Source organism: Amphiprion ocellaris, chromosome 10 (genome assembly GCF_022539595.1).
Source record: "Amphiprion ocellaris isolate individual 3 ecotype Okinawa chromosome 10, ASM2253959v1, whole genome shotgun sequence".
NCBI lineage: Eukaryota > Metazoa > Chordata > Actinopteri > Pomacentridae > Amphiprion > Amphiprion ocellaris.
Window position 1 is genome coordinate 17,121,775 of NC_072775.1, and position 69,134 is coordinate 17,190,908.

At 39.1% G+C, this 69,134-nt stretch overlaps 7 protein-coding genes and 1 long non-coding RNA gene across 12 annotated transcripts in view; 3 read left to right on the forward strand and 5 right to left on the reverse strand.

The window, feature by feature from the left end:
- Window positions 1–374: 374 nt before the first annotated feature.
- On the reverse strand, window positions 375–31,039 carry kif1ab (kinesin family member 1Ab). 5 transcript variants are annotated; one of them, XM_023285768.3, is made up of 49 exons: window positions 30,669–31,038; window positions 29,358–29,525; window positions 26,238–26,311; window positions 25,886–26,065; window positions 25,626–25,694; window positions 25,116–25,294; window positions 24,904–25,015; window positions 24,516–24,593; window positions 24,270–24,335; window positions 24,170–24,187; window positions 23,998–24,076; window positions 23,827–23,905; window positions 23,367–23,509; window positions 23,146–23,184; window positions 21,882–22,012; window positions 21,583–21,662; window positions 18,994–19,069; window positions 18,794–18,873; window positions 18,589–18,695; window positions 18,338–18,421; window positions 17,842–18,022; window positions 17,615–17,687; window positions 17,382–17,472; window positions 17,126–17,274; window positions 16,036–16,214; window positions 15,559–15,696; window positions 15,333–15,451; window positions 14,599–14,684; window positions 14,360–14,495; window positions 13,856–14,039; window positions 13,043–13,133; window positions 12,836–12,954; window positions 12,662–12,717; window positions 11,702–11,810; window positions 11,489–11,555; window positions 11,196–11,280; window positions 11,003–11,108; window positions 10,705–10,728; window positions 10,448–10,562; window positions 10,025–10,158; window positions 9,809–9,870; window positions 9,551–9,696; window positions 8,421–8,609; window positions 8,213–8,284; window positions 7,357–7,466; window positions 6,620–6,739; window positions 5,755–5,947; window positions 5,552–5,670; window positions 375–4,290 (listed from the first exon to the last, which is right to left on the reverse strand). In XM_023285768.3, the coding sequence occupies exons 2-49, from the start codon at window positions 29,461–29,463 to the stop codon at window positions 4,233–4,235; spliced, it is 5,091 nt and encodes a 1,696-aa protein (XP_023141536.2). In that variant the 5' UTR covers window positions 29,464–29,525; window positions 30,669–31,038; the 3' UTR covers window positions 375–4,232. The 5 variants fall into 5 exon arrangements, with proteins under 5 accessions (XP_023141536.2, XP_023141532.2, XP_023141534.2 ...); XM_023285764.3 differs by lacking the exon at window positions 23,146–23,184 and having other exon boundaries at window positions 21,882–22,081; XM_023285766.3 differs by lacking the exon at window positions 23,146–23,184 and having other exon boundaries at window positions 30,669–31,037.
- Window positions 31,040–33,624: 2,585 nt separating this feature from the next.
- LOC129349736 (uncharacterized) lies at window positions 33,625–40,059 on the reverse strand. The gene is made up of 4 exons (XR_008602849.1): window positions 39,937–40,059; window positions 35,153–38,608; window positions 34,436–34,548; window positions 33,625–33,775 (listed from the first exon to the last, which is right to left on the reverse strand). It is a non-coding gene; the product is annotated as an uncharacterized LOC129349736 (long non-coding RNA).
- On the forward strand, window positions 35,227–39,236 carry agxtb (alanine--glyoxylate and serine--pyruvate aminotransferase b). The gene is made up of 11 exons (XM_023285774.3): window positions 35,227–35,499; window positions 36,154–36,346; window positions 36,514–36,578; window positions 36,677–36,777; window positions 36,862–36,932; window positions 37,023–37,107; window positions 37,222–37,320; window positions 37,582–37,651; window positions 38,203–38,298; window positions 38,455–38,583; window positions 38,884–39,236. Exons 1-11 carry the CDS (start codon window positions 35,227–35,229, stop codon window positions 38,989–38,991), a joined length of 1,290 nt encoding a protein of 429 aa, XP_023141542.1. The 3' UTR covers window positions 38,992–39,236.
- On the forward strand, window positions 39,378–44,512 carry thap4 (THAP domain containing 4). Its single transcript, XM_023285775.3, has 5 exons — window positions 39,378–39,521; window positions 42,036–42,189; window positions 42,562–42,671; window positions 43,394–43,497; window positions 43,705–44,512. The coding sequence occupies exons 1-5, from the start codon at window positions 39,497–39,499 to the stop codon at window positions 43,819–43,821; spliced, it is 510 nt and encodes a 169-aa protein (XP_023141543.1). The 5' UTR covers window positions 39,378–39,496; the 3' UTR covers window positions 43,822–44,512.
- An 805-nt stretch (window positions 44,513–45,317) lies between these two features.
- On the reverse strand, window positions 45,318–54,011 carry bokb (BCL2 family apoptosis regulator BOK b). The gene is made up of 5 exons (XM_023285770.3): window positions 53,666–54,011; window positions 52,931–53,266; window positions 51,686–51,814; window positions 47,708–47,871; window positions 45,318–46,424 (listed from the first exon to the last, which is right to left on the reverse strand). Exons 2-5 carry the CDS (start codon window positions 53,151–53,153, stop codon window positions 46,299–46,301), a joined length of 642 nt encoding a protein of 213 aa, XP_023141538.1. The 5' UTR covers window positions 53,154–53,266; window positions 53,666–54,011; the 3' UTR covers window positions 45,318–46,298.
- A 4,296-nt stretch (window positions 54,012–58,307) lies between these two features.
- On the forward strand, window positions 58,308–61,959 carry elovl1a (ELOVL fatty acid elongase 1a). Its single transcript, XM_023285757.3, has 8 exons — window positions 58,308–58,490; window positions 59,123–59,215; window positions 59,470–59,660; window positions 59,767–59,847; window positions 59,986–60,042; window positions 60,132–60,237; window positions 60,656–60,795; window positions 60,894–61,959. Exons 2-8 carry the CDS (start codon window positions 59,155–59,157, stop codon window positions 61,200–61,202), a joined length of 945 nt encoding a protein of 314 aa, XP_023141525.1. The 5' UTR covers window positions 58,308–58,490; window positions 59,123–59,154; the 3' UTR covers window positions 61,203–61,959.
- An 854-nt stretch (window positions 61,960–62,813) lies between these two features.
- cdc20 (cell division cycle 20 homolog) lies at window positions 62,814–66,340 on the reverse strand. Its single transcript, XM_023285771.2, has 11 exons — window positions 66,185–66,340; window positions 65,594–65,804; window positions 65,364–65,506; window positions 65,187–65,283; window positions 64,973–65,098; window positions 64,520–64,716; window positions 64,325–64,419; window positions 63,988–64,225; window positions 63,666–63,791; window positions 63,428–63,545; window positions 62,814–63,304 (listed from the first exon to the last, which is right to left on the reverse strand). Exons 2-11 carry the CDS (start codon window positions 65,781–65,783, stop codon window positions 63,126–63,128), a joined length of 1,509 nt encoding a protein of 502 aa, XP_023141539.1. The 5' UTR covers window positions 65,784–65,804; window positions 66,185–66,340; the 3' UTR covers window positions 62,814–63,125.
- Window positions 66,341–67,420: 1,080 nt separating this feature from the next.
- Window positions 67,421–69,134, reverse strand: part of LOC111578816 (uncharacterized) — a 3,859-nt gene continuing 2,145 nt past the window's right edge. The window contains exons 4-6 of the mRNA XM_023285783.3: window positions 68,941–69,039; window positions 68,609–68,626; window positions 67,421–68,206 (exon numbers count right to left, since the gene is read on the reverse strand). Coding sequence (XP_023141551.2) covers window positions 68,112–68,206; window positions 68,609–68,626; window positions 68,941–69,039 — 212 coding nt within the window. The 3' untranslated portion in view covers window positions 67,421–68,111. The remainder of the gene's footprint in view (window positions 68,207–68,608; window positions 68,627–68,940; window positions 69,040–69,134) is intronic.

Below are 69,134 nucleotides of genomic sequence, written 5' to 3' on the forward strand. Positions count from 1 at the left end.
TGCAATGTAGATTGGAGAGTAATTGAAAATTAAAAATATATAGTACTGACAACAGCCATCTTAGATTACTTATAACAAAGAAATGTAAGACAGTTATTTTATTAACAATCTACCTAACAGGGTTTTTGGGGGACAGTGATAATAAAAATGATGTTATCAATATAAATATGATTTCCTGTAGATGATGTATCCCAGGGAGACTCCAAGTCCAGAGTTGACAGCAGGGGACCAGAAACTGATCTGCGAAGAACTCCACATACAAATTTTGATTTAAATCGTGTAGAATAGCACTGCAAACGCCACTGAATGTAATAAAGGTGAAAAGTGAAATCTGATACTGGCAACAATCAAACACATCACATTCAGATGTTGCATAAGTTTGAACACTCATTTATTTATTTGCCTTATTTTTATTTCTTGACAACTTTTGTTATGTGTCCACAGACATGAGAAAGAACTCCAGAACACTCAAAAGATAAACGTGAGCACTGAGATTAAGACTTTATCACAGGCTGAGACCTGTTTCTGCTTCTGTCAAGCAGCTCTGAGCAAGAGTACAAACCTGGGATCATCACCGCCTCACCCATACTGAGCTGAGATGTGCAAAACTCATCCCTCGTCAGCACTCTTTACTGTACAGTGACACTTGACAAAGCAGCAGGTCAGTTATTCTTATTCATCATGGTATACAGAGGAAAAGAGAGTTAATATCATCTGCGTGATGAGACCCAACACACAAATCTCCATTTATATACAAGACAGAGCCAAGAGGAAGGTTTCCAGTTAATCATTACAAGGATCATGAATGACAATACTTTACAAGCAGCACTTGAGGGGTGGAAAGCTGTTGTCATTAGCAAGCGGTAAGGCAGGAGAGAGGGACGGGGCACAGCAGAAGATAAGTGGACCTGCATGCTTCGATCCAGAGCTATGACAGTTAAAAAGCAGCCAAATATAAAATAATTCACTCATGTACCTTTCAACAATTACTGGCCAGCATGCTAAAACTGTCTCACAAAGTGTTTTTTAACATGATACCCTGGAGCTGTTAGGGCTGGAAGCATTGCAAGTCGTCTGCCAGTTGTAAACTGAAAAGTCAATGCAATGCAATTGGTGGTGTGTTAACTGCTGAGGAGAGAAAAAAAAAAGACTCTTCCTCTTTCAGAACAGGGCCATAATATTTCTTAAAAAACACACATTTATATATTGTAAAACTTCATAATACAAAATCATATTAAATAAAGATGCTTTGTGCGTAAGTGCAATATAGTGTTAAAACATAATCTATGCCTCAGAACTAATAAATAAAACTTTCCATTTGTCTTCCGTACCAGCAGACAACATATAGGCTGTATCAATAAAATATTTTCTGAAGAGATTTGATTGTACCAAGATGACCCACTGAGAAATAAACAGCTTTAATTAATTCTTTGCTTAAAGACGGAATATAATTTTTAAAAAGCTAAAGTATCCACGGTGGCTATAAATATGTTGTAAAATGTAAACTACGACTGATCAGAGTCAGATTTCTTTCACTTCTCTCAGTATTAGGCTGCACTGCTCAACAGGTTGGCTGGCCTGTGGCACACAGATTCCTGAATCCTTTCTGCTCACTGACTGTGAGTCCAGCTTCCCGCAAAAAAAATTATCATAACCAGTCATAAAGAAAACAAGAGGAAAACAGGAAAGGCAAACTGGCTGGCTGACCATGCCTTCTGTATATGATGAGCAAAAACATAGTTTTGCTCAGCAAAATGCATAATAATGTATATCTGAACTAATACAAAACCCATTTTGTCATTCTTGCATGAAAAAATAAACCGTTTTTCATTTATTTCACCTTCTACAGATAAGATTGACATTGAAGCAACATTTAGGGCCACCTTGGTACAATGAAGGATGATAAAAAGCAACTAAAAAACATCCCTGGACATGAAAGTCTTAACAACACCCAGCTAATCATACTGTACTGGTTTCTGACACAAGCATCAGACTGTGAAATATCTAGCAGCTACAGTACCAAAGCTAAGGGGGAGGATTGCTTCAAAAGGCAACATTTACAGTCCATGAAATGAGCTAAATGCCGTACTGTACTTTTACAGGCTTTACCAACAGACTATAGAGGATCATCGATAATATTTACTCTCCAAAACATTGACATAGATCATCAAAATAAAAAAAAAGATTCATAGCATCTACTATTACTCTACATAAAAGCTTAATGTGTAACTAACTTTAGCGTTAATGCTAAAGACAGAGATGAATAAGGGAGAAAAAAGAGGTGAAAAAAGGGAGGCACTATCTGGTGCATGGACAACGCTCTTGTCCAATCAAAGCAACTGCCCTCAACAGGTTACAGGTCCATGGTCAATTACAACTTTGTCCTTTCTATTTAGCTACAAGAGGAGTCTTATATAGTAAACGTATTTACTGTAGCAACTCTGCTGGCCCATAACAGACAGAATAAGTGCTTGTTTGATAAAAAAGTATGAACCACACACAGTGCAGTTGTCCTCCCAGTTTGTCATGAAAACACCATTTTATGTAGGTGTGATTCGTTTATACGAAAAGTGTAACATTTTGGGAAATTCAAGTCTTTGCTTACCCGCCGGAGCTGTTTTTTTTTTTTTTTTGTGATGTGCTCAATATATATAGTGATCAGTGTTTCCTGTTACACATAAGGATTGATCAAAGTGTGACAACAGAAACAAACTATGATACTGATAACACTTTCATGTAAACCTATTAAATATGAAACTGAAGATGGGAGGTGATTAATTTAGCTCAGAATTAAGATTGGAAACAACTAGGTGACAAAAATCCACCTCCCAGCACCTCTAAAGCTCACTAATTCATAGTTACACAGTATCTTGTTTGTGTCTTTATGCTGGGAGTCACTGTGCCTGAACAGGAAATACACATAACATCCCAGGTTGTTTAAGGATTAAACACACACGATACATGTGAGCTGTAGAGGTTGTGGCTGATTTTGTTAAATTTGACCCTTTGTTTCCAATCTGAGCTAAGCTAAGATTCAACTTCATATTTTCCATGAGTGCTATCAATGCTCTCCTCTAACTTTCAGCATAAACGAGGATAAACACTTCCCAAAATGTCAAACTATTCAGTAAACATCCATGATTTTGTCTGTCTGCTAACACAACTGCACAGTGGACAGTGATTGAAACAATTAAAAGAAGAAATAACAAGCTTTGGTAAAAACAATTGAGTAAATGATACAAGACATCAACTCAATGAAGACAATAAAGTGCCATGCAACGAAACTGTCAGAGCTCCTGTCGCAAAGAAATAACAGAGCAGACAACCTACGATAGCAACAATAAACAACATTATCCTTCATGGTTATACCTACAAGGGACTGTGTAAAAAAAAAAAAGAAAGAAAGAAAGCAGAACAAGGCAAGGATATGAGTTATCTCTCCTGATCGTGGATTACTTTGCCTTAGTCTAGCCAACAAACTCAGTTTTCACAGAGCCAGTTAAAAAAAATGACACAGGTACAACAGCTTATCCTTTAGTCCTAACAAATGCCTCCTCATGCTACTTCAATGGTAAAATGATGAGCAACAGCGATCTATCTCTTTGCTATTTGAAACCTCTGCGGTGAAACAAATAGTCTACGCTGCAGAGCACCGAGCCAATCCAAACTGAGGTAATGTACAGTATGCATGGAGTATATGGAGCTACCATCCCTGCACTTAACACACTTCTACACAGAGAAACATCCGGTTTGATGTTTTCATTCTCTCCTTCAGCCGAAGCCGTTAATGGCTGGTGGCTAATGTTTGTTTACAACTGGGACTTACTGTCAGCAATGATAGATGAAGGAGGGATCTGGCCACATACTATCTTTTTACAAGGAACTGGTAGATGAACGATTTCTACATGTACATGAAAACTAATCGTCCCAATACCCAGCAGAGGTAAGTTATTTAACAGGTTTAGGTGGTTAGTTTTTCTGCTCAAGGTCAGAGGGGAGTACACCATGCAGGGTTTGAGGTGGTGACGGCAAAAACAGACAGAAGATGGTTTTGTCAGATTGTGGAATGAGCGACTAAGTGATTTTCGGGATGGGTTCGGCCATCACAGGAATATTTAAATGGTTCTATGTATAAGTTTGTTATATGTTCAGCAGGAGCAGGACGTTGAGCTGAGCTTTTAGATTGTATTGTTTTGTTTGTTTGCTGTTTTCCACCAGGCTGGTTTCACCTCTCACATCCTCTGAGCAGTTGGAACCGACTGGATTGACTTTCTCCTGGAGAGCTTTGACCTGACGGGAGGAGATGAAAACATTTGTGAAATGAGGCAGTGACATGAAAGAAAATGTTGCATTAAATGGATTTAGAAAGCAGTTATGATTCAAAACATTATTTTCTGGGATACATAACTCTCTAAGCCATAAAAACAACAGGTTTGCAAGGATTTACCAAAATTAAACCATTAATCAGAGCCAGACAGAGAATCATCGGGTTTTGAACTTTCTGACATTCTTTAATTCCATCTGTGGCCCGATTTATCACAAAATTTGACCAAGTCAAAGGTTTTAATCAGAATATTTTACAAAAAAAAAATTCTAAATATTTTATTTAAAAAATGCCCAACTAGATTTTGTAAAAAGCCAAAAAAATTCTTAAAATTCAAGGACTTTCAGTTGAACTGCAAGTTGTATGACAGTAGTTTAAAAATAAAAGTAGTAAAATATCTATAGTGCGCAGAGCCATCATTTTTCCCAGCATTGTTAATACCTGTGGGCACTTGGAAAAATGCTTTATGTAGAAGTTTCAGGGTTTTGTCTTTTTTAAATTATTTTTCTAAAATAAATAATCAGAGAAAGTCAACTTCATTTTTTATGATTAACTGTGTCATACTGCACAGAGATCATTCTCTCTACCTCCAGCCATGTAGTTTCTGTTTCCCTGGAAGTGCAGAACTTCATGTTGCAGTGAAAATTAAGCCCACAAGAAGCAAAAAGGAGCAAAGAAAAAAAAAAACAGAAACTGCTTTGGGTTCGGTTAGTTGTGCAGAAGATAAAAGCTTCTGCTGATTTCTAAAGAACAGAGAGATCCATTTAAATCTATTTTTCTGCCACACACTATACTCTCCATATTTGACTGTTTACATTGTTGGATATTCAGCTGACCTGATGTGCACCGACTACAAGACTATCTAGGTTTGTAGTTTCCAACCTGGGGGTCAAGAACCCTCAAGGGGCACCAAGAAAAAACATCAGGGGTCACTAGATACTGAAGTTGCACAAAATAATGTTTCTTTTGCTCGTATTTTGCTACTGTTCTTGCTAAGCACTGGGTACGTTCAGATTCAGCTCTGGGTTATGCTGATTGTTTTGATGTTGAACAATTTAACACTATTTTGCCAGTAATGAGTAAGAAATGGCATTTACCTTTGCAGGAATATTCCTGAATCATTTACAGTTACATTTCACATTCATTCAGGGAATCTTAAAAAAGAAAAACAAATTTTTGTAGAAGTTTTGCGGTGTATTTTACCTCAACGGCTTCTCCACCACTCACCTGATGGTGCCGGCCAACAGCGGGTTAAAAGCATACAGCCAGTCATGCATCTCTTTGTCATTGGTGGCCTGCAGCAGGATCCCACGATGCTCAGTGCACACAGCAAACGTGTTGGGAGTCTGAAGACATGGAATACCTCAGGGTTACTTAAGCTCTTTCATTTTTAGTTGTTTAACGCTTATTGAAGTGAAGTTTGGTCATACCCGCAGTAAAGTCTGTTTGTCTTCACTGTATTCCACCTTTGCAGACGACAGGTTGATGACGGCTCTCTCCACGCTGTCCCTCTCGCTGCGGTACAAGTAGACGTAGGGTCTGCGCACCACCACGTAACGCTTCACCCAGCCACTGGTGTGGGGCTCCAGGAAGTGCAGGTAGCCCTTCTTTGACACGATGGGACTGCATATAATGACAGAAATACTTACGATAAGACAAATTTACTACATTACTTAAATATTTTAGAAAACTATGTGGAGGATAATGCAGCATATTATTAAGCTGCAGATCTCAAGTGACCCCTGTATCACTCTGACAGACACTATACTTCCTAAAAAAATTATTTACACATACCGTATCATAGACATGCAATACAAAAATAGATATCATGACCAGCTGTCTATAACCCTTAATCTATACCAATTGCATTATGGTGTGGATGTCATAGTTTATGTTAATTATAAGACACATATACTTAACTACAACAAAAGTATGCTTTGCAGTTTAGGTATAAAATGTTACCACAGGCCTGGATGTGAAAATGATAGCGATGTACCGGTAGATAGATAGAATGTCTGATAGTTTCGCTTGAATGCATCAGATGCTATGAAAGCATGTAATGAAAATGTAAAGTTAATTCCCATCATGCTCTCTCCCTGGATCACTAGCTACTACATCCCTTAATAAAGTAGGTAGTCTTCATCGCTATGTTAATTTATGTGTGGAAATGTATTTGTGTGTGTGTTTTTCATTGTTGTTTTGTGTACAGCAAAATGATCATGCCAACTGTATACCTTAATAAACAGGGTAAAATGTTTTCACAGTGACTCAGATTCAGCTATCATGTGGTCTGACCTGACACGAATCTCCTGTATATCAGGAACAAAGGTGCATCCTCTGAGAGCTTTCTTTCTGTCCACTGGGCTGTATGGGTCCAGGTCTGGTGTGGATGCTCCTGAACTGGGCTCAGTGTGTCTAAACATAGAAAGTACAAAATCGCAATGTGACAAGAAGTAGAAGAAGAACTATGTTTTTTAATTCTCCTTTCGGAATATCTAAGCAACGGGTAAGAAAACAATTTAATCAGGCAGAGAATTAGTACAGAAGCACTTTAAGAATGAGGTCAATGTTATTATTACATTATTTTATGTATTATATTATTAACTATATAAATATTAGGAATGAAATCTTACATCCCATTAGATACATTATATGCTGTCAAGTCATAATGTTCACAGTTTTGCCTGTTTTTCTTGTTTAACAACCAAATGAAAATAAGGTCCGTTGTATGATGGTATAACCAACTGACAGCATTACAAATGATTTCAACAAATTCATGAAAAGCTTGATTATGTGCATGTTCAAACACATATTAGGGCATCATTGTTCCTGAAAAAAAAAAAAAAACAATCGCTTAAGAAAAGAGCATATTTTAAAATTACAGAAGCACTAGTGTTTGGATTAAATATAAAAATTGTAGAATTAGAGATACATTACTATCATCTTTTGATTATAATTAAAGCTAAACACCATTGAAAATCACTTCTGTAAAATAAAAATAACAGACCCAAATGATGGATCCATTTACTTACCTAATGTCATAATGCCCCTCGACCAGTGAGGGGCAGGTAGAAGAGGGAGTGAGCGTGCTCAGTCCAGAAGAAGATGTGTCTCTCATTAGCGACGCCGACATCTCAGAAAGCTAAAACACACCCACACACACGTGCGCACGCACACACAGAAACAAGAATAACAAGGACACACAAGACAAGAGGGACGAATACAGATACAGACAAAACATACCGGCAAACAATTAAGCAAGGACGACACAGACATGCATTCAGAGAACAACTCAATCAGAAACTTTGTCATTTCCTAGCAAATGTACTGTAGAACCACCACTGAATTTCAATAAAAATCCTGAATTTGTCTAAGAGCCCCTCGCTGATTAACGTGTTAAAGAGGACATGCAGGAGCAGTACTATGTTAGTGGAAGCCTCACAGTCTCTAAGAAGGACGGATTAAGTTTGGGAAAGAAGGAGGGGATGCTGAAGAATTTTTAGATACATGGGGAAGACAGAATTAATCAACAGACCTGAGTCAATAATTTTTTTTTTTTTTAAAAAGTCTTGCTTGACTTTCATATCTGGCATATTTCATCCAGATGGTTTAAACAAACTGTGAATATTACTCAACTCAGGTCTGTTGGGCGGGTAGTTGTAAAAATAGAAGACATCAGGCTAAATTAAAGGTTAGATTCAATTAGGTGGGATACATAAAAGTATGTTAAAAAGACCAGAATCTCTACTAAACAAATGAAAGAAACATGAATGGATGCAATATCAGACTGCAAAGGCAGAGTGTGGGGCTCAAATATTTAGTGAAGCTACAAACATTAGGTTCAGAAGGATAATTGGGCCGGGTTAGAGGGCCTAGGCTGGGGCTCACCTTGCTCTCACTGGCACTGCTGCTCACCTGGCTGTACTCCCTGTTGAAGGTGTGCATCAGCAGACGCAGACACTGGGCAGAAAAGAGTGAAAACAGCAAGGGTTTTGTTTGTTAGATGATGCTGAAAGATTATTGTGCGTGATCAAAACAAAACTAGAAGTGAACAGGTTATGAGGACGCTCTGGAGGCCTCGGGCACCAGCAGTCACCTTAGCAGCCAGCTCCCTCTGCCTCTGGTTGGGGCTGTCGGGGGCCGGGCTGCTGCCGGGACTGTGGCTGAGGACGGGACTCTTTGCAAAGTCGCTGATGTCGCTGCTCTTGTAGAGAGCGTCCTGTCCCGCCTGCAGAGTCGCCTCCAGCTTCTCCCTCAGCAGCAGGTAGTGCCTGGTCTTCTCCACCTTAAACAACAGAAGCAATGTCACTTGACGGGACGTGGTCTCAGAAACAAAGCTGAAAAGATGTTTATTTGAAACAGGTGTCATTTCAAACAGGCAGTACGAGAGCTGGTCTACAAGCAATCTCAGTTGCCGACACATCAAGATAAATTCTTCCAACACCTAAATGAATCAATGCATCACTTTCTTGCTTGCTTTTGAGCTAAGTTTCTAGTTTTCATGTTGAAACATTGCTGCTCTGCAAGAAACTCCTGTGAAACATGTAAATGAAGTGTAGTTTTTGTATGAAGTAACCAGGACATAAGAAAAAAAAATCCAATAGTATGTTTAACTTAAAGTCCTTTTTTTTAAAGAGCAGTGAAATCTATTTGAAATCTAGGAAATGAAACTAACTAAAAATATATAGCTACATTTTTTGACTAGAAAAGCATGCAGAAATGGTGAGGTATTTTTTTTCTTAGAGAAATGTCTGCATTTTTGCCCTTCTGTCTCAAGAGGGAAGTTAGTTCCGCCTGTATGTAGCCTGAGAGACAAATCCCAGTGCAATAAACATTCATATAAAATGTGCACGACTCACTAAGGCTCATGCACGGTAAAAACTGAAAGCAACTCAAATGAGCTTATCAGCATTTTTATCAAATATCTTCTCACAAAAATCAATCTGAAAATGAAGACAAAAATGAGATTTTGGAAAATGAGCACGACATTTTTTCCCTATACAGAGTACAAATACACTTTGGCTTAAATACATTTTCACAAAACTGCGGTGCTTTGAAGTTACATCACAGAATTTTATTATTGTTCTCAGAAAAGAATGTACAGTATGTAAATGAAAAAAATCTAAGTTTTTTTTATGATTTCATGAAGCTTAGACTGACCCAAAATATAAGAAATTATAATCTAATTCTTCTTTATTTTTTCTTGGTTTGAATTCTGTTACTGACCTCCTGCAGTAAGCTGAGCTTCTCCAGCTCCCACTGGTGGTCAAGAATGAGGCTGTCGCTGCGAGGCCTCCATCCAGCCAGGTTCTCCTCCCCTCGGACGTACGCCACCGAGGTGTCCAGCACACGCCTGCGACGACGCTGCATGCCTGATAAAAAGGGATACAGTAATCCATGCTTTTAGGATGTCAGAACATACCCAAGTTCAAGAATTTTTTTTTTTTTAGGGTGATTTTCTTGCGGTTATAAATGCTGCATCACCTGGACTTCCGTTGTCGGCCACATGGCACAGAGTCATTTCATAGACTCCAGTTACACGGTTACTGAGAAGGAGAAACATTTCACAGGTGAATTTGAGAAACAAGTAGGTGCCAGTTAAACAAAAAAGGTAATTATATTTAAGACGACAGTGCTATACGTAGACTCAGCAGTAAAGTATCACACAACAATTCGGACTATAAGTCCATGAGCATGTACCTCTCGGAGGGCCGAAGGCAGCCGGTGCTGAAGAGGTTTCTGATGGAGCGAGACGCCGGCAGCTTCGCGTCACGAGAGTAAAATACCATGCAGAAATCTTTGGTGATAACGGTCGGTTGAGTGCAGTTCTCCATCTAGTCAAAATATAGAAAATACTCTTAGCAATGATCAGTTTTGCTGCATTCACCTCAAAATACTTGAAGTTATGAAAAGCCAAGTGGGAGATCCATCATCAGTGTGGGAATTTCTGACTCTGATTATATCTACTTGGTAAAAAAGAACTACAAATATGGCTGCAAGTGCACTACTGATGGGAGTCCCACCAAAATGAAACCTAATTAGAACTAAAATTTTGGAAAAACTACTAGACATATGTGACATAACTCTGACATTGAATGCATCATTACATGTATTTTCTATTACCTCTAAATAAGCAGAGAGGGTGATGTAGATCTTCTCCCCGTACGGAGTGACTCTGTTCAGAAGCAGAGAGTTGTGCATGGAGCTGTCCCATGCTGCCTCAAATCGGTAGAAGGTTCTACAGGGAGAAAAAAAAAGTATCTATTGTATTATTTGAACAAAAAAAAGTCAACGTTAGCTCATGAAACCCTGAAAGCAAATTCACTTTTTGCTACCAGAAACGATACTTAAAAGATTTTTAAAAATGATTGTCAGTGTACCTATGATCAACTCCCAAGGACACGCTGCCATTAACAAAGAAAAAAGAGAAACAAGATACGAATTAGAAACTTTTAACTGTGGCTGTTAAAAGTTTAAATTCAGCAAACATAACTGATCCATGCAAACTGAAAAATGCTTTGAAGCCACATTACACGTTGGAATGCAAAAGGCAAGTGGAAGCAAAAATACTACAAAGCATCTGGTCTGTCAATGTGATAAGAGTGTGTTAAAAAATTAAACCAGAGACATGCTCTCAAAAATTAAATTATTAAATACATAAAAATCCAAAATTCATACTTGTCATCATGTTTTGGCCAAAAGTATCCAGATGAGAGGATGTTGAGGGAAAGGATGTTGGGGTCTATGATGGTCTCGTCGGCCTCCGGTGTGTTTCGAATACGACCTGATGACAAAGAGTCACGGTGAGACTTGTTCTTTTAAAGACTAGCTTTGGAAATTTGATTTAGTCTCACAGAAAGATGCTACTCACCGATAACCAGCTCCTTCACCTCTTTCCACTCGATATCATTTCCGGTTTCATGTGCGATGGTAACTGTGATCCTCCTCTGAATGCCCTGTGGAGTCATGAGAAGATGGGAAATGAATTTGTTAGTGAAGAAAAAAAATTGTATTTGTTTTACATATTAAATTGAGGAGAACAATAGCATCTAATGTGTAAGTTCTTTAAGGTTTCAAAGCTTTAAAAACTGATAGAAACAACTGTACATTAATTATGTGCAATCTAAAATATGTAATTGGAATTTTGTTGAAATGTGGTCAGACCTGATGTAGAAGGAACGTCCCGTGGCAGGGCATCCCTCCTCTGTGGTCAACGACAGCTGGGATGTAGCTGGAGACAGAGAATAGTCAATACAGATTAATAACAGTGAGATCACTGGATGTATTTATTGTAGCACTTCTTTACGTGTGTCATCTACTCTCTTAGGGCCTCGCTGTTATGGTACATAAGTGGCAACACAAACAGACAGGACTCACTCTCCGTTAGCTTCCAGTTCGCAGATCTCAAAGAAGACCATGAGGTCGTATTTGGCGTGACACGGTCCTGCAGTGGAGCGAGTCAGAGTGCTGAGCTTGGTGGCCGGCACTGAGAGAATAAGGAGAGATCAGATGAACTCATCACAGATTGAAATTAAATTAAATAAATAAATGGAACTGAATATTCTTCCAAAACAGTGATGTGACACACACAACACTGAATGTGACTGACATTATTAATCACTATAATTTAATTTTAAACTATATTTGAGACTACAGGCTATATTTTACTCTCCAGCAAAGCAAAAGTGTGGGAAATGTTTCACTCTTATCATCTTTTTTTCCCCTGTTTCCTTCCTCCTTAAACTGAACGCCTGGCTGATGTTGACCCTCAGACCCTAGTTTTCACCTAACGAAAGTCCCATTATCATTTGCCCATATTTATTTTACTGAATAAAACTTTTTCTGCTTTGTGCTGACATGGAATATGTTGGAGTCTGTTATGCTGGGAGCTGATTCATAACACCCTTAAATCCAACAGTAAGTAGAAACACCAGATACTGCTGGTTTCACCTTCAGCTGGAGAATGTGTTTGACTTGTTACATGAAGCTTTTCGGACTGCTGATGATAAAACTTCCCATCGTTCACATTTTTAGACAAAAAATTCCTCCATTAATCAAGCGAGTAACTGATTGATGACTGAATAATTACATAACTGCTAGTTTGACATGAAAGAGGGGAGCTTGTCTTGTTCAACACTGTGAGTGTTCCTATTTTTCCCATTATAAATTAATACCCGTTACTATGGAGCACATAATATCATAAGTTACTTCTTTTGTGTAAGAGCTGAGAAGCTGAGAAAGGTTATGGTGTGATCAACTAACTTTTATACACAACCAGATATAATAAAGAATGAATTAACATTGTTTGATACGCTTCGAGGCTTAAATGTTGCTAACCTGGTTTGGATAAGGGCATTACCCGAGGGAACTGCCTCCTGGAGGGTCTCAGTGGACTGAAAGAAAACCAAACGTGGAACCATCCATAAGAGGAAAACTTTCTTTCCATACCAATATATCAGGTCATAATTGTTAATGATGTAATGAAAATTATAGTTCAAATGTCTTAGTGACCTGATCAAATCTTTGCAGAGCGGAGGGAAGGGCTGCTTCTGATAGTGTCCGAACACCTCAAACACGATGGGCTGAGTCTTGATGTACTCCATGAAGGACTTGGTCACCTCCACTGTGATCTGACAGAGGATAGAGAAGAAGTGAAACTCAAATACACCCTGCAGACAGCTGTTTGTTCAGCCTGTTATTATGGTGATCCCTGCTTACATTTTGGACATGGTAGAAGCCCAGCGGAGGTCCTCGGCCGGTGTTCTTCAGCGGCTCAGTGGAGAAAGCTTCATCGTGACGGTGAATGAAGCTGAAAAAAAAGAAATCCTTACATCCACTGACTTTCTTTTGTGCATCTTGTACATGATGTGACATAAAAAAAATCTATGGATTTTAATCTTTCCATCCATCTGTTAATTACACATCTGTGATGTACTGTTTCATTGGGAAAATAAACCAAATCTAAACTTTAAACTGATTAATATTTCCTCAAAAATCACTTTATTCTACATGTCTCATTTGACAATTCATCAAAATATACCCTTTTTATTAACCAGATTCTGTAAAAACAAATAAATAACAATAAAAAACAACAACAACTATTTTTTCCAGTATTAGTGGCACCTGTGCACATTTGAAAAATGTTGCACATGTTGACTTCTAGGCTTTTTGATTTTTCTCAATAAAATATTCAAATGTCTTGTTTATCGTGTTCTATTATTTATGACATTATAACTGTGTCATACTGCACAAAAGACCCATTTAGCCATGGTTATGCTGTTTCCACAGAGATGAAGGACCGAAAATGAGCCAACAGTGAGTAAAAATGTGAAAAGAAAAAAAATGCTTGTTTAAAGGATTAATAGTGGAAAGTCACATTTGTAGAATCTGTATTGCATTTATTGATGAAGATGAGATAATCAGAGGCAGCAGAGGTGAGATCTGTATGGCAAATAAAGTGCATTTACAACCAAGAGCCAATATAATTTTAGCACATTTACAGGACTTTGGTGAAAACCTTCTTCAACTCACTTGAACTGGCAGAAGATGTCGGCGTACTCTGCTGAAATGCTGGAAGCCTGCAAGACGGTGACTCTGAAGGTGAATGTGCTGCCAATCTTGAGGTGGGACAGAGCTTTTTCTGGAGACAGATCCAGAGGAAGATCCAGACCCAGACCTAAACTCTTCACTGGGCTTTGAGGAACCTCCTGTGTGGCTACATGAGACACAGGAAGAGACACAGAAACACAGATCTTTACATCTAGACTCATTTATTATATTGGATGGGTCAAGTTTTGAAAATTTGTCAAATCTAACCTTTTTATAACTAGGTGTGAATAAAGGGACATGCCTAAGTGTTTTGACAACATTATGTACTTTTCAGCAAATATACTGAAGAATAAACAGACACCATGAATATTTTAGCATTAAGTCTGGCATCTGACTCAACACTTTAGTTTTGGATCATAAATTCAAGCCTTGCAAAGGATGAGCTAATCTGTGGAAATATTAGTCAGTGAGAGGATCTGCCCTCACCTTCACAGGTGTTGTTGTTGACTTCATCTGCAGAGATTCCTATCTCAGTGTTCTGTCCTTCTCCCTCCACAATTCGCAGCTCCTCCTGGGAGGTGTTGGAGTGTGACAGACCACCCGGACACGACTCAGTCTGGAACTAAAACAATATAGCATAAGATTTTGTCTCATTTACACAGTAAACAGTCATGAAAATTTGGAAATTTTAAGCTCTTTCATTTGAAATCACTAGTCATAGGTACCTTCTCAAACTGTTTGTCTTCAAAGGAGATCTTGGCAGTGCCTGACTGCCTCACACCAGAGCCATAATCAGGGGCCTCCTCATCAGCTAAACAGGCACAAAACAGTAAACAAGATCTTACACCGAAATGTAAAATCATTTCCAAACACAGAACAACTGAAAAGAGCAGCTATAATGACCTATTTAGCAGCTGCTGACTTTTGGCGCTTTTCCACTAACACCTACTCAGCTCGACTCTCCTGGGTTTGTGAGGTTTTCCATTAGGATGTGCTACCTGGTACCAGGTATTATTTTAGTACCTACTCGGCTGAGGTTTGAAGTGAGCCGAGTCGAGCCGATGATGTAATGTCTGCAGAATGCAGGCCACTGATTGGACAGAGAGTGACGACACACGAGAGCGACTCCTTCACAAAAACCAAACCTGCCATTTTTTAAAAAAACTTGCAACAGCGACAGTGTGCATTGCTCTTGTTTTACGTTGAATCTGACAAAAAGCCATAGAACGAGCCACACGTATACCATCGCCTCAATGTCCTCCATTGTTTTGTTGCGTTTGTGTCACACACAAATGACGTTAAGGGACTTCTACTTACACAACAACTCCACCCATGATGAGGTGTAACTCAGTTGTATTGGAAACAGACTTAAACTGCCTCGAGTCGAGTCGAGTTGAGCCGAGTGGGTGCTAGTGGAAAAGCGCCTTTAGAGAGGACTAACAATCATATTTCTTTGTACCTGAGATGGCCTGCACAGCCACCCTGAGGAAGCCTTTCACCTCTCCTTTCTCACTGACGATGGCCACACGATGTACCAGCGGCACCGGATACAGCAGGTTACTCAGGTACACAAAAGCCCTGAGGAGACGAGAGCGAGAGGGATGATGGGTTTATGGATTTAACAAGTCTTTACTGTGCATCGAAAGACTTTAAAGTGTTCAGTGTGAACTGATGTGTTCGCTGACCTGCCAACTAGGCGGAACCAGGGGAATCGGTCGTAGAAAGGGTCTCCTCCTGTCAGGGCGTGGTCGCAGTCCTCCACAGCACTGCTGGGCAGCTCTGCAGCTCGGTCATACATCTCTCTCATCAGGTCCAGCCTCTGCCTGCAGGGGGCGCCATAAACAGGAGGAAACTATTGAAGGGCCAGAACGTGCTGCCATATGGATTAAAGCAGAATGCAGAAGTTTCACTGTACTTCCTACAAATAACCAGGAGAAACAGCAATAAGTCTGCATTCTAGTGGTTCTTTTTAATCTCATATGTAATTTGTTCTTATTTTGCATGTTGCATACTTCTGAGAGGAAAATTATGTTTAATCAGCTTTGATGATAAGAATCAGTCCTCTGAAATTTCCATGATTTTACTGCTGATTAACTGGAACTGTGACCATGTGATGAGCTTCCAGGCACACAGCCACTTTTTTGATCACAAACTCTTAGTACCTGAGTTTTTCCAGAGTCCAGTAATGTGTAGCTCCGTTCTTTTGATCTTGCACTTCTACAGCTACTATCGTTCGAGGGAAAGGTCGTCTCTCCCTCTCTTTGGCCACACTGGGGGGCAGCAGGTCGGGAGGCAGAGGAGAGTAGAGAGTGTCTGTCAACAGGACGAACTGGAACTGCACCTGTGAAGAGAACACAAGGAATAAAGCGTTTTATATTCTCCTCCATCATTTCAGTCCTATTTTACTGTAATTAAATTATCATTCCATTAGTAGCATCTGTAAACATTTAATTTATATATATATGTGTGTGTGAGTATATATATATATATATATATATATATATATATATATATATATATATATATATATATATATATATATATATATATATATATATATATATATATATAGATAGATAGATAGATAGATAGATAGTCAGGTCTTACTACATGTTCAAATATGAATATGTATGAATATATTTGAACTTCTTGGCCATAAACTGGGTGAGAAATTAAGGAGCAGAATTTTTATTTTAGTCAGAAAATGATTAAAATGTTACAGCATCTTTTACTAACTGAGAAGTTAGTCAGAGTGGTTTACAGTCAGTATCACATCTTAAAAGCTCACTGGTTAAATTACTGTGATGTGCTGACAATTAATGATTTTTCGAGATGCCCACACTGATGCAAATTTGATTAAATTCACAGTGATCATCAACCACTGGCAGACACTTCATATTCTGCCCTTCCAGTCTGGACTGAGGAGCAGATCCTTCAAGCACCAGCACTGCATTATAATGATGTTAAATTTGCACACTGACTGCAAAAACGATCGATCTTAACTAGTGCAGGAAGAATGTTATGATTATAAAGAAGTAAAACATCCCAACAACGCCACAATACCAGATTAAAGTTCACTAGTTAAGACTTTCACATCACACAGAATAAACTAGATTAATACTGTGTAACTTGGAGAATTCTGTTTCACCTTTCACCAGAATCAATAAAGAAATTAGACGAAAAGTTTAGGGATATATATATAAAATTATGAAAAATCCACACCACCACTGCAAGAACCTGTTTTCATCTAACCTTCTTCTTCAGCTCCACACTAATAGCATTAGCTTCTTTGAGGAAGATGGCATTGCCCCACAGCAGATCTCTGAGGGAGGTGAACTGGTAGAAACGCCACTTCCTGAAAGCCCACAGCGCCAGCTCCGTCTCTCGCTTTGTCCACGGAACTAGAGGGCATAAAAGTTGAGATGTCAGTAAAATTTCACCAAGTACAAACCCGATACAGAGATTCTTGTTTTATTGGTCTGTAAGAATAATAAAGTGACAGTATCACCTTCCTCTTCGGGCTCCTCCTCTTCCTCAGGGGACTCCAGGTACCGAGAGTCCACTTGTTTCTGAAGGGCCTCCAGTTTACTCTCATAGTCCTGAAAGAAAACAGGAGTGTGTCGGTATTGAGGTCCACAATGAATCTACAAGCACCTCGATGCTAGAGTGCATCCAGATTAATAACATGACTGGAATGATTTGCATTTTAATTTGGGGTTATTAAATGTAGCTTGCACTCACCAGTCTCTGCTGTTCCAGCAGGTTACTGGCTTCTTCTCTTTCTTTGCGGTATTGATCCTCAAGCTCCTGAAGCCTGGAAGATTTAATTTAAGTCAAATTAATATAAAGAAATCTCCAAAAACAAAGGGCAAAAAGCTGCATCATATGTTAAAATTGCATGTAAACAAACAATAATAGCATAATTACATTTATCATTACTGTACTAATTAATATCTGTCCACTCTCACCTCTGCTCCATCTCCTGCTTCATGTCGATGCCTTGTTTCTCCAGCAGCTCTCTCTGAGCGAAGGCCCAGTCAACGGGCTCCACCGGCGTCTCAGCGCATGGCGTCCTCTCTCGCTCCAGACGAGCCTGCTCCGGGTCGTTGAAGCGGAACACGTGGCTCTTGCCCATGATGATGCGGTTCCCTTAAAAACACAAATGAATCAATCAATCAATCAATTAAAGTTTATTTCGATAGCCTTTCACAACAGCCCAAAGGGTGAACAAAGTGCTTCACAGTGAAAAACAAGAGAATAAATTAAATGAAAGCAGAAAAGCTTAAATGTCTCATTCAGTATGACAATAATTAGAATAAAAATGTGAAGAAAAAACTAGTGCTAGTACTTCTGCATTAAACAGTCACATTACACACAACAACACTCTGGCAACTGTGGTTTGCAAGATGACCTATGAGTAGAGTAGTTTTGATTTGCACCTTTTGTAACATGACTTCTACTTACCAGAGCGCAGAACAATGGGAGAAGTCACTCTCTTTCCGTTCACATAAGTCTCTGCTCCCTCACATGGCTCAAGGACAACACATCCTGTTCCAGAAAAGAAAAAATTAGAACCATCACAAAATCTATACAAAGGATTTAAAAATGGAAACAGACGCTGGATTTAATTTTTAGTATCTATTTATACACTTGAAGATTTTTTTCAACACGCTCTTTTTTCATGTTTATCTAAAAGGAGAGCACCCAGCCTTTACCTTCTCCCTGAGGGCCGGTGGTGCTGCTGAAGGTGCAGTGTTCGTCTCTAATAAAATGGCCGCTGAGAACGATGTCTTGGCGGCTCTTGGCATTTTCTCGGCCCACCCTGCAGGAAAATAAGATAATCGAAATTACACAGATTCCAAGAAACAGCACAGCATCTGGATGGGTTAAATTTGAAAACAAAAAAGTATAAAACTTTACTTGGTGGTGCCGTCTTTGATGTAATACAGAAGACACTCAGACATCAGCGGGTCCTCGTTGAGGTTCACCAGATGAGGGGTCTGAAAGAGGAATGACAAATATGTTTTAGTGTTTGTGTGAGTTTGGACAGAGCTGTAAATGTTGTATTGCTTTTTAAAAGGTGCCTGACACGTTTAATGCAACTGGGAGAAGCCTCTGACCTTTTTGGGGGAGAAGACGCCGACGGTGCCTCCATCTTCTCTCATAGCCACACCCATCTCAGCCAGCAGGGCCTCCCTACAGAGAGCAGGCACAGAGTTGCAGACGTTACAAACAGCAGCAGGGTTATAGTTGTTAAAAGATAAGACTGGTATGGTCAATGGAATGTCTTTGATAATGTTCTATAGTCTTTTTTTTAGGGAGTGACCATTACGCTGTCTTTAAATTTTCAGACTCAAAATTGGGCTTTTTAAATTCTTATATACGCAACCCATTTTTCCCAACATGCTACAAACCGGTCTTGTTTTTGATTTATAAACGCTGTCATCTCTTATAAATATCCAGTGTTTTGTCCCACCATGCTGACATGGTTGGAAAATGCTGTGATAACCGTTTCTTAGTTATAGGTTTCTTACTTGCAACCATCAAAACACTCAATAGATATTTATCCTTTTTTCGCCATTTCTGTGCTAAACATCCAAAATAAACAGTTTTTATTCCAAAAGGAATTACACGTCTAAAAATGTCTTGCAGTGCTCCATGAACATCTTTCCAGTACTGTCTAATGAGTGGGCAGTTCCATAAGATATGAAAATGATTTGCACATTGGTCTCCACACTTTCTCCAACTGATAGGAGTAGTTCTGTCATAGTGTGTTTTTTGACATATAGTGATAAAGCATCTTATCAAGGTTTTTCCATCCATATTCCTTCCATCTCTGTGAGCTTTTACAGTCCATTCCTCCTCTGATATAGTCATCCCTCCTTCTTTCTCCCACATTGTCTTTACGTATTCAATGGAATGACACTTATGATTCATCATTTATACAAAATGAAACTGGCTTCTTATTAGTTTTCAGAAAGTCCATGTTGACTGTATCTATTTTTGTTTCTATATAATGACGCATTTGTAGATATCGATAAAAGTCTTGTTTTTTCAGTGCATATTTATATTTAAGTGTATCGAAGCTGATAATTTTACCATCCTTAATGAACTAACTTAAAGTTGTTATCCCTTTAGAGGTACAAAATTTTAAAAGTTTGGCAACACCCAGACAATTTCATGTTTTCCATGAAAACTCACACTTTAATTCATGTGTTAACATAACTGCACAAGGGTTTTCTAATCATCAATTAGCCTTTCAACACCATTAGCTAACACAATGTATCATTAGAACACAGTAGTGATGGTTGCTGGAAATGTTCCTCTGTACCCCTATGGAGATATTCCATTAAAAATCATTAAAATCCATCGTTTCCAGCTAGAATAGTCATTTACCACAATAGCAATGTCTAGACTGTATTTCTGATTAATTTAATGTTATTTTCATTGAAAAAAAAACTGCTTTTCTTTAAAAAATAAGGATATTTCTAATTGAACCCTAACTTTTGAATGGTAGTGTATATTATTGTTACTCTGTTGGTAACTTGTAATTTTGAAAGCTGCTATAGCAGCAAAACTCATCATTATTTTTACGTCAATATTCTGCACTTAAGATACTGGGACAATGTGAATCCTTAATGGACACTCCCGGTATGATAAGCTACATTAAGAGAAAAATGCAATTAATAAAATAAATGAATGACTACACTAATAATTAAATAATTGCTAGTCACTGTCAATAAAAAGTAAATACACTAAATGACAACTGAAATCCACACTGCTGCTAAATGCTCACTTCAGCATGCTTCATGTTCACAGTGAGAACACTGACATGTTGTGCTCAGCAGGTATAATGTTAATAATCATCAACACTTTAGCTCAGTGTGTTAATAAGCTACATTTGCTAATTAGAATGAAACACCAAGTAAAACTGAGGCTAGTAGGAATGTCATTCATTTATCAGATATTGTTGACTTATAAACCATAGTAATGAACAAATGGAAATATTTACCTAATTGTGACTGATTACAATTCAACCTGAATGAGATATGAGATTATCTCATTTCTTTTCAAATTCCAATTTTCATGGCAACAACTTCAAACATTTAACAAAAGCATAATCCCCATAGCGTGGCTACAGGAAATCAGAGGATCATCACTGCCATGGGTATTTATGTTTGAAAATCAATCATGGATCGTTACTTCACTTCACAGTGCAATGCTGCAAGCATAGCTCTAGTGTATTAGTGTATAGTGCATAGTGTATTCCTATTTTCAACTCATTATTTAACCTTCTGAACCCCCAAACCAGCTGATGTGTTTCACAGGCATGCTACCTTTAAACTAAAAAAATACTAAATCTCCAAAACTACGGCATTTAACGAAAAGAATCAGCAGATTTTCAACTTCCCAAGAGCCCTTTATTCCTTCATCTATAATGGAAAAACTTAACCAAAGAAATTCAACTTTCATTTGAGCCCACAGTGAGTAAAAATGTGACAGGAGCAAAAAACTGTCAGAAAACACTTTGAGTTCAAAGGGAGTCAATGTAGGCGGATGACAACTAAAGTTCAAGGTTAAATTTGTTGTAATTTCAGGAAAAGACTAAGACAAGAATAATAAGAGGAGAAAGAATGGGAGTTGAGGACAGGCCCTACAGCTAAACAACAACTAAAATATGAAACACAGCATAAATATGTTGGACAAACCTCTCCATTCGGATCGCCTCAGTACGACGCAGCTTCTCTTCCCAAGTCTCATTGAGCTCTGCAATGATTTTCTCAGTTTCCTGTGTGTGACAGAAGTTACAAAAGATATCTAAAAACAGCCCATAGTCAATTGGAATATTAAATTTGCTTATTCTCTTATTATTGAAGAGCCATCCCACCTGCTTTCATGCTTCCCTATGTGTTCTTTTTATTCTCACTAATCTTCCGTTTGCCTTTGTGCACAAGCCTAACCTCCATTTTCTTTACAGATAACATTTCTCATCTCTACACCTTCCTACCTTGAGCCTTTCGATCGCCTCTTCGCTGGCTGGGCTGAAAATGCGATCGTGGAGGTTGCTGATGGAGCCGGCTCGGCTGGACAGTACGGAGAGCGAGGGAGAGGGGCTCATTCCCGTCATGGCATTTGTCACTGTGGAGAGATCACCCCTTTGATTGACAGCCTGGCGATTATTCACAAAGTTCTTGTAATCGCACAGATCTGCCAGAGAGAGAGGCGTTGCATGGAAGAAAGCAAGGAAGGAAGGAAGGAAGGACGGTAGGACAGAAGGTAGGAGCAGACGCGAGGTGTTTCAGAAGAGACATCAAGGATTGAGAGGAACACGCAGGGACACGGATTATAAAGAAAAATAAATAGGGAAACAACAGAGAGGAGTACAAAAAAAAAGAAGAGAAAGCTGAAATAACAGATCAAAGCAGCAGAGGTCTTTTGCTTACCAAAGCCATCGCAGACAGTGAGAAAATAGCAACTCAAACTGATGGAGCACAAAACGTCAGATTGACTGAAAGTTGGTTTTTTTCCCCTCTAATACTAAACTACAAATAAATACAATCAACAAGCTTGCAGGCATGGTCATGAAAAAGTAAATTAAAAAAAGTACTGATACATCACTACGGTGCATACAGACCAAATACAGTGTTTTTGTGAGAAGCGTGTACTGATGTCTTCAAACTGCAGGGCTCCTGGCAGTGCAGCCCTCTAAGCACCTGACTCATTGCTTCAATTACAGTCGCTCCACACACACAGAACCAGGATGCAAAGAAAGCACTCTAAAATGGCGTCCTCCCAGTCAGTCCTTTCTTCCATGGTGACTAATCTTATTAAAAAAATAAACAAAGAAATGGATCAAACAGCATGCTTTAAGCCAACCCCGGCTCTGACTGTTTCTGCTCTCCTTTTAGCTACAATATGTAATGGAGAGCAGAAACAAAGAGTCACTGTGTGGCACAGTGTCAAGCTTTTCAGCCCATTCAAATCTGTCTATAAAAGTATTCTCTTCTCGAAAGCAGAAAGAGAGAAAAACATGTATTACCATGGAGATCTGAACAAATGGAAAGAGAAAAAGGAGGCCATTTTGCAGAATTCTGAGAAAAACATAAATCAATGTCTGCTTGAGATGTTTTTATTGAACCAATGCATTGTCTGAGTTCACATTTAGTCTCTGGGGATTGTTAGTTTGATCTCTGGTGTGGTGCAGGAGGAAGGCTGGCTCGGGATTCATTTCTATTAGTTGCAAAGCGCAGGCTTGCTCGAGTTATACACACATTTCAAACCAGCGATGGTGGGGCCGGTGCAGCGATACGCTGATAGGACAGAGGAGAGAAGAGACTGTGTGTGAGAGAAGCCCACGTAAATCCTCTGTCTTTCATGTGCAGAGAGACAAAACCTGCACCAAAGCTCTAACTGCCAGTTTTCTGAGCATGTGTGCGCCTCTAGATGTACATTTTCTCTGAGGAACAGTTGTGTTTCCCCGTGTGACACTCACTCTCTATGATGTCTCCCAGGCCCTGAGCATACAGCAGGTCTTTGAGACGAGCCACCTCCTCTTTCAGCTCACGCACCAGCCGGTTGTTGGGGTCCTCATTGATCACAGCGTTGCAGCGGATCTGTTTGGCACGATCAGCATAACTATAGGGACAGAGAGCATCAAGGTCAGACACACGTTTAACTCTACATCGCAACCAGTCTGCTTATACTAAGGTACGCTGAGCAGCTAATGATAATAGGAAATTTAAAGTGAGAAGTCCCCTAGCTGGGGAAAAAATAAAACACATATCAAGTCTTGGTCCATTTTCCTCAAAATAACGCAACTGCATGCAGGGAAAATCTAAAATCTAATCATCTATTGAGCAGAGTGAGGCTCAGGGTTTCATTAAAATGCATTTCCAGTGAAAAAAGGTCCGAATTAATGATCTAAAAAAGGAGATTTCATGACATTTTCTCACCGGAGGGTGCTGAGGGTTTCATCATAGTTAATATCTGCAGGGCTGAGGGCAGCCACCATGGCTGTGCGAGAGTTTCCTCCTGAACCACAGAAAGACAGACGATGCATTAATGAGAACAGAAAATGATTTTATTCAAGATTTTTTTCAAGTTGTGCTTGTGTGTTCGCATACCCAAGTTCTCCCTCAGTAGCCAGGTCAGAACCGAATCTCTGTAGGGAATAAAACTCTCCACCTTCTTCTTTTTCTTGTTCTGTACACAGAGAGTCTCAATTTATTTGCTGCTCACCCTGAAAAAAACTGTTAGCTGCAGTAAAACAAATGGTTATGTATTGGTAAAACTAACCTTGTTTGGTGCGGAGTCCTAAGAGGTTAAAGAAAAATACCAATATTAGTTATTTGGACAAAATATAGAGAATGCATTTAACAAAATGTAAAAATCATACCAGTTCAGCCAGAGCAGAAATAACCTTCCCCAGTGTGGTCAGAGATTTGTTGATGTTTGCTCCTTCCTGCAAATGCAAACAAATGAAAAGTCAGTCAATTGGTGTATTTGTCCATCTATCCATGAATGTCTTTTAGATTTGAAGCATTGCTATCAAACATTGATGGTTAAATTTTTCCCCTTTGATGTACAAATGCCGCAAAAAAACAACAACAACAACAACCTTGAAACAGCAGACTTCTCTCACCTTCAGTCTGGTTCCTTTAGCTCCGGTCGAGTCGGCTCTCTCGCTGCCAGCCAAGTCCACCAGACTGATCTTGCTGACCTACGATGACCATATAAAGTATTTACAAAACGCTTTGCTCTCACCACAGCAAACACAAATCACCAGAAACCACGCCAGGAGATCCGACAGTAAAGCGGTAAGTGTGTTTATCAGTCAATATAGCAACACATTCATCAGATAGCAGCGCCGCAGACAGCAAACTCTCAGGTCATAAAAGATCATAAAATCATTTCAGCCTCGCAGCAAATCTGATTATTGATTTGTTTGTCTGAGAAAGATGCAGTAAAGATTCTCTGTGTGTTCAGGTGATTTGTAAGGCCTGACGGTGAGCTGGGCTTTGTGTCAGAACCTTTTCCGATGTGTTGTCCGTCTCCATGTCGTGTTTCTTCTGTGTGAAGATGATGTTGAAGACGGCGTGGGAGCGGCTGCTGGTCTCGTTCATGTTGGTGGCAGCCACAGTCCTGAACAAGAAAACGTAAATACACAGTCAAAGAACTGATCTGTTCATCTTTCCCTTCCATCGTCACATAAACCAACGGACTGGCTCTGTCTCAGAGTTACCTGGCCTTGTTTCCAGAATCCATCAGGTCCTGGATGTCGTTGTAGGAGGTGACGGCGAGTTTGGACAGATCTTCGACGTAGGGTCCCATCAGTGGGTGCTCTCGGACACGCAGGTTTCCTTTGTTTTTGGGGTTCAGCAGGTCACGCACACGCTCACAGTAGATCTCCATGTAACTGACCTGTGGGGAGAGGAAGGAAGAGGCGGTCATAAACAGCTTTATGAGGTATTTATCTGTTATCATTAGTGCTCCTGAAGCAATAAAAGATTAAAAGTTAATGAGCTACTGTCTGACTCTCTCTTTCTCAACATGAGCTAATTGCAATACGAGTTGCCTTGCTGTAATATGTGTGTGGTTTTGTGTAATTTATCTGAAAAAACATTATTTAACTCAGTAAATGCTTTTTTTTTATTATTATTATTAGATACAGGGTGGTCCCTCTGCACAGCAAAGCCTACTAAATGTGAAAACAGCACTTATAAAAAGTGTGATCGAGTTTGCCGTTACTCGCCTCCACAGAGTAAGACATGCTGTTGTCATTATTGCTGTCATTGATCTTGGTGAAAAGGTCCTCGCACAGCTGGAAAACAAAGAAGTGAATGTCATTTTTACAACTTACAAGGCAAAATTGGGTCAGATATCAATTAAATAGCTATTTTAAAGTCAAATGTATGTGAATTCCTCACAAAAATATGAAGTATTTGCTTTGTCAGCGGGAATTTTTACAAGAACTTGTGTTTCATTATAGGTCAGAACTATTTTCTGTTTTACCAGAGGAATGATTCCCTGCTGGTCTTTTTCCTGTCGGCCCATCATGGTGTAGCTTTTGCCTGCTCCCGTCTGGCCGTATGCAAATATACACACATTGTAGCCTTCAAAGGCGTGAAGCAGCATCTCCTCTCCGATGTCCTTGTACACCTGCATCTGGGACGCATAGTTGATGTCCTCAGGCTGCAGAGAGCAGAGCGGAAATAAAAAACACTGCATGAAAATCCTGTGTTCTAACAGACATCAAAAACAAATGGGGCACTGAAGGCAAAAAAGTTACATCAATTAGTCACTGGTGATTTGTTTTAGAGCAGATGCTTATTTTTCTTTCTTATCTGAAAGCTGTAAAACTCACCGTGGTGTGTGACCAGTAAGAAAAGTCAAAGTTGAAGCTCTTGTTTTCCTTCGGCTGTTTGGGGTTCAGGATTGCTGAAAAGACCAAAACAGATCAGTTATAGAGGCATCGAAAGCTGAGTCACTCTAATAACCTGCATATTCTTGTATTTTAGTCCCTTTTACACAAGCTTCAGAAGTGTGAAAACATTGAAATTCATCACAATTATAAATCTCTCTCTCACAGACTTTTTTTGCTCCTCTGTTGAGCGTCTATAATTTCCTAACATGCGGTATATTTCATCTTGCCATGTTCAGGTCTCATGCTGTATTTAGCCTGTGTGTTTGCTTTGGTTTTGTTTTTCCCTTTTTTTGATTTATGAGTCTTTGTATTATGTATGCTATATGTAGTAACACTCTCAAATGATGCTTTTATTATTTTCAGGATCATTTCAGTCAAGCTGTCTTGTCCTTATGATTATTTACTGCTACTAATGTGTCTATTTTAAAGATAATTTCAGCCAATAATCCAGCCCAACACTGTTCATTCTAGAGGCCCTACTCAAAAGCTTAATGTATTAATTATTTATGTCCACTTCTACAACATGGTTTGTTGGTACTGTAGTTAAAGTTAATTTGCCACCATTTACTGTAAAAAAAAAAAAATAAATAAAAAAAAACTTAAGACCTGACCGGTTAAAAGGCACTTACTTTGAAATCATTTTACAAGAACTTGCTAAACCAGATTGGATTTAAAGCCCTGATCGATACCAGCTGCTCTAAATGCACATCTCATCCTTTCTAAAGAGGGGAGGGGTATGTAAAGCATAAATTTGAGAAGCAGCAGCTGCTCGTTTGGCTGCAAACTGAATCCACTCATCACCCCCTGTGGACAAGTTCAATATAGCAGCAGTGTCCTGCTGAAACGTGCGTTCAGCCTGAAACAACACGTCACCAAAAAACACACAACAGCAGAGAGAGCTGTAAGCGCTCACATTCAAAACCAGTGAAGTCCAAGAACTGAAGTAATGAAAGTCTAAATCTGCCAGCTTTAATGAGGTCATTAAAAACACCGACAGGCACAACAGGCTGACATAGCCCCTCTTTCTCCTCAGCATACACACTTGCATCAGCTGACCCTCAGTCTGGACTCGACCAGAACAACAAGGCCTTTTTCACCCGTGCAGCTCGTATGATGGGAGCACAGAGCTGCGGCGGTCGCTGCATCCTACACACACTGATGGGCTTCAGGCCTGACTGAAGCTTTTGTTTTCCTCTCTAGCTGCCAGGATGCTGCGTGCCTCCCAGCCCACTGTTATGTTGCTGCAGGGCAAAGCTGCCTACGAGACAAATAACTGAGGTGAAATGCTAAACTTGGCTCAATGTAGGTCACAGAAATGCGATCAAAAACAGCACCAGAGCATGACTTCATTCTGCATTTCTGGGTTTCACACACTGCAGACCTGCAGCAGTTTTTAAACACTTCACCTCAATCACAACCTCGTACTCAGTGAATCAAACGGCCTTCATTGTTCATATCAGCGTGTTGTGATCAGCTGACTGACTAATCCTCTGACTAAGCATGTTCTGACAATATGCCTATGAACGGTCTGTTTACTGTAGATTAAAGAATTGACAGAATAAAAATGCAGCCTTACTCCATTGAACTATTTATAGTGATCATGACCAAGAGGAAACAAGCTGTGTTGAGAATTTGTGCAGGATTCAGTGTTTCAGATGCATTTTTTCCAATCTTTTATCAGTGTAAAAACATGCAATTGATGTATTTTACATGTACAATATGCATGGTGCAATGGATGGATATTAAATGTATTGTAATGTATTTCCTGTTGCGTCATACAAATGTGCATTTTCTTTTTAGTCCTTTATGTGTAGAGTTTTTATGTCATCGTATCATTTTTATCCTTCTGATGGTGTTCCATTCATTTAAAAAAAATTAATTATCCAAGTTAAAGTTGGTGGTTATGATTGGCTTAAGCCCATTAATCATCTTATTTTTTCTGTAAACATATTTTAAAAAATACTCTATGAATAATAATTACAGTCTAAGTCTGCTTTTTCCACACATAAAAATTAAATCGCCTTGCTTCAGATTCACAAAAGCAAATCTACATTTTCTCCCCATTAAAAAAAATTTTGAATCTATGAACATGCATATGTTGTTAATATCTGAAGTTTAACTGCTGGACTCAAGTGGTTTCACGCGTCACTAAAAAAGTAAATTCTCAGTGTTTGTGCACTGGAGGCTTGTTAGGCTTGCTGGCATCTGAATTAGTTTCTCTGTTCAGTGTTCATTACAAGTATATGTATAGGAACACTGAGTAAGGCTAGATGAGCCTCATATGTTATTAAAGTTCAACATTAACATAACATACAAGCAACCTGTAACTTTGCACATATAACGGCAATATATCAACTGCTATGCACACCAGTTTTTGTGATCCTACAAGTAACATCACCCTGTTGGAAAATCAAAACAGCAGAAAACTGAAACCTTGGCTTGCCATTCTTGCCACACATCAAATTCTACTGATGCTAGAGGCCTCAAAAGATAATGAAATGTCAACCAAAGACTCTTTTTTAGGTAGAAAATATGAATTATCTCTATAAATACATACACTTACTGGAGCATTCTGCAGCACAAGTACATTCCTCGTTTGAAAATATTGATCTTTTTTCCATTTTCAAGGCTCAATAATTGAAAATGTGGCCTCAGAACAAATATTCACAGGTCTGAAAATGCACTAAATTCTCAAAATTCAACCAAAAATATTTAACAGAACTGATACAGAGCTGCAACACTGTCCTCTACAATGACATGGACTGAGCCAACAGTGACAAAAACCCAATTTCAAGTAGAGAGGGATTCAAAGCTGGAAATGTTTCTAGCCAAAGAACCTTTAAAGTAATTAAGAGAAATGTAGAACTAGATTAACAAAGGTTTCAGTGAGGAAAGTCTCTGTCTCACAATCAAAGTGCACCTAGACGGCTTCCATTACAGTCTAAACAACACGTGCAGGTCAACTTATGCAGTGCCACACACCACACATCTCTAATTCTACTTTGAGCATCTCAAACAACAATTTAACTCCAGTTTACGTCAGCCCAACTTCACACTCACTCGTTGTGTTTCCTGACATCTGAATGATGCACTTGCTCTCCTTCCCGATCTCCCTGGAGTTGAAGGGTCGGACCCTCACCGCCACCTTCACCGAGGCCCCCGCCATGTTGCAGGTGGGTTTGTGAGCGATTCGAAGAGCTGGAGATCCGTGTGGCTACAGACGCACACCTGCACAGGTAGATGATGAAAGAGGGATTCATGAGGAGCAATATTAATCAACTTTGAAGCAGCGTACACCTCTATGTCATCCAATACAGTTTAATGACAACAAATAGATAATTATTTGGAATTATTTGGCAGTTTTTCAAACAAACATTGAGGAAAGAACCTTGTTAGGATCAAACAGCAAAGACAGACAAACACTGACAAAAATCTCAATTTTTAGGCCTTGAATCAGAGCCTGTTTGTGTTCAGGCAGACACACATGCTGACGAAATGACTGGACCATTATTTGGCAAGAAGATCATCAGCATCCCCGCTGTTCTACAGTAAAATGGCTGCTTATTCTCCGGGCAGCATCCAGAGCATGGCTCAGGGCCTTGTGATGAAACTGTATCTGCTCACTGCTTCACATCAGAGAAAAAAATAGAATGTCTGGAAGAAGCGGAAGCCTTTTTCACCTCCTGTTATTACAGTAATCTCCTCTTACTAGTGTCAGTCTTCGCTTCAAATCCATAAAATTGTCATTCATCTTAATTCACTGCTCACGAAGGAATAAACCTGAATGATTTTAAAGGTGTATTTGTTTGAGGACAGCGCAGCGCACATCCATCTTCTCAGCCTCAATCGATGAAAAACGCAAATCCTGCTTCACATCTACACAACAAGCCAATATTTGTACACAAGAAACGCGAGAGATAGATGAATTCTTTGAAAGCACAAGTCCACATTTACAGTAAAGGCTGCGATTATTCATAAACCATGTAAATATTGCTTCCTCCATCTTGCTGTGCCTGCCGCACCTCAAAGACAGGCCGCGTAAACACACACGGCTCCGACACCAAATCATCCACCACTGCGTCAGAAACGAGGTCAGCTCGCATTACAGCAGCCTAAATGACATTTTAAGAGCTCACATGTACATCTGATCGATTCTGTTTTTTTTTTTTTTTTAAATGCGCATGTGAATATTTCAAAAGACAGTTGTTGACAGCGGCGGAATGAGGCAGCAAACAGCCTGACGCAGCGTCTCTTCCATGTACAAAGGCCTCCAAATCACCAACACACGCGCACGCTGTCCTCACCCAGGCGTGACACCCGTCGGTGCCGATACCGTGCCGCGAAAAACATGCCAGCAGAGCCGTGTCTTACCTCAGACTCGACAACCACAGAGGGTGAATCCCCTGCCCATTCAAAAGAGCTCCAGGATCCTCCGGTGCCTCCTCCTTCAGTCCCCTCAGCCGACTGTGTTCGTTTTGGGTCTTTCTCTCTGCCTTTGGTTAACCTACAGCATCATTTCCCTTTGCGCATCCATACATGGAGAATCCGCCGAGAGAGGGAGTCAGCCTCAGCTTCGGCTTTCTGCGGGCTGAGAGCGGAACGCGGCGGTGCGTCAGATGGAGGCGAGTGGGAGACGGGAGGAGGGAGGAGCCGAGCGGATAAACAGGAGGATGGGTGCGGGGTGCTCCAGCTGCCCCCGCCGTCAATCCGTCCCTCCAGTCTGTCGGTCTGAAAGTGGGGAAAATGGCGGCGCAGATGTGCCAGGGATGCTGGGAGGCGGTGATGACATCAGCAGCAGCATCAGCAGCATCAGGCAGCCATGAGGCAGAGCGATGCAGCACAGGAGGAGGAGGAGGAGGAGGATGGAGCTCAGAGAGACTAATAGGGAGAATAAATGGGAGGCTGGAGGTTGAGACCGACAGCAAGACTCTCACGGAGCAGGAGGAAACTAGAAATGAGGCATAAAGAAAAGAAAAAGTACAGATAAATAGACAGAAACATCCCAGCAGCTGGGGCACCAATAACAAAAACAACCATCTCATAAAGAAAACTGTAATTTTTCGTACTTATAAAACAATTTCTAGCCTTATTTTTTTAGCTTTTTGAATAAAGATATTTACACATGTAGAAACAGTGAAATTTCCTACATGATAATATATATTTAACCTATAATATATCAAAAAATAGCTAGTTTTGTTGCGAAAACTTTATTCCAAACTTATAAATTACAAAAAAAAATACAGAACAAATATTTTCTTCTGTTAAGTGTGACCAATTGTATCTAATTTTAGAAATATTTAGAAAGAATATTTAGTGTTACATCTAACTTTAACAGTTTCATCTATTCAATAAAAATTAAATATTTGTGAAATTACAATAAAATCATTTAATGTAAAGAAAAAAATCGGGAAAAAATTTACATTTTATGTTTTTTTTGTTACATGTTTAAAATTTCATTTAACACTAAACAGCTACATTCACAGGCTATTTTTGCAACTTTATATACTTTATATTGAACCAAGAAAGCTGCAGAACTTGATCAGAACAAGTGTAAATCTGCTTAGGAATTTGCCCAAAACAACAGGAAAACATCAGCAAATTTATGTTTGCCTATTCCCATGGCCCTGTCCTGCAGAGGAGGGATGTTTTTACATGTACATTGTTTAAAAAAAGAAAACTAAATATTGCATTAAAACATTATCAGACTGTACACATAGAACCATTTACTGTTAATTTAATTATTTTCTTTTTAATGTAAAAATGTAGATAATAACTATAGTTATTTTTTATAGAATAATTACAAAAAATTATGTTAACCATAAAAAATGCCAAAACTGCATATCATGCCTGCAGTTCATTTCTGATTGATTATTGATTTATTAATATTGATTTAATATATTTTTTTTACAGATATCAAATGGCAATCTTACTAACATTTCCATAGTAAAGAGATTTTATCATGTGCAATTACAGAATAGTTTCCTATGAATTCTCATACATTTACAGTATTTTTCTGTTATTCTTCAGGTGACAATCTGTACAATTCATTAATTTGTCACTTAAGTCATCTAAGGGTGGCTGTTGTTGTATAAGTAATATTTTTTAAGTTTTTTACATTTATTTTTCATTAAATGTACAATGTAGAAATGAGTAAAATAATAAAATAGTTACATACTGTGTTTGGTAGTACAGATAATAATGATCTTTAACACATTTTCTTAACCAAACTTTGCCTGTATTCTGTTAAATTTACACCACAAACCCACACAGAGGTTAAATTAGTTTAAATTATACGCTATTACACAATCTAGAGTAGATGTTAAAGACCAGCTAGAGTAGCATAAATTGCTGACACAGAACTGGATCACGTCGCTATGTGTTCTTAAAGCATGAAAGGAACAAATGGTTCACATTAACATTGACACGCATGCAGAATAGTCAGACAGTAACTTTCTGGAACCAACTTGACAATCACGACTGCTTCACATCATTAGGATCAGTTGTGCAAAGGTGAGGAAGTAGGCAGTGGTTGAACCTCACTCTCATTTTCTCCTTCATCTTTCATCACACACCATCACTGTTGCAACACTATGAATGTCTTCAAATAAATATTACAGCAATAAAGCCGCCTTGTGTAGTGTGCTTTGCAAATTGTATGGAAGGGCCACATTTTTGCTTTGACATTTAATCTGTCCATACCGACACACTGATGACGCAACTCTCTGAATATATTGGTTATTTCTATGGATGTGTTTTTAAGAAGCTGAAGCCATAAAGGTGTCCAACATTTAATTTTGCTGGCAGGGTGCTGAAGCAGCACATTGTTGCTGAGATGTGAGATCATTCATTGTGTTTTTTGGTGTGTGGCAAAACAACAAATGAGGTAAACAATGAGCATTTAGCAGGTGACTGGTCTCACTGTTTATGTAAAGAGTAGTTCAACCTGGCCTTTATAAAACATAAAATGCCACAGGCTGGTGCTGTTGTTCTGCAGCTCTGATGTACACTCTGTCTATGTGCAGCACTGGAATACAATTTTAAAATAAATGTTTTCTTAGGTTAAGTCTTTAACCCAAGACCGTTGATGTTTGATTTCTTTTTGTCATCATACACCAACAGATTACTGCATACAGAGCATTCATGTCTGAAGCACCTGTAGAGACACTAACAAGTATAAAATGTAAGTAAACATTTTAAAAAGAACTCAGTTTAACTAGAATGAGACTAGTTGGAGGGTAAACTGAATTTCTACAGCACCATGATTGACAGTTTCATTGCACTCTCTCTCTCTCTCTGTCCCCAGCTCTTCCTGTTGCTCTGTTTGGGCAGATTCTGAGCACTAAGTGCAGGGCAAAGGCCAGTGTGAGGGGGAAAGCAAGTCCCACTTATTTACCAGTGGTGTAATTATTTACCCAGCCAATCTCAAAGAGCAGCACGTCCTCCTGAGTCCTGACGTAACCGTATAGAAGTGCAGTACTCTGTTGAATGACGGACAATAAGTTAAAAAACAATTATGCTTACAGAGCAAAAGCTAGGTGAGAAGTTTTCTAATCAGATCATAACAACATCTCAATAATAAAACAGATAACATTTTGATCAAGACATAACTTGAACGTCACAGATTTCTTTTTAATATGTTTGGTGAGAATGGTTTGGGGCTGAGGTTGAACCTGTTCCATTTTTAACATCCATAAAAACACAGTTTCAATGACTTCTTCCCATATTTAAGGATTTTTCCTGCATTCACAAGAACTGACAAAGAAAAAAACACTGATATTATGCTCGGAAAATAGAAGTAGTGCTATGTAAAGACAGTTACTCCCAGAGAATATGATTTTTTTTGCATAAAAATTCTGCAAAATACTGATATAGAAACTTAAAACATTTGTGGAATAACCATTAAATACCATTGTTGTTTTGTCTTATCACAGTATTACCCAACCTGACAGCGCGTCACTGTAACACACACTACATAGTAAAACTGAGCTGTTCTCTGGAGTGTGCGTGACTATATATTGTATAATGCCTGCCCCCTTTCTTCATCTGAGAGAGCAGATTGGCTCTCTGAGAGGAGACTCCTCTTTACTACCCAAATGCTGAAGTTGCAGACAAAATCAACAAACCACCTGCAAACTAACCTCAACTGGTTCCAAGCTGGCAAGTTCAGGTCCTCACTTTTCCATACAGTTCAACAGTCAAATGCTGCAGATCTTCAGAATTCAGTCACTGGAATGAGTCCTGGTGGCTTAAACTACAAAAATACAAGCATACACATATGAGTCTTTGGATTTAGTTCAAATATGTTCATTTTAGTTCATCTCAGGTTAGATCAGTTCAAATGAACTTTATTTGTCTTGTGTAACAGCATATGTCATCTTAGGACAGTGGGCATAGTAAGGTCAAGGCCTTACAATAGAGAGAGAAACAGACAACCCGTTAAATTTAAACATTTGCTTGAAAACCACTCAAGAAATTTGTGTGAACATGAGCTTTCTGATGCACAGACACTGTACTGCTCTGACCGTAAATTATTGACCATTATTTGTGTACAAATGTTTATATTTAGTCTTCACACAAAGTTCTACCACCTCGGATAAAGGGCTTAGAGAAAGGCATGTCCAAAGTTAGGAATATTTTAAAACTCAAACAGTTCTGAAACATAAGTGCTATTTGCAGTAGCTTTCCAAACATATAAATAAGAGTGTAAATAACCACATTTTTTTTTATTATTTTCCCATACCATTGTGATATGCTATTGTGCACGTTTTTGCCAGCCCTTTGAGTCAAGTGACGCACACCGCCCTGTGGCCACCAGGTCAAAGACCTGTTTGCTTAAAATCTTCACCCAAACTCACAGTCAGGCTCAGTCTCTCTCTGTCGGAGGTGAACTCGCTCGGAGCAGCTTCTCAGGAACAGGACACCAGCCGTGATGCAGCGGGCCTTGTTCAGCCGCAGCGCGCTGCTCGCCCAGCAGGCAGCAGCGGCCCTCGACAGTCCTCTGGCCGCCAGGAGCGCGCCGCTGCTGCAGCGCCTGGAGCGCTCCATGTCCTCCGTCACCATCCCGCCGCCAGCATGCATGCTGCGGCCGCTGGAAGCGCCTCTCCGTTACCTGTTTGGACCGGGACCCTCCAACGTTCCTCCACGTGTCTTAGCTGCAGGCGGCAGGCCGATTATTGGTCACCTGCACCCAGAAATGTATGAGGTAAATACATAGTTGGAAACTCAGTAAAATAGACTGAGTTATATTACAGTTACTTGATAGCAAGTGGCACATTTTACACAAGTTGGGCAACTGACCTTTGGAGATGCAGGTGCACTCTGTGTCTTGGGGATATTCTGACGTAAGATGTTAAAAACAAATGTATTAGTTTCAAAAGAGACGTACTGCATCTTAACGTTGCTTGTGCAAAGTTGTCGGAATAATTTCCAGCCACTAAGCACGATTTTAATAGATTAAATTACCACTCAGTTTGTTTGTAAATTATTTACGCTAACAATTCAAGAGTTATTTTTTTAGACTTAATCATAACTAGAAGAGCTCTCAGACAGCGCAGACACCCATCAAGACTAGTCTATTCTTCTATAGGATTTGAAAATCCAAACCCAATTCACACACAAAAAAATGTTCTTTTATACTAAAAAGTTGGTTTTGCATAATCCTGCTGACAGACCAACCAACAAATGGTAATGAAAACCATCACTGGCGGGAGTAAACAGAACAAATAGACAGTTACCATGTGTGCGTAATTACGCACAGGCGAAGGTTAACTCACACTGAAGCCACTGAGCGTTACTCGTAACCATGTCTGGCAAATTAAACTAAAAATCTGTTTCACATTTTAATTGTGTGTCATAGATTATGAATGACATCAAGAAGGGGATCCAGTACGCCTTTCAGACAGAGAACAACATGACGATATCTATGAGCGGCTCCGGGCACGCGGCTATGGAGTGTGCGGTGTTCAACACGGTGGAGCCCGGAGAGAGCGTGCTCGTGGCCATTAACGGCATCTGGGGAGAGCGTGTTGCAGAAATTGCAGAGAGAATGGGTAAGTTTTTACGCACGGTTTTACGCACGCCCTTGCTTTGTATCCAAAGAGGATAAAACATTGCAATAAAAACTGACTTTACATTCTGATAAATTATCTATTAGTTTATTCAAGTATATGTTAATGTACAACAGTAGCTAATCATAAATGTTTTTATTAATCTGCAGGTGCCAACGTTCACAGAATGGTAAAAACACCTGGAGGATATTTCACCAATAAGGAAATTGAGCAGGTAGGGACCAAGACTCTGAAGCAGCCAATACGCTGTCTCAGATAGAGTTCCAACAACAGGAACACGTGTGATTAAACTCCTTTTATATCCCTCTTTAGGCCATGCAAAAACACAAGCCGGTCTTGTTCTTCCTCACACATGGAGAGTCATCTGCTGGTCTCTGTCACCCAATAGACGGCATTGGAGACATCTGCAGAAAGTGAGCCTCCTAGAACATCTTAAAGAGAGTATCAGAATACTAATACATGTAATCTCATATTTCCCACTTTTATATCCTGTGCAGACATGACTGCCTCTTCCTGGTCGACACAGTCGCTTCACTTGGAGCTGCACCAATTTTTATGGACAAGCAAAGTAAGGCAATGATAAGAGATTAACTTCCTCTGCTTGCCACCATCAGTAGTTTCTGCATGTGATTTAATTGGTCTCTTCCTATGTTCTCAGATATTGACATCCTTTACACTGGTTCTCAGAAAGCACTGAATGCACCTCCAGGCACAGCACCCATCTCTTTTAATGACAGAGCATGGTAAGGAGGCATGTTTCCGCATGAATGTTTACAAATATGTGCCTGAAACTGTCACAATTGTATCCGCAACTGAGAATCAAAAAGTAATAAGGTCACACAATCTCCCCTACACAGCCACAAGATGTTTAACAGGAAAACAAAACCAGTATCCTACCTCTTCGATATGACACATCTGTCCAACTACTGGGGTTGTGACGGTAAACCAGCCAGAGCGTAAGTCCACTGCAGACCAGTGATTACAAGCTGACAATTTGCAGTTCTCATTTTATTCTCATCAAATCAATCCAAACCTTAATTTACTTCACACGAATGCAGACAAAATATTAAAATGACTCCAAAAACAGTTTTCCTCAGTTTGGACTTTTGAATGCCATTTTGTTGAAAAAGCATGTATAATAATAGCACGTGTTTGATATTCAAATGACATAATAAATCCATAATACTTAATTTAATCATAATTGCTTTTTGTTGTAGATATCATCACACTGGTCCAGTATCTGGATTCTTCGCCCTGAGAGAGAGTCTGGCAATTCTTGCTGAGAGGGTAAAGAGATATACCTCCACTTTTTCAGTTATCTTACAGAAGAAATACACAGTTTCTAGGATTGTCTTATAAAATCAGTTCCCTCTGATATAATTTTGCAAATGTGTCATTATGTCAATACCTTGAATTTCCCTTGGGATTAATAAAGTATCTATCTATTTATCTTCACACAATCGTTATTTTGAAGCTGGTGCTTTTCACGACCATAAAAATTATGCAGCGTGTGTCAACCATCCACTGTGATTTAAGTATGAATGATTTTTCCTGTCATTAAGAAACTGACTTGTCTTATACCAATTAATGTCTGTATGCTGTAATGAAGTAAATTCTAAAAAGCAGATGTCCAGATTTCATGTCATGAATCCTCAGATTTAATGAAGCCAGCATCTGTTGCCATATTGTTAAGTCCAGAGTTATAATTAGTATGAGTCTCACAGTGTTCCTTCTTTTACTGTCTGGTAGTTACTGGTAGTGAATGCTGTGAATAGAAGAGCTCCCTCTGACAGGTTTTCAGATAGTTTTCTCTGAACTTAATCTTTGTCTCCCTCTAGGGGCTGGAGGAGTCCTGGAGGAAACACAAGGAGGTGGCAGCCTACCTGTACAGAGGGCTGGAGGATCTGGGCATCAAGCTCTTCATCCCTGAAAGAGTGAGACAGATTTACAAAAAAATATATATTATAGTATTCTGTTGCCACAAAGGACTTTACAGAGAAGGATAATAAATAAGTTATTGGTTGAGGTTGCTTTCTTCACTTGTGTTGCCGTGTTGTGACCACAGTTATTTTGTGTCATGTGTCCTGCAGGATTTGAGGCTTCCCTCTGTCACTACCATTGCCATCCCCAAAGGTTATGATTGGAGGGAGATGCTGGCCTACATCATGAAACACCACCAGATGGAGATGACGGGAGGACTGGGCCCTTCCATCGGCATGGTTAGTTGATGCTGATTTATCATCCCTGGACAGCAAACACATTAATACATAAACATTGTTGTCATCAGATTACATTTACAGTAGACAGTTTAGATGTGACTTTCAGTCTCAGCAATGGGCCTGAGATTGAGTCACACCAGACTAACCATCCAGACTGAATTGTTGGGCAGGTTTAACTAAGGCAGTTATATGAAGAGCAATGTCATCAGTTTGGTGTCTGTACAGCTTTCTGATTCATCCTGCTGAGTCAGCACTGACTGCATTCTTATACACTGTACTTTCCACCTCTCGTTTAATTAGGTGATGAGGATCGGACTGATGGGATACAACTGTGAGAAGAGTAATGCTGACATGGCGCTGCACGCCTTGGCAGATGCTCTCAAGAACTGCAGAAAGAGCAAGGCTTAAGAGCCCATATTCCCACACCACCGGCCCTGGGCTCATTCATTAGGGAATAAAAAAGGAACATTCAGTGTCACCGCATGCAGGACAGTTGAAACAGTACATACCTTTGAGGATTCATTTTGTATCTTTGACTAGAGAGATTTAAGAAAACTGGCCCTGTATCTGCCTTGTATAAGTAAAGAATTAAAGAAGCAGATGTAGCCATATAGCCCCGAAGATGTCAATAAAGTTTGCTTTATTTTGTGAAACACTTCCTCTGCCTCAGTGTGTGCTAACAGTGAAAAAATGCTTTAAAATTCGACAGATGTTATCTGCACTTGCATTGTTTAAAGGCTGTTCTACATATGTGCAGGCTTATGTTGATACACTACATTTCCCATGATTCCCTGCGGTGATAAGCCCGTCTATGAAACTGCGTCACACTGTCGCAGTGTAAGAGCACGTTTAATTGTGTGACTTAAATTTGGCACTAGCTTTAACGCTGGTCTGACTGCACTTTACTTGATTGATGGCGTGTCCTGTGAATCACTCGGGTAGGTTAAATGTTAACTTTCAAATTGAGAACAAATGTTGTGACAGTATATCATGTTTCATCTGTGACCTGTCACTAGCTTCAGCCTCAACTCATTTGACCTTTGATGTTACTTATATACTATCTTGTGGCATTTTAACTAACGTATTTACAGAGAATTATCAAAGTACAAACGTAAACTGTGTCATGGAGTCTGTCTGCAGCCCTTTGTACTCTTCAGTCAAGCCAATAGCTGGTTAATTTCAGATAACGAAGCATTTTTATTTAACCAAGCTTTGTAAACTGAAGCTAACTTAGCTTTAGCTTCCACAAAAGTAAACAAATAACCGACTGAGCTGCTTGTCAAAGACGATTCCTCACGTTTATCCGTGATAACTGCGTTTTGTTAGAAGGTTATGAGTGTATAAAACAGTCACCTTTTCATTATTTTGTATCCTCCTCTGTTTCTGCCACTTTGTGATGTTAACATTACCGCCACAACTACTGTAGAGAAACAGCAGCAGCTACTGATTCTTCTTCGAGGTTTACCTGCAGCTGCCATCTCCAGGGATGAGTCAGTGCCATCCTCTGGGGATAAATAACACCTGCAGTGTACTTCCGGTTTGTTAATTATCACCCAATAATCTTCTAATTTATTCAATCATACCCGTCATCTCTGATATACATAAATACTGAACAAAAATACAAGGCAGCATTATATTATTGATTGTTTCAATCAATAATACAATAGGAGAATAAATATTTGTTGTTCTATCATATCTCTATAGGAGAACAGACATTATGAAACAGCCATGAAGACACTATATTGGAAATGATAACTGACAGATGGAGAATGGGGTCACTGACCAGAAATCACAAGTCAGTCATGAGACACACATCTGCAACACGTAGTTAATGAGCTTGTTGATGCTGCTGGTGAAATATTGCACACTCTTCCTGAAGCCCTTTGAAAGGGCTTGGCAACGTTGCTGCATGTCCTTATTTGTTTTATTTAGGTTACTTATCTTTAATATCTTTTTTCTACTAAGTTTCTTACGTCACTGTTGCACTGCCGGCTCTACGTGCTATTTTCATTGCCCCCTGGGGACAAGTATAGTTTTCTGAATCTGAAAGTTGGTGGGTATTTTGGGGGATGGAGTAACATTGTCATCCACAGCTGTCTGTAACAATTTCTTAGAAGACAAATGATGGAATTGTAGACATCCCAGTGTCTGACTACATTCCTAATTGACATATCAGCATCCTACATGTCAACAGCCCATTCTAGTCTTTCACATGTCTGTAGGATCTTATTTGAATGAAGCTTCATTTTAAGTTGCCTTTTATTCACTAGTTGTACAGTATTTCACAGCAGCAGGTGGATAAAGTTAACATTTGAGATCTTTAACTTTTTTCTACGTCAGAATGGAAGTTCTTTTTGCATGATACAATTATACTTTGTTCAGCATATATACTGCAGTTAGCAAGCTCCACTATATCTTGTACAATGCTATCAAAGATTACTTGGATAATTGCCTATAATCTTAAGTAGTCTATTTTAGATTATTTTGTCCTAGTCCTAATTTGAGACTGTGCATACAGTCTGTAGTACTAATCTAGTCAGTAGTACTGAGTGATTTGTGAAAAATATCCAGTGTTTTTTTGGGGTTTTTTTTAAAGTTGAGTCAGTTCAATATTCACCGTGTAATAAATTTACAGTGTGGTGGAGCAATATGATACAAATTACCATCAAAAGCGTGACTGTCACATAAAGAGGTTGGTGTGAATTTTCAAAACCATTAACAACAGTGTAAACTGTGGGTCAGACATGTTGCATCATTTAATTGCAGCCTTTGGGATTTTTGTTGTTGTTTCAAATTGCAATTTCTATTTAAAATCAGTGAATCGTTCAATTTTTCTGCCTCCTACCAATTGTCAAGACAAGTGTTTTTCTGTCCCAGTTCTCAGCCTTCATTAATTTTCTTCCATACAAAGCTCTTAACTTCTGATTTTGTTTTAGTTCAAAATGGATGTTTCTGAGTGAATTTTTAATTAAATCATGATGACAAAATGGAAATGCATGTAGAAGAAGGTTTGTAGGATGTTGTTTTTAACATTTTAAAAAGGTTTTTTGATGTTGTAAGAGTAGGACTTTTTCACCGAAGACATACTGTCACTGCAGGAAAATTTAAAATGTTTAGTCGAATGAATGAATGCTGATTTATTGTCAGCATCCTGGTGATGTGCATTTTGTTATCACCTGTCTACAACAGACCGTGGCTAACAGATTAGCAACACATTTTTAATGGAAAAGTTCGTAAGTGTCCAGCTGATACCATTTTCAGCTCATTAATGGATTTTTGTTTCCTGTAATGTCAGTTAACTCATATGTTCTTCTGTTTCAGGATTAAAGATCAATTTGTTCTAAAGAATTTTTGTAAATTTCATTTGTGGCACACACATTGTCTCATGTGGGATATTTATTTCTCTGTTTTCATGACAATGTCAGCCTAAACTTTGTGTGTTTTCCCATCAGTGGAGCTGAACCCGGGCCTCCTCCCTCTCGACTGGCTGCTGGGTACCTGGGAGTGTGATGAACCAGGGGAGGGCTGCTTTCCCACCATTAAACCTTTCCGCTACACAGAGACGCTGCACTTCAGCCATGTGGGGCAACCAGTTATCAACTTCATGTAGGTTCTCAGTAGAAAAAGATAAGCTCAAAACACAGGTAGCAACAATAAATATCAATAGATTGGATTATTATACACAAAAGTAGTTCATTAGTTCTTCTGTGCATAACCTTATCTCAGTTGGTTTAGCTGTGTGGGAGCTTGAGAAGTAAAGTCAGAGGACAACCTCATTAATGATGTTGGAGTTCAACATGATAGAAAAACTTCTTTGTACAAGATACAGCAAAGTACAGGCAACAACACAACAGCAAATGACTCACAATTTCAGTAATAGAAATATACTTTAGTCCAGCTTCCTGTTGTTCAGAAACCCTGTTGGCAAACTTCAGTCATCAACAGCTGCTGATTCCTCACTGATGTCGTGTTCGACAGGTTCAATGCGTTTCATGCAGAGTCTAAAAAGCCTCTGCACAGAGAGTGTGGTTTCATTCGAATGCAGCCGGGGACAAACAGAGTGGCATTCATCATCGCACAGAACTCAGGTACATCTCATGCCACTTAATGCACTCATGTCTCAGAGTCAAGGCCCTCGCTAGTCAGAGAATTTCTGGAAATGGCAGAAGTGAACATCTTCATATTTTGTCGTACTTGTCCTTGAGTGTTTCAATGTTGTGCTGCTTTCTACAACTACAGCACATATTGTACTTTGTGCTCAACTACATTTATTTCAGAACTTTAGTTACTGGTCATTCAGTTTATAAAATACAAAAATAACAAATAAATCATACGATATTTTTGTAGAACAAGCAGCATTATGTAAAGCAATTGAAATTAGATCCAGCTGCAACATGAGTGATGTACACAATGAATCAATAATTATAAACCAGTACCATCATGTATATGATTAGGAAATGGGCCATTCTGCATAATCTTTTACTGAGGTTCTCAAAGTATATTTTGATACCAATACTGATACTGGTACTACTTGTACTTTGCATGAGTAGGATTTTGAATGCAGAACTTAATTGTAACAGAGTACTTATACACTGTAATATTGCTCCTATTTTTGATTAAATACTTCTTCCACCACTACAGACATATTTTTAGTATCTTCATGCAAAAACCTGTCAGATAAAACTTGAACCACATTTCGCGTCAAAGGACACATGTATGAATTCAGCTTTGTGGGGTTTTTTTTGTGATTTACCCTCATGTTCACACTTTTTTATACGTTTTTTTTGTCATATTGTGTCGTCTTGTTCAGGTCTGGTGGAGATTGAGGAGGGAGAGCTGACAGGGCAGCAGCTGAACCTGCAGTCCCAGTCTCTAGCCAGAGTCTCTTTTGCCAGGGAGCCTCATGTACAGCAGGTAAAACTGATCCTCTAATCCTTCATCATGCTGTGGCTGTCATCATTATTTACCTTATCAGTACATAAAACAGTTGAATGTGTGAAATCACTGTCCACAAAACACCAACAAACCTTTCCTCTCTGACTCATTTCGGCCAACAAGATAACTCTTTGTAACTCTGCTGCTTTGTGCCTGTGACCTCATCTGCTCTTTTCCATCTTTCAGATTTGTCGAGTGTTTCAGCTACGACCTGATGGGAAGCTGGAACAGACAGTTTCCATGGCAACAGACAACCAGCCACTGGTGCAGCACTTGCACATCGTTTACCGCCGGGCATCTTGACCTAACAGGACACAGGCTTATTATATATAGAAATACACTGATCAGTAATCACAGCTGCATCTGATCATTATATAAACAAATATACAGCCATACAGTGTTATTCTTTTATAATGATATATGGTAAAGGAATTATAGAGTCATGTACCAGGGAAATATAAATAATGTGAAAAAACTAAGTCATTAAGTCGATCTTACATCACATTACATACAGTAATATCAGAATTGTTCAGACACATGGAGTCTAAGTCAAACATTAAACAAAAAAATAAAGATTCATATTGCACTTCCATTTGGTTGTTACACTTAAGGGCCTCGGTTGGTTAAGGGTGCTTGAGCAATGTTATTATTTATTGTCATGATGTTTAATCTGTGAGCTGTAAAGCTCTTCAGTGCAGAATTAATGGAAAATACATACAGTGTCCTTATTTGTATATTTGTCTTTCACTGTGCTATTAAAAGAAGATAAGCTAAAGCAGCTGCTGTGCTAGAGTCTGCTCAGTCACAGGGGATTGTTTTTATATTGCATAAGGGTATGGTTCAAGACAGAAAATGTGTCCATTTAAGGTTACTGTTCCCTTCGTATGTTTTAAGATGTCAAAGTTTAGTCTTTTTTTTGAGGGGACAGCTTTGCTGTTATACATTAATGTTTATATATCGGAAAGATTAAAATAAACTCACTTGTTTTTGCCTATTTAAATCATTTAATGTGTTTAAGCTTTAAGAGTCATTCATAACCCTTGAGCTCAAAAAATGCAGTTAAAATGGGAAACTAATGGCTGGCACAAAGTATTATAATAAGCTGATGTTAGGTGCAGGGTTTTGAAGGAACCATATTCTCAGCTGTAGCCCCCTCATCGGTCAGCTCTTCCACTGGAAGGTCAATGTGTTGATGCACAGTGACCTGTAGACAGCAGACTGAAGAGCCACTAGAAACTCCAGAAGCAGTCATTTTTATTGTCTTTATCCAAAGAAATATTTGATTCTGTTTGCTGGTCTTTTCTCATGAGAGGGGCATAATACCAAATTAGATTATACTGTTCTTGATGCCTCTGTGCACTACAGCATCACATTATTAATGACACGATTCTGCCACTAGGTGCCTTTGTTTCATTTTTGAAGTATCTTCTGGCAATGTCTTTTCTTCAACAGAAATAAGGCAGTAAATTAGAGGAAAGAAGCAACAAATGTTCCCTGTTAAACTCCTATTCAACCAGGACTCCCTCCAGTTGTCTTTCCATGTGTGAAAATCTTAACTGTCTGTTTTAACAAGCTTGGTTCGCTGCCCACATTGCGTTTGTCTCTCCAGTGATTGTGAAATAGCAGTTTAATCTACCACGCTTTAACTCATGTAACCCACAAAGAAGGGTGCAGCAGTCAGTTTACTTTGCGCTATTCAGGTCATTACGCAGGAAAAGTCCACTGGTTGCGTGATAACAAAGCTGCCCAAGTATCACATCAGTGAGATAAAGTGTAACAAAGCAATAAAAGTCCATCAGTGATGATTTTGTTCAATTTATTGTGGGTTTAAAAAACTTGTAGACACACACATTTACACATCAACACTGAAAGTGACACGCATCACACACAATCATCCTGTTGTAGCCATTGTAGTGGCTGTCTTTATACTGCAGTGGTTTTAATTCTTAAAGTCAGAACCAAAATGAAATCATAAATAAACTATTTACAGATTAAAAAGGAAAAGGAAACCAGCAAAATTGCACGTTCAGTATGTACCTCTCCTCTGTCCTTAAGTTCTTTGGCCAAAAATGGGCACAATGAGACCCTTTGTTTCTTGGTTAATGCTGTCTAGAGTTTAGCAGGTCATTTTGGATTGTATTTGGAAAGAGACACTGTTTGCACTTTGGTAAAGTACAACATGAAGTGTTTAAACCCATGAAGTGTAAACAGTTGATACCACCTCATACTGCCTTTAGGTGTGAACTCGCTCCTGATTGAGACTCCTTTGCTTCTGTTATCAGCACTTTTCAGACCTCACAAAACCCAGCCAGCTGAGCATCAGTTTCAGCAACACCGCTTTTACCTCCATCACCACTTAAAGTATATAATCTGAGACAAACATCACATTAAAACACCAGACTGTCTATCTCAGGATTATGAAGAGCCTCTCACATTCAAGCATCATCACGCATTACACTTACAACACATTTGAGAAGCCTGCACCGGTGTAAGCAGTGAGAAAATACACAGAAGAGGTGGGAGTGATAATAACGCTGCCATGTTATGCTCTTAAATATCACCGTGACTACTCTTTGGATGAAGGGTAATCACTTAGAGACTCATCTGACACTGAGGAAACACGAACACGCTGCTGATGAAACGTTTGTTGATGGCCGTTCGGCAGCAGACTGTAAATCTGCTGGCAGGCTCAGTCCCCATCAAGCACCGCGACCATCTCCGGCTTTTATTGACAAGTCTGAGATTTCGATCCCGCATATGACGACTCCTCGGCTCTCTGTTCACGGCTCCTTCATGATGTAGACGTACATTGTGGTCAGGAAGTACGTGAGAGACTCCACAGTAGAGGAGAACCAGTTTTGTTCAGGGGTGAGATCCTTCTTCACCACACATTTTGTAATCTCAGCCTGAGAACACAAGAAATAAGGAGACACTTTAATTTGATTACTATCAAAGACGAGTCAGAATGATGAGTTTTCAAGCATGTAAGTATTTGTTCTGTACACCAACTACTGCTGAAATCTTGAGTTTTGGCGTCGAAATTTCGCTAAACTTAGCACAACTTTTATATTTTTTTTAACATACTTTAATTTTTAGATTCTAAAACAATCATTTGAAAATGAGCAACTTGAATACAAAATCAAACATCAGTTTCCACCTACTAACTTGTTCTGAAGCTTTCAACCATATTAATCCCAATCAGGTTTCATTTTCTAAATGCTAAATAGTTGAGTTTTCCATCTGAATTTGTGAACCCGGAAAAAATAAATAAATCACAGTTTTGAAACTTACAAAAGAGGTGATGCACAGACGTGTTTTCAAAGTAAAACATCTGACATTTCAAATTTAAGTATCACTTACATTACATTTGGGTATTTATGATTTAAATTCAAATTATTATTATCATTCCTTGCCTCTCAAATTCACTGCAGTCATTTTTGGTCATTCAAAAAATACAAAAGCAAAAAGTCCCTTTCTCTTCCAAAGAATTTCAGATGCAGACTGTGTCTTAAAAAGTTTTTAAAAATTAGGACAATGTGTGTTTCTCCAAACAAATTCCAGAAAAATTAGGCACTCTGAAAAGAACAAATCAGTTATTTAACTCGGTGAATTTCTAGTACGTATTAATATGCTCTGACAGAGGTTTTGTGTGCTAACATGTTAGCTCTTTTGTTAATCCCACAACTGAAAATAAAATTCACCAAATTCTGCCTTATTTGAGGTGACGCACAACAAAATCTTACAGCTCGAATTTTTGGTATCTGCAGATCAACCAACAGGAAGCCAGACTAAGTTAAAAAGAACTCTGTTTTCATAGTCATAACTCTATAATATCAGATTTTATGTAACTCCTCTGTCAACAGCTTACAAAAGCAAACTGAGCTCTGATCTATAAACAAGATAACATAATTAGTTATGTCACGGCACAAACAGCAGAGCAGAACAACCGAATGCAGTCAGTTATAAACTCAGAACCACGAGATGCAAGCAGCACCTTTTCCATCCTGTTATCTCAAATGTCAACTTTTTTCATTTTCACGTTTATCCAAAAATGTCTCCAGCAGGATGACAGATTGCAGAATCGGAAATAACAGATAGTCAATGATTAAAAAGAGATTAGCACAGTGCTGCTAATGTATCATGCCTTAACTGGTCGTAATTATCAGATTGCACAACAGCAGACACTTACCCATCCTCCTCGTCTTTTCAGCCAGGGAACCAGGAATTTGCGAACAAACTGTCCCAGACTGTCCACTAAGATGTGTACTGTGGTTGGATGGCCTTGTCTGACACAGTCGACTGCCAGGGCTCCAGCTACTGCGTACATGGATACCACCTTACCCCATGTTATACCTGCAGGAAAAAAAACACACGTTTGATTATTTTATGTGTATATATCAGTGAAACCCCAGAAGTTCCTGGAATAGACAAATAATTATATTGTAAAACCTTCACCTTGAGTCTTAGTATAAGATATGAACAATGAGGACTTTATGAGCCAACAGAAACAGTCTAATGTGCAGCTTAGAGAAATTAACTTTCAGCTCACAAATACTTGGAATGGACTTTTCAGTGATGCATCGTGTATCCAGCAGTTGAACTTTTGAAAAGAACAACATTTCCATTCATATATCCTGGATCCTCAACAAGATGACTGAATGTCATATTCACAGCAGAGTATTTTTATGTTTTGAAACATGTCTGGTGTGGATCGTTAAGCTTCGGCAGTTCAAAGCGATATCGATTCTGTCTCACACTCACAGGGTAGTTACTGATGGGTGTTAGGCAAAAATATCACACTTCATCCAGAAGACATGAGCTTTCAGCCTCCACAGTGGCAGAATGTCTTGACTGGAATCGATAAACTGCCATCTTCGTCCCACTATTAACACTCCTTTCCTGTTCTCATGGGTGCCAGTCCCTCCCAGGCCAAGAAGCAACACCCATCTCCTCTGAGAATTCTCTTTCCTGAAAGCCTATTACATGTTGTGTGACCTGCAATGTGGCATCTGGGGCAGTCGGTGCGCGGAAATAAACTGTAAATATCAGGTTCAAATGGACTAACTGGTGCATTTGTGTTAATGTAGCTGATAAGAGGTTTTATAAGACCAAGCCAGATGTAAATTAAACAGGGCGAGAATGTGCTGCCATTGCCTGGAGGGTTGAACGCTGACGCAGTTATAGATATGAGAAGGTCAGCAGGTTAAAGAATGACTTTGTATTCAATACTCAGAGGCAATCAAGCTGCGAAAATGCCAGGTTCTTTGTCTTTTTTTCCTGTGTAAACTGATCCTACTAACACTCGGTCTGATAATTGAGGGCATTGAGCCATTTCAGGCACAGTTTCCAGAGCAGCAGGGATTGTTGTAATAACGGTCAGTGATGCAGCACAGAGCCTAATGGCATTGGCCTCCTTAACCAGCCTGTACGATCATGGCTGAGAGCTGACCTGCAGCGTCTGACCGTGGCTATATGAGGATCGAGCTCTGGGTGAGCTTAAATGAGATAAGTGTTCATGGAAGCTGTCGGAGCACATCATGTCTCACTCCCTACTGAGAAGCAGGCCAAGAATAGAGACAAGATTGTCAGGGATAAAGCCGGAGGAGAGGAGGGCGGAAAGAGTAGGAACAGAAGTGGGAGGCAGGAGAAGATAGATGGAGGAGAGACGAGCCATGTTGATTTTACCGGGGGAAACCGCTGTACAGATGACTGCTAACCCGCTAACAAAGAAACAAATGTGGAAATGGATTCACCGAGTCCTTTGTGGTGGAGGAATGATAATGAATACGAAACAAGCTACAAGGCTAAATTTAAAACAAATTCCACAGAGTAGGAAAAATAAACTTGTATGATTTCTTTCTTTCTATTTATATCCAGGTTTCTGCCCGTCCCAGAAGGCTGGAGCAGCCTGGGTTCACCAGTTTGTTATTCTTCAGAAGGAATCCCACGCTGTTTCCAGAGATTACACCCTCATGACGTCAAATCGAGCAGACACTGAGCCAGAGCACAAGCATGAAAATTATATGTAACAAGTCTGTTTCTGAGGTTTCCTGGTTACAGGCCAAATTTTAGTTGCTCATTGCACAGCAGCAAGACTCTCTAATCTCACCCCAAGGCTTATACAGAGGACAGAAAGCCACTCTTTTATTGTGGCGCTCTAAAATGCCATTGCTGCTTTGTGTACAAAGCACATCTGTTGTCAAGACAACTTGAAAAAAGAGCCAAGGCCAGCATGAACAAGTTTCAGACTAACAGAAAAGTCTGAGCTGAAGTGAACCAACTGCCATTCAAAACAGCTTTGTCTGCTACGTTTCCCTTTCAAGATTCTCACAGGACCATCCATGGCATTTAATCTACACAGGAACAGGAATAAGCACTTAGGTTGTTTACATAGATGTAGGGAGCATGATGTACAATGAAAATTGGAGGGGCAACTCTGTGACCTAAACACGAATCAAGAACCAGATCGGGTCCATTTGCTGTTTTTCTTCTCTCATCGCACTTTTCTTTGTGTCTAATAAAGGCATAAGCATAGCCAAAAATGTTTAGTATTAAAGAAGTTTTGTATTATACTTGCAAAAGGAACTCGGGGAGGTGTGTGGGACATATTTGCATGATAAGAAACCACTGGAAATTACCTTGAGTCATAAATATTAACACCTTTTAGCTCCACATTACGTCACCTGTCACAGTACATGATGCTCATGTCAAAATCTTATTAGATGTTAATGTAAAGCCCTTGTATTCTGATCTCCAAACAACAATTTGCCAAAAACAATACCTGAACTTTGAAAAGACACCAGACTAAAACGTCACAGAAGACGGCTGAAGACAAGTGGTACAGGACACACAGCCTGATCTCATGATTTTCTTTAAACAGCACAACGTCAGCATCTAGTTGTGTAACAATTCAATAAGTTATAAATCAAAAGAGAAAAACAGTTTAGTTATCAAACCATCAGACCATTACCAGGATTGTTTTTCTGTGAGTACAAATGAGGAAGGAGATAATATCACATGATTTGTAATGAACTGGATGACTGGTGACTGTATTTAAATCTTGTATTGTATAATCCTTCTAATATTGTTTTCCAAGACTGATTTCCCCTCTTTGATAGCTTCATTTGGATCATTTAATAGAGATCTGGAAGAATTAGCGATAATCTCATCAGATATTCAGCATTTTTCAATTATCGGTGTCCTTATTTTTTCAACAAATTCTCAGTAAAAATATATCTATTTTGCCACTCTGCTGTTCCCAGTAATGTTCCACCAGCAGCATTATCTGATGGGTTACGTGTCATGAGGAACAGCCTCAGTTAAAAAGTTCTCAGTGAACTGAAGTTATGTACAACATAAGTAAACAAAGGCATTTTAATAAAGTTTTAATTTGACTGTAAATGTATGTCAGTTACAAATCAGTTTGCCTGACTTTTAGAATTATTTTTTTTATTTAGCCTTTATTTATACAGGTAATCTCATTGAGACACTGGGTCTCATTCACAAGAGAGACCTGTCCGACCTGTACTTGTCTTCATTTATACGTTTGGCTCATGAAACAGAAACAAAAAGTCCCTGCAAATGCAAATCAGATACAATTGCTTGTTATTGGTATCCTTGACTACTAATAATCCATATCAGCCCTGAAAAAAACACATTAGTCAACCCCTGAAAGATTTCTAATAATTTTTTTGTTTGGTTTTTTTTTTGTATTTTCTATTAAGGTAATCATCTGGTAACCTCCAAGTTAGGAACCGCTTCCTTCTTCCATACAAAGCCTTTATACAATTTAAAGAGTAAAGAAAGACAGTAGGCTTCAAACTACAGCCACAAGGGAATTCTGCTGACAAAATAAACATCTTTTACGTGCAAAAATGACAACCTAGACGTGTAGATGAACCAACACTCATTTTAGAAAACAGTTTCTAAACTTAGATGTTGGACTAATGGTGTCTCACTCCACCTACGTCTGGTCCGCACCCACTCACTCTCACTGAAAGCAACTCTCAGCCAAAGGCACACCTGCTAAATCACACTAACTGCCTCCGTAAGTCACTTCCTGTGCTGGCAGATCTCCTTTGGGTCAAGACTACATGTGTCATTTCTAGTGTGATGCATTATCATCATCATCATCATCACCATCTTTGAGTTCAGAGCGGTCCCATACCTGCAGAGAAGATCTCCGTTGCCACGCCAATGAAGGCATCCGAAACCATGTTCTCCATGGCAACAGAAATGTTGAGCTGCCGCGCCACGTTCCTGTACAGACTGGGCTGTATACACTCCAGCTCGTCGCCTTGGTAACAGAGGAAGAGCAGGGACAAAATTTAAAAAAATAAATAAGGGAGAAGTCTGTTAGGAAGAGCACCGTTAATCAGAATGAATGAGACTAAACAGATGAGAGTGTCGCAGGTTAAACCGATTATTCAAACTACCTGCAGACTATCACACAGTTTAATCAGTTCAGGTGTTCAGACATCAGTATATGATGATCCAGCTGCTGTCTGCAGTTGGAACAAACTGTTCTAACACACGCACACAATCCTTAACTCATCATCAGCCCCAAGATCATCACAGGTTGATATTTTCAGTGTCGTGTGGGAAAATCAATCACTTTGAGAGTGAATTCTAAAAAGCTTCTCAGTCTAGTTTCTTACATTTGATTATCTACTCCAGCCCGAGTCATGTTTTATCTTAAACATACTGTTGTCAAAAAGTAGATTAAAATAAAGCACGTCTGCTTTTTAGATCCAAGAGGAACAATTATATCACTGTCACACCAACGAACAGCTGAAGTCACACTAAAAAATCACAGTGTATTGATTGCTTTGAAAGCAATAAACCGGCCAATCCCTGTTAGAATGCAGAGTGGCTCATTTCCAGAGTATGAAACATAACTGAACTGAATTCTGACACATTTGTGGTTCTAAAATACGATACTTTCATTGATAAGAGCTGATATTGCCACCTCAACTGAGAAGGGCATGTTTCCAGGTCTGTTTTTGGTCAAGATCTCTGAAAATCTTAATATACTCAAATTTGTCAGAAAGCTCAAACAGGATTTATTTATTTTATTTTAGAGTGGATTGTGGCGAGGTAAAAGGGATTTCTTAAGACGACGAGACAGTGAAAATGCATGTGGGTTGTTTGTGGTTAGAATAATTGTGTTTAAACTATGTTAAGTCTTGTATTAAAGATTGAAGACTGTAATGACAAGAGGCACATGTGGCAACTTCAAATAAGACACCAGTTGATCTAATTACATTTTTAATTCAACTATACAACAATGCTACTTGATTTATACTCTTCCTGAATTAACAAGTAGAATAAAGTCAACATAGCCTGGTTCAAAGTTCATCATGAGCCGGCTGTCATCACTGTTTCTCCCTTCAGGCTTTACAGTTTCTCTTACCGAGACAGAGAAGCACCAGAGACACCTCGGCCAGCGCTGCATTGGACGGACCAAAGTTGATCTCAGTTTTAGACCATCCCAGCCCGTTCTGGTTGAGTCTGGACAGGATGTAGTCTCTGCACAGAGCTTTGGACTGGGACACCAGCTCCTTCTCAGTCAGCGATCGGTCAAACACATCCAGCACCTCTGCAGCAAACACAGAGGACCGACGCAGCACCTCCATGTCCTCCTGCAGGGGGATCTGGGTCAGACAGCAGCCTGACCTCTGGGATCAGCTGAGTCTCAGTGAGCCCTGGCCGTCTCACAGAGGAACAAAGTTCAGCGGTAGTATGGCAGCTGTGAGGACAGAAAAATGCTCATTTAGAGACAGATCAGATAAACGAATGGGTGAAAAATCTCTCTTTCTAACAGGAAGGCAAAAAATAACAAGCCCCGTGTGCGATTAAATAATAACCCCTGGTGTTGCTGCACACTTTGCAAGAAAAGTGGGTGTAAAAAAGGCATTCAGAAGCTAAAACTGACCAGAAACTTACATAAGAATATGATGGAGGCGTTATTGTTGTGAGTCACATGGTGGGATAGTCAAGATATTGCTACATTTCTTGGATTATGCAACAAGAAGCTCTGATACCACAAGATGACAAAGGGGAATATTTAACCCTATCTTGATTGGAGATCAAAACGCATAAAGAAGACAATTCCAAAGGTGAACACGTAAGAAAAAGCCACGCTTACCAGCAACATCTTATCCACAGAGAGATGTCCCCGCTGAGGATATCACAGTTTGGTGATTTATCCAATAAAGAAGCTCCGATTTATAGATCTGTGAATCTTCCACAGCAGCTCTGTGTAGTTCTTATCCCAGCTACCAACTAAAAATGTCAGAGAGGAGAAAAAAAAGCGCGTCTATTCTTCTAAAAAGCTGTCCGAGACAATAACGCAGCCAAGTTGTGGTTCAGGTCTGATTTCCAGGAGAGCGCATGGTGCGGTCAGTCCACGACTGAGCGAAGGGACGCAGTTGGAGGACGCCTACCTGTTGTTCCACCTTCCCATTGGAGCTCAGAGGGTGTGTTAGTTTCAGAGCAGGGAAAATCCCGGACTAAGAGCGCAACACCGCGCCTCCAATCCACACCGAGCAGCTCCTCCCTCCGGCGGACAGAAGAAGACAAATCAACTGCTCCTGCTTTCATTCACAAGTCTGGCCAGCTGATTATCTGATCACAAACAGACTGGATCAGGTCTTCAAGGAGGATCAGAGTTTCTTGTCGTGTTTTATCTTTTATTAGGTTTCAAACACACAGATGTAAATCACATATGTGGGTAATTCTAATGTCTGAGTGCAGATGAGGCTCAGGAGATGATCTCCTGCTGAACTTTATGTAAGTGTTCCTGCAGCCAAAAGTGTCGCACTTGTAATCCCGCAGAGCAGATAAATATAGATAATCCAAAGTTTAGCACACAGGGGTTTTGTTCATATTCTCATATTCTCTGTGTTACGCTGTTGATTGTTTAGCAAATAAAAAAACAATGTTGTGAAGTTACGCGTACTGGACGCTCCATAATCTCATTTTATTATTATTATTTTTTTTTTTTTAATAAAACGTTCTTTAAATGCTGTTCAGTCTATTTTTAATCGTATGTTCAAAAATAAAACAAGAACAGACTGAAAAGAAAAATAAACAACGTCCCTTTATTTTTTTCAACGTGATAAATCAGATGTTTGTATGTTATCTGCAATATTAATGTAATGTGTGCATGTTTGATCACAACAGTCTTCATAGCATCACTTGTCCAAATGCAACAGCAGTGCCAAACTTATCATAGTAATGATGTTAATTCACTGGAGGAAACTACTTTTTGCTTGAATTCAATTACTTCCGTATTAGAAAAATAACTTTTTTCTAGTTAAAGGTTTGGCCGCTAAGTGTCGCTGTTTCTCATTTGCTGTTTTGATTCTGCTGAGAAGTTGAGGTGCAAAAAAGAAACAGAAGACAATTAAGCCAACTACTTCAATCAATAACCTATATAAATATAAATATAAATACAGTAAGTACGGTGGTCTGTTGCTTGTCATTAAAATGACAGGATTCACACATATCAGGAAGCAGATATTTAACAAACATTAACGTGATTCATTATTACTATTAACGTATGAATGCAGGTATGTTTTTAAGAGGGACAGAAGCAGATTTAGGATCAAAATGAAATTACAGTTCTTGGTAAGAAATACAAAATTCAAACTCAAAAAGTTAACTTTATATTTCCTGTTCTTATTTTTTCATCTTGAGAAGTCAAACTTATTTGGTTATAAAAAAACTACTAACCTGAAATCTAACACAAGAAGAACATTGAGATTTAGAACAATAAAAAAAGAAAAGAAAAGAAAAATAATAATAGCTCGAATCAATGTGCAGTAATGAAACATTGGAACTGTCTCAATGATATAGATGAGGTAAATTTGAAGTTTTGTTGAAATTTATTCCAAGTGTGTGAGGTCTTTTTTTCCATCTTGAGGAGGCAAAGTTAATCCTTGCTGATTAAAAAGAAACTAATAAACTGCTTTAATCTGCAACACCGAAGGCAGACTTGACATTCAACCTTATATTAGCCAAACTCTGCTGACCCAATGATAATGCTCGTCTTTCCTTGTGGTGCTATACTTCCTTTAAATAACTGCTGGAAAAAACATGCTGAAGTTGTGCTGTTGTTGACCTTATTAACTTTAGCATAACTGCTCAAGGAGCAGACACAATCTTTAGATTATGATGGTGCTTTACCTGATAAAATGAGGAAAATAAATTCATGATTTTTTTCACACATTAAGGGACAACCCTTACTGTGAAAAGGTAACAGGCACATACAATAAATGCAAATCAAATAGGAATAAAAGAATACATAGCTATATCAGGCAAATAAATAAATAACACATACAAACAAAATGACTAATTTAAAATGAAATGTTAAAAGCAATGATAGTTAAACTCAATAAGAACAACAAATAAACCTAGAAACTATCTTACTGGTATTAACTGGATTAATTTAAATATTTTATTGTAGTATGCGATGCAAATTAAGTAAATACTGAGCTAGATAGTATTTCTTAGACCGTTGTGGGTACATAGCTCTCTAAAATCAGGAGGTTAAGTCCCTAAAATAAAGCGCAAAGTGTTGAAACTTACCACATGATGTTACTTAGGAACTATCTCAGTTTTTTTCCATCTTGGGGAGGGTTTTTTCACTAATTAGCATATTAGTCACAGGGTGAGTTTCTAAGTCATCCTCTTAAATTGAAAACATGGACAAGAAAAGAAAACCTCGCCCCTTCTGACATCCATGAGTCAGTATTCACATTGTTCTAACTTTTACATATGTCCAGTTCAGCACAAATAGTCCCTTTTCTAAGATGTCATCACTAGAGTGTCAGTAAAAGTGACACGTTTGCATATCTGTGGTCAGATAACACGTAAATATGCAATGATACACATATGAAACCCCATTTCACCAATAGGTAGCACAATGCCAGGCCTTCTTAGTCACCGCCAGCTGCACAAGGAATCTAGTTTTGTCTCATTACAAAGAGTGATGGAGTTTCCAAAACTGCCATTGTTGTCGAAAAGTCAATTTATGAGCTCTGGTGACCACGTGACACTCATGTTAAGCAACTGCTATTTAACAAGCTGCATGTTCACATTCATGTTATGTGACTCTCCTCATTCATTCATTTTCACCAGTTATACTTGCTGCTTCCAATCCACACAAGGCATCTATCCCATCTAGTTTTTCACAATCGGGTAATTGTGGACAGCCTGTGTGTCTCGAGGACGCTGTCTATTATCTGAGGCAGGCTGCTGAGCTGAATGTCGTGTTGTTTTGTTGTTTGTTAGTTTCTGTAGGATAAATTCTTGCTACTGGGCAAAACCTTGACTTAAGTTGATGTTTAACAGTCATAAGACCACGAAGAACAGGGAGCATGCTGTGATGTGCATTGAGACGGCAGCAATGAAGAAGAGCTGACAACGTGGTGAAAGACAGCAACTTTCACGTTTCTGTTCAGTCTGTGTGTCGACGCTCCATCAGTCAAAAATCTGGGCCCTAAACATGTCAGTGTGGACTGCAAGATAATATATTGTTCTTATGCTGCTGCTTTACTGCACATTTTTAGTGTTTCAACAGTGTCACCCTCTTGTATGACTAATTAAGATCCATCATATGAAAGTTTTTTTTCCACCTATTTATGGATGAGCCAACATTTAAACGTTCCATGCACATAAATGTAGCAGGTTTTGGAAGAAATGCTTCACTTGTGTCAACAGCATTGCCCTCAGCCTCTTTCAAGATCCGTGAGTGAAACTGAACTGTTAAATATGTTAAGGAGCTTACTTTCCCTGCTCTTAGAAACTTGAGGTGAAAAGAAGCACCTTCAGGCGGTCATTAAGTAGCAACTGGTCAAGTTTAAGATGAAACATTAAGAACATGCACTGACAGTGTGCAAAGCTCTCAGCAGCATTTTCAGCAGACAGCTCTGATTTATAATAAACTCAAAAAGCACAGCATGGCCCTTTATATTTAGTGGCTATTTCTGAGTAAGTCACACTGTTTTTAATCGTGAAGTCACCATGTCATATTTGCTGTGTGAATTTTGCACACTAATCTCACATTTAATGACTTTCATGCTTTTACTTCATGACAGATCGATGCACCATGTGGCAAACTGTCAGACAGTATGTAAACAGTCAGCAGCGAGTCCATCCTCCCTCCGTCCTTCCTTCTTTCCCGTGCACACATGCCTTTCATTCCAGCCAACATTTCAGTCTAACGTATGACTGTATTTCCAACTGCGTCCAAGCCTCACGCCCATCGTACCTGGTGCTTGGGGAACAGGTAAAACCAGAGGTGCAGGAGAGCTCATCAAATAGCTACAAGGGTTAGACTGGAACCAACCCTTGCAGCTACAATGCAATAAGGGATGGGCGACTCCAAAATGTGACGTTACGTTCGTTGGCTGTATCACATCCGATTTTACCTTTAGCCTAAATTATGTGAGAGGAACACTTTTTGGAGGAGCATTATTGCTTTTACTCCAGTCAAAAATCATTTATATAATGATTTTTTTTACCCTAATTGTTCTGTTGTCGTTATATTTTGGTTTGATTTTCAATGAAGTTTTTTTTTTTTTTTTTTTTTTCATGTGCTCATTAATTGACAATGGGATTTTCCAGCCCTGGGTATTGGTGTGTGGGCAACTCTCTGACCCCTTCTCCTTTCACCACCATTGATGAGACAATCCAATCACAAACAGGCTCAGTGAGGACAGAAAGGTGGAGCTAAGCACTGAAACAGGGTGTGGTTCTGAAACTAGAAAGGGCAGTAGTAGTGCCTTGGGGTTTAAATTGAATTGAATGGGCTCAGTCCCATAGTTACCATAGTTGTCACTTTTTCTCATGTGTTTCTTTCCTGCCTTTTCTCTTAGTGTCTTCCTCCCTTGAGCTGCACATGAAAGACTTTGGCTGTGCAGCTGCTTGCTTCGCAAACCGGAGTGCTGAGGACTTGTGCTCAGCAGGTGAGTCACTTGTTACAAACAGTATTATCACCTAGATTTGTGTTGCTCTTTATATGTATCATTTAAATGCTTTTGGTTGGACTGGTGGCTTTGGTCGGGCACTCTTTCAGTTTAGTGTCAGAATAAGTTTGATCCAGATTAGGATAACAAAAAATGATCCTCTCTTGCTTGTTGTGTAGTTTTATTACCTGGACGTCTGTGATCAGCTCATGTGTGAGTGGCTCAGTTGGTTTGCCATATGGGCCAAGTTCTTTGCCTCACCTGTTTGACTTGCTCTATTAGTCAGCATGAGGATGACTATATCGTTGTTTATAGATTGACATCTGAATTCAGATGTTTCACAATCCTTCATAAGACTTAAATAGATTTTTTACTTATTTATTTTTTGATATGGGAACATTGTTTGAGCCTCTGGCATACGTTCTCCCTGTGTATTTGTTTGATGGGTTGTAGCCACAGGCAGTGAGCAGGGGGTGTTTGATGAGCCTGTGCAGCTGTCTCCTGTTTGTTCAGTCAGTGGGAAAGGAGGTAGATAGGTCACTTTGTTGCTCACCTGCCAAACCAGCCTCACTTTTAGCTCTATTCCTATCTCCTGCTCACTGACTTTTTGTCTTTTCATATTTTTTTTTCAGGAGTTTAATAGAACCAAAACCAAGCAGTCACCATGCTGCGAGACGTCGTGTCAAACATTGTAAAATCCCACAGTTATCTACAATCGAAAATTGGTAAGTGCCTTCTTTTCTACGTTAAATGGATGTATACTTTAAATCTTGATGTGTTTTGTATCATCTTGTCACCTGAGGGTCAAAAAATGAATGAAATGTATATTAATAAGTTTGAAAATGGCTCCTTTACCTAATGTGGCTTCACCCAAAACTGTGCGTACATTGCACTGACCATGGACCCACACAGTTACCCCTGTGTGACCAGTAAGCACTACTCACATGCTGAGACAGTCATAAGTGTGTGTGTTTTCTAGATGCCAGAGTCATAGACTACCCTCTGATGCAGAGCCCCATCCACATGACCTGCATCCTGTTGGGATATGTCTTCCTCTCGGTGTACATTGGACCTCGCCTGATGGCAAACCGCAAACCTTACAGCCTCAAAACAGCAATGATTGTCTACAACCTTTGTATGGTTTTAATGAATGCCTACATAGTGTATGAGGTAGGAAAACATTTCGATATTTGGCGACTCGCAATCCTTGCAAATCCTTGTAGATCCTGCTTGCAAAATGAATGGTAACAGCTGCTGATGTGCTTTTGACACCTAGTTTATGATGTCTGGATGGGCCACCACTTACACATGGAGATGTGATCTGATTGACACCTCCAGCAGCCCACAGGCTCTGAGAGTAAGTCACTCCCTATCGGATTCATTTCATTCCATCTGTTGTCATCCAAAAAAGCAACCTTTGACAAATGAACATTAGAGTCTTTGATGAATGTTCACTTTTAGATATATGACATCACAACCCTGTTTTTACCCACAGATGATCCGAGTTTCTTGGTTATTTTATTTTTCAAAATTCATCGAACTCCTCGACACAGTAAGGACATCTCTCTTCAAACATTGCTTGGACCTATTATTGTGACAGCCTCCCAGAGTGAATGTTAACCGTACTGGTGTTTATTTCAGGCATTCTTTGTGCTGAGAAAGAAGCAAGCTCAGATCACATTTCTCCACGTCTTCCATCACTCCGTCATGCCCTGGTCTTGGTGGTGGGGCATCACCCTGACGCCTGGTGAGTGTTACTCAACAAACTTACAATATACATGCTTAAAACATAAAATATTTTAGTCGTGAAATCTAACAAATGGGACAGACTGATAGCCAAGTTGTTAGTATGCGTACCATATGGCAAATGCTGTCAGACAGTGAGTCCTCTGTTTGATTCCCAGTCAGCCAGACCCTTGCTGCTTGTCATTTCCTGCTCACTCTCATAATTTCTGTCTGTCCTCAGCATTTCCATCTAAATAAAGGCAATATAAGCTTAAAATAGATTTTTTTTTGTTAACCAACTGCTATCAGCCCTTGTGCTTTTTCATATCTGAAAAAAAATTAAGTAGAAAATAAAAACCCCATGTTAGGGAGAGAGTGATACAGGTACATACTATATATCATGAAATGCATCATTTTCTGTGTGTTTTTGACCTCTAAAGCTGCAGGAATGGGCTGCTTCCATGCCATGGTGAATGCTGCAGTCCATGTTATCATGTACTCCTACTACGGCCTCTCTGCTGCCGGGCCTCGCTTCCAGAAATACCTGTGGTGGAAGAAGTACATGACCGCTATCCAGCTCGTATGTTTCTTTTATTGACAAGTATGCATTTGTACTGAAATTCATTGCATTAGTTAGCATGAGATGCTACCATTTGTACTTTCCCTCTTGTTTTACAGACGCAGTTCATTCTGGTCTCCGTTCACATCAGCCAGTACTACTTCATGGAAAAGTGTGACTATCAGAACCCCTTGTGGATCCACCTGATCTGGATGTACGGCGTCTTCTTCTTCTTCCTCTTCTCCAACTTCTGGGTGCAGGCCTACATAAAGGGCAAACGTCTTCCTGCCACAGAGAACAAGACAAAACAGAATGGCTCGACCAGTGAACCAATCAGTGTGGTGGCAAACGGCAAACACGTTGAGAATGGGAATGCTCACCACTACACCAACGGCAAAATCCTAATGGGCAAAGTAAAAGAAATCTAACATGGGGACTCTGGAAAGAGAAGGAGGCATAGACTAATATCACTACCTTGAATATATCATTCATCATTCATATCTAGCAGCATATTGGAGCGACAGATTACAGTATGCTGCTTCTAACCTGCAGAATTTCTATGTAAGTCTAGTCTTTTGTGAAAATATATGCACACTTATCAGGATATGGATGGCATACTGCGTTTTGCCGGTGATCTCCACTTTGTGTTGTGTAAGTTCTTGCAAAAACTGTTAATTGTGATGAACACTGTATGGAGATTGGTGCTCATGATATCACTGATAGTATTCTTCAACTCAGGCTCGAGCCACACCAGCTTGATCTACACTGCTCTTTGGCAAGCATGGCCTTTGTTGCTTGGAAGTATTGCACAGTTTCTACTGAAGACTAGTCCATGTAAATAACTGCTATAAAGTTTATGCTAAAGCAAGGTTTTCATTGTGAATGGCAATTTTTTGAATTTTTTTTTCTGTTTTTATTTATCTTTTGAAATAAAACCAAAATTTCGATAAAGGTCTGTTTCATTTGGACAGCAGCTTTGGTGTGCACTTTGAGAAACACCTAAAATTTTCAATTTTAAGAATTGTGGAAAAGAAGTGTTGTGCTGTATATTACAGTATTGATGCATTTTGTGTTGTCGCATTATTAGGTAGTGACACTGTAAGGTTTACTCTCAGCGCACTGTGCATGAAGTGAATAGAAAAACTTTCTATGACATCAGACTTGAATAAAAGTTTGTACAGATGGCTTTTTGAATATCAAAAAAGAAGTAATCTATCAATCTCTATCTATAAATCTATCAATGTTTGCTGTTGATCATTTTCAAAAAATCTCTGCCTACCATTTGCCTCAAATTACAAAAAATGTAGCTTGTGTATATGTACATGTTTAACCCTCGGATGTTGAACTGAACATAAACAGAAATGAAACCTCCAAATATTGTGATTTTCCATATTTCCCAGAAAACAGAAACAAGACAAGAGCTTAACATTTTTTTTGTAATTTGTACACACATAGGTCTAAATTCACCCACTGGTATTGATTAACATTGACGAATAGTTTCCAACCATGTGGTCCTAGAAGTTAGACATATCTGTTCAAAACACTAGCGCACATTATTTCATTGATGAATTTAACCTGTAGTTAGTGAAGTAAAATCAGCCACTCAAGTGTGGTTTAAGCAAAAACCTGCTGTGGACTCAATCACAGGACTTGTATATTTCAGGTCATCCTATATATAAACTAGGAACAAACCTTGTGTCTTCTAGTACATCTGTCTCAGCAAACACAAGATGCTGCAGAATGTACTCATTAAAGCAAATGGCATATCAAAAGGAAGCATAGGCTTTGTGGACCTCAGATGTTGATAGCTGTACTGTAGTGGGACTTACTGGACACAAAATTAGAAAGCATCTGATAACATGAAGTGCATTACCACAGATGTGATCCATCAGGGGACTTTTGTTTGGGATCCCATGTAATCCCAACACCAGTTTTCACACAAGTAAACAAACCTCATGTAAAGTAAATGATAGTTTGGGGAAAACAAAAATGGAATTTGTTAGTTTGGCAGATGTCAGTCAAGCACACTGAAGCAAATATGGTATGAAAACCATTTAATTATAACCCAGTCCAATGTATACTATACATCCTGATTACAATAAAAGACAACTGTGGGCTATAAATACATCTCAAATTGCTTAAAAAAAAAATTACACAAAACTCTCAACACTTGTACTTTACCAGATTAGCATATTTGGGTCAACAGAACAATATATTACAGCATCAATAGGAGCAGTACAAGGTAAGAACCAGGTTGTAATCTTTATTGTGGATTAAATAAAACATTTCGTAACTCAATCAGTACTCAAGCAGTACCCCAAAAAATCCCTCAAAAGTCAAGACAAAGCACATTATCTGATTGACTGATGAATGACACTGCTAGTTGATTTGACCATCCTCTCTTTAGCCTTCTTCTTCACAGGATCTACTTCAAAGCTCTTCCACAGACGAATAGTCTCATCTCCAGCAATGGTTGCAACAGTAGAGCAGTCTGGGCTCAGAGTCAAATTGAGAACTCTGTCTTCGTGGCCTAAAATAAAAGTGTATGTTTATATGAACCAAAAGGCTCAAGAACTGTAGTTTCCAGTTCACTGGACTTTTCTTTAAACGGTGTGAAAAGGACAGATATAATCCAGTCTAAACAGATACTTACCATTGAGCTCTGCAACTTTGGTGAGAGAGGGATACTTCCAGATAGCAACATTGTTGTGGGCGTATCCATGTGCAGAGACCAACTCCTTGTAGTTGGGTGCAAACACCAGTGATGAGATCTGAAACGTTTTGTGTGATCAAGAGACGTGTCGTCAACATGTGAATAAATGCAACAAAATAAAAGTTATTGGACTGAGAATCACCCTTCACATTCAAGAGTCCCAGGAGTGTGAATTTACCTGGGATTGAGTGTCAAGTGAACTGATACAGGAGCCACTGTTCACATTCCAGATGCGGATGTGGCGATCACTGGTACCCCCTCCAGATGCAAGAATATTTGACTGCCATGGACACCAGGCTAAAGCCTAAAACAATGGAAACATACTCAAAAAATTAGTCAACAAACTTCAGTCTACAGCACAAGATTCATGACAATAAATTATAGGGTTTTTAGACCTCATTGTGAAAGTTTAAAAATACATTTAATATGCATAATGATCAGGCAAAACAAATCCATCTAAGATTTCAATCAAATTGTTCAAATTCATTTATACCACTCACCTTGACAGCGCCCTGATGTTCGCTCCAGCAGCGGATTAACTGGCTGTCATTGCTGGCGCTGCCCTCCTGCACACGTGGCCACACACACACCAAGTTGTCATTGCCTCCACTAGCCAGGTATCGGCCATCAGGGGACCACTTCAGTCCACACACCTCCTGTGAGTGACCAGTGAGCGTGAAGATGTGGTGGTCTGCCATTCTCACATCATGGTGGTGGATGTGTCCTGATCTGGAGCCACTGTGAGGAGGAAAGTAGTGTTTTAATTAAATAAAACCAAACAAACATCATTGACATTGCTAGCTTTATACTTTCTGTGTGAGAAATGAGCAACTATACCTAGAAAGAATATGGTCATTCCAGCTCAGACTACCAACTCTTGCAGTGTGGCTGGCCATGCTGCGCAAGCGCTTCTGATTTTCAACATCCCACAACTAAAGGAGGAAAAAATATTTTATTAAATACAAAGTATTCTGTTCTTTAGTGCTCCATGTCCTTAGGAAGTAAAAGTGGTGTATTTATCAACATACTAACCTGAACTTTGCAATCACTGGTTCCGATAGCCAGGTAGCTTCCCTCTTTGGTCCAGGACAACGAGCAGATGTAGTCCTCCTCGCGCTCCAGCTTCATCAGAAGAGTGATGTCTCCTTGAGTGGCATCCCACAAGTAAACACTGTTATGAAGAGCTACAGCGAGAACATTCCGACTGCTCCAATCAAGCAGATTCAAATCTGAGGGGGAAAATAAAGAGGTACAATGTTTACATTTACTGGGTATACAAGAATGCTTTCTTAAATATCACATAAAAAAAAAAAAGATGAAGTATACAGTCTTTACATTTAAAATAATGTATTGACCATTATCTATACTCAGTGGATTATTGTGATTTTTAAAAATGTGTTAAGTTATTCATGCAATACATATTTCACTATAGAATATTACTGCATAGATGATATTAAAGAAAAACCTCATAAATGCCAAACTTACAGAAATCATTTCGAAGATCAGGAGCATCTAGGATTCTGTCTGGAGTGGAAGATATGTATCTGGTCTTTTTGACAGAGGCAGGAGTTGTAGCCTGACTGTAGAGGACTTTCAAGTTGTTTTGATAGCCTGTATGACAAAAAAAGATAGGAAAATAAATTGAGAAAACAAATCCACACTCTGATACAGCAAAATGTGAATCTGCAAATATTCTTACCCTCCGGTGCATTCAGTGGTTTCCCTCCAAGGTGGAGGATCTTTGCATCTTCAATGTTGTATCCATTCAGAGACATAGACCAAGCTTTCTGGTTTTCCTTTCAACACAGATGAGCACAATCAATAAAATCCTTAATTTACAAAAGGGATCATAATGAAAGGTATTGAAATAACTTACTGATGCGCCTGCTGTGTTGTTTGTATCCACTTGCTCATTCTCCTTGGTGAGTAGGAAACTTGCAACATCCATTTGTTTGCCGTTTCTGATGGGAATGAAGCGGTCACCCCCCATCTTAGAGGGCGTTTGTTTTTTATTTTTGCCTACAATATAAAAATCAGACAAGTCAGAGATTAGCACTTGCGGATATACCTACATAGCAGATATAGCTGCAGAAATGGACACATTACCTGGTGTTTTGCTTGGTGTTTTTGATGAACTCAGCGACACATTTGCAGCTTTTCCAGGAGACAGACCGTTCAGGGCGGAGGTGTTTGAGGAGCTCGCCTTTCTCTGCCACCTCGCCATGGGTGCGTTGGTGATGGGCATGTCCAGCTTCAAGATGCTGTGGATGTCATTCTCAAACCCAAACTGCGCCATCTTATCCACGTTGTCATAGACCTGGGCGTCCGGGCACGTAAAACGAAGAGAGGAGAAGGAGACAAAGTGGTTAGCTAGGCGACCCATGCTAGCGCGTGGCTCTCAGGCATTCGTGTTAGCATACATTTAGCGGCTATTAAACTTTATTTAATCAAACATAAAAACAAGAATTAGGCTTAAGTTGGCTAAAAACATTTTTCACCACATCAGTCATGTTATTGTTGTTGATTTTAAAGAATTCAGTTAGCTAAGCTAAAGTAAACATAGAATGTTTAGCATTACCCTGTAGAAAACGAACACAAGTTAGCACAAACACTAAGCAGTATTAAGCATTGCTGTTGCGTCGCCAAACAAAATTGCATTCTTCTGGGTGCACAACAAAACCGACATAAAGCTCTCACCTCTTCAATAAAACGTGGAGTACAGGGGACCAAGACTCGCTGTTCTGTTTCGTCTCTTTCTGAAATTTGAATTTAGTGTCGAATGACGCTACACGGTTTAAATGCCACAAAGCGCCGTTGCGATTGGTCCGTTCAAGGAGCTGCCGTTAGTGCATTGCGGTGTCATGGTAACGCTCTCGGTTGGGTCAATGTGATTGGAGGATGGTACTTCCTGTCAGATTAACGTCTCACAACAATCCTCCTCCCCGAAAATCTACCGCCATCTATTGGCCAAAGCCTCTACTAGAGCACAGATGTTAGTTTAGGTGAATTGAAATAATACTAAAACGGATACACTAATAGTACTATTACAACAACAACAAAAAAAAAACTCATCAACAAAAACTACCACTAATATTATATTTCAAATCTTGTGTGTGTGTGTGTGTGTGTGTGTGTGTGTGTGTGTGTATACATATATATTCTTTGTAATAAATTATGGAGTGTTAGAGTGATAATGCTTCAAAATCCAGTTATATTCTCTGTTGTCTTTTGCATGACATCACTAAAATACGGCTGATGAAGACAAAATGTTCTTTCCATAATCACATAAAAGTCTTTGTTTCTCTGTCCTTTTGATTAAGCTTAAATGCATTAATGAGACTGAAAGGATTAAATGACTGATGAAAAAGGTGAAAATCTCTCCTCAGTTATAATACGGATGGTGTGCTTGAATGTGAAAACGTTATCAAATCACTCCCAAGGCTGTGAAGGGTGTAGACATGTATGAACAAACAAATCACTTTAAAAACAGAAAGCATTGTTACTTCAAATGAATTCAGCAACACTAACTCTTAGTCAGATTTAACAAAACTGCCAATCTACAAATCTAGTTTTGAAGGTTAAGTTGGCACTTAAAGTGACGTAATTGTAATCTAGCACAATTTTCTTATCTGCATCATAAATGGACAAATGAGATACAAGCTCACTAAGCAGATAAAAGGAAACAGTTTGTCTCTGACTAAACTTTAGCAAACAGATGTTACATCTGATCTTTAACTGCTTGCAAGTTTCCCACTCTTCATGAGGTAATGTACAAACAGAACAAAATGTCTGGGTAACAGGAAGAGTTTGCACTAAGTGCTCCAGTTTAGATTAAAAGCTTTAAAAAGCATAAACTTACACATTAGACAGAAGATCACACAATCCCTTTGTCAAGTGAAAAGAAGAAGAGAAAAATAATGTAGATTTTTTTTACTATGTTGTCATAAATATTTCTTTATTATCTGCAAATATTTCATGAGCAGCAATCAGAGCAAAAACTACATATAGACAATTACAAGAATGTACAGCAAAAAACATATTTCACTAAAAGAAAGATTCTGTGTGTTTGGCAGAGTTTTACTGTGATTGGTTGATCAAAACAAATACTGAATTTCAGCACAGATTTATATACAAACCGTAACATAATTTCTCACATTGCCATAACTTGCATAAGATACTCTATGTGATTGAACAAGATCATTTTCATTGTTCATTTATATTTAAACTGTTTACTTGAATAGCTTAGATCACAAACTATGACTGGCGAACACATCTGCCCTAAAAAGTAATAAAAATAACTTGTGTAAAAAGAATTTTGTACATTACAGCAGGCAGTGAATATATTAACATTTCTGTGTTTGTGTGTGCATGTGTATATGCATAAATATTTAAAATATATGCAATAAAAGCACCAGTGTGAGGTGTAATACATGCATGTTAAAGTGCATAAAATAATTCAGATCACAAGTATTTTCACTGGTGCATTACAGTAGGCATTTGGTAAGGCAGCAAAGACGGGGTTACATTCATGGAACAACACTGCCAATACAGAGTAATGAGGGGTTACAACAGTGGGTGGACATTTAACAGCAGAAACACGGTAGAAGGCTTAAACATGAACCCATTATTCAGCTGGAACTAAGGTATAGTAACCATCTTTTCTCTCTGGAGCCACTGCAGTCATATCCTTGGGGTAATGTATAATGGAGCCAACAACACCTGCAAGGAAATAAAAGAGTAAAAGAGTTTTGTCTCATGGTACTATTCATTACTGAGTAAGACAAATAAGTGAGCTGCAAAAATTTGTAGGCGTCAACTGTATTGATTTGGCTTTCAGAATTGTTTTATTTGCGTGTTATTTATTGACATGGCAACTGCAGTCATACTGAATCACAATAAAAGCGAGGTTATATTGCACAGTATCACTGGGTGAATCAGGTTCGACGAAACCACACGACAGGCTGTGACCGGAATGAGTAAAACACTGTGCCAATGCAAAGGGAATGTGGTTTTAAGCTCATTTAATATTTAACTTTCTATCAATCTTCTCCCAAGATTGCTAGCTGAGACGTGTTCTGTGCAAAGACGAGAGTGAAAACATAAGGGTTGTTGTTTTCTTACCTGCAGGGGGCCTCAAACCTACAGAGGGAGCAAAAGACAAAACACATGACTATTCTTTACATTTCCCTCCAGTAATAGAGCCCATACCCCAATCACATGACAAGGCACGTTTCAAAACAAAGCCAAGTTATGCTGTATTTTGTGAGAGTAACTGAGGTATTAAATTGAAGCTGAGGTAAAGATTAATAGCTGTCTCTTTGAACTGCAAATACGTAACACAAGATTGTATTCAAAATAAATAACATTTTGTGCAGCACAAAGGCTGCATTTGACCTGTGATCAGCGGCTGTACTAATTTATTATTATCCAAATGAAAGCAAATATTTACTCACCCTTCTTTTTGGAGATACAGAGGCTGATGACAGTTAGTCCAGTAAGTGCCAGAGCTGCCAGGATTGGGATCAGAAACTGAGGCAAGGGAACCCCTGGAGCTAAGAAAACATTGCAAATTTGTATGCTGACTGAATAGGAACAAAACATGAGGTCAACTCCTGCAGTCACACGAGACATTCTTCTATTATAATAA

What these genes read in the sequence shown, in the direction of transcription:
- bokb (XM_023285770.3), bottom strand. Translation starts at nt 53,153, where the DNA reads ATGGAGGTGCTGCGTCGGTCCTCTGTGTTTGCTGCAGAGGTGCTGGAT. An exon ending in AACGGAGATCTTCTCTGCAG is followed by an intron (nt 47,872 to 51,685) that starts GTATGGGACCGC and finishes TTTTTCCTGCAG; the next exon opens with GTATAACATGGGGTAAGGTG. An exon ending in TGAAAAGACGAGGAGGATGG is followed by an intron (nt 46,425 to 47,707) that starts GTAAGTGTCTGC and finishes TTGTGTTCTCAG; the next exon opens with GCTGAGATTACAAAATGTGT.
- kif1ab (XM_023285764.3), bottom strand. Translation starts at nt 29,463, where the DNA reads ATGGCGGGGGCCTCGGTGAAGGTGGCGGTGAGGGTCCGACCCTTCAAC. An exon ending in CACCGGCCCTCAGGGAGAAG is followed by an intron (nt 18,422 to 18,588) that starts GTAAAGGCTGGG and finishes TTTCTGGAACAG; the next exon opens with GATGTGTTGTCCTTGAGCCA. An exon ending in GAACTGGAAGCTAACGGAGA is followed by an intron (nt 11,556 to 11,701) that starts GTGAGTCCTGTC and finishes CTCTGTCTCCAG; the next exon opens with CTACATCCCAGCTGTCGTTG.
- thap4 (XM_023285775.3), top strand. Translation starts at nt 39,497, where the DNA reads ATGGCGTGTCCTGTGAATCACTCGG. An exon ending in CAACCAGTTATCAACTTCAT is followed by an intron (nt 42,190 to 42,561) that starts GTAGGTTCTCAG and finishes CGTGTTCGACAG; the next exon opens with GTTCAATGCGTTTCATGCAG. An exon ending in GGGAGCCTCATGTACAGCAG is followed by an intron (nt 43,498 to 43,704) that starts GTAAAACTGATC and finishes TCCATCTTTCAG; the next exon opens with ATTTGTCGAGTGTTTCAGCT.
- cdc20 (XM_023285771.2), bottom strand. Translation starts at nt 65,783, where the DNA reads ATGGCGCAGTTTGGGTTTGAGAATGACATCCACAGCATCTTGAAGCTG. An exon ending in TGATCTTCGAAATGATTTCT is followed by an intron (nt 64,717 to 64,972) that starts GTAAGTTTGGCA and finishes TTTCCCCCTCAG; the next exon opens with ATTTGAATCTGCTTGATTGG. An exon ending in CAAAGTTGCAGAGCTCAATG is followed by an intron (nt 63,305 to 63,427) that starts GTAAGTATCTGT and finishes CTTTTATTTTAG; the next exon opens with GCCACGAAGACAGAGTTCTC.
- elovl1a (XM_023285757.3), top strand. Translation starts at nt 59,155, where the DNA reads ATGCTGCGAGACGTCGTGTCAAACATTGTAAAATCCCACAGTTATCTA. An exon ending in ATGCCTACATAGTGTATGAG is followed by an intron (nt 59,661 to 59,766) that starts GTAGGAAAACAT and finishes TTTGACACCTAG; the next exon opens with TTTATGATGTCTGGATGGGC. An exon ending in GGGCATCACCCTGACGCCTG is followed by an intron (nt 60,238 to 60,655) that starts GTGAGTGTTACT and finishes TGACCTCTAAAG; the next exon opens with CTGCAGGAATGGGCTGCTTC.
- agxtb (XM_023285774.3), top strand. Translation starts at nt 35,227, where the DNA reads ATGCAGCGGGCCTTGTTCAGCCGCAGCGCGCTGCTCGCCCAGCAGGCA. An exon ending in ATTGGAGACATCTGCAGAAA is followed by an intron (nt 36,778 to 36,861) that starts GTGAGCCTCCTA and finishes TATCCTGTGCAG; the next exon opens with ACATGACTGCCTCTTCCTGG. An exon ending in TGGGCCCTTCCATCGGCATG is followed by an intron (nt 38,584 to 38,883) that starts GTTAGTTGATGC and finishes TCGTTTAATTAG; the next exon opens with GTGATGAGGATCGGACTGAT.